A 72,089-nucleotide genomic window follows, 5' to 3' on the forward strand; every position below is an offset into this window, starting at 1 on the left:
ACGGCGCCTCCTCTGACCTCTCTGTCTACAGAGAAACCTATCGGAAGGAGCTGGTGAGCTGAGGTGGGTTCCCAATGGGATAAGTGGGATAGCCCGTTTAATTTATTTCCGGTTCAATGGGAGCCCATTAAAGTAATTTAAGTGGGACTACGGTTGCATTTGGGTGTCCTGCAACGATGACAATGTTGCAAAACCAATTTGTGTGGTAGGATTGTTGTGTGCCCCTCGATCAAAAATCAGATCGGGCAGTCACAGAGGCGGTTGACGAGCGATCAGCCATCAGCCGGGTGAGGCTAAGCGTTTCCCTTACTATTTTAGAATATAGTTGTACACCTCATCGACCTGAATATAGGTTTTAGTACTGTACTAAAAAAACACTCATAATATATGTGAACGAACTTTGCTTTTCCCATAATAGTAATACTCCCATAATATAAGCAGCAACAAGTAATATGGATTGGAGGGAGTAATGTAGTATATGTCCCAGATAATGTAGAGAGAAAAAAAATGCATAACAACTGTACAGAGTTTCGGGGCTTGATGGAAGCAACATAAAGCATACTCCGACTTCAACTCAAGTCTAACAGCAGGTCAATGCACCAGTATAGCCCTTTTGGGCAAAAGTTACTTTAGGCAACATGTACTACTAAGAAATAAGAACTCTGAAAGGTACGCTTGCTTCTGGTTGTAAGCTCATGTACAAACAATGGGTGGAAGTAAAATCACAGTTCATCATAGATGGGAGGACCATCTGTTGGGGCAGGTCCCTCCTGTACTTTAGCCAAGATGTCTCCAGCTGATACTGAGCCTGATCTGATAGCATCAGCCAGCTTCCTTTGCAGTGTCAACAGGCCAATACGTCTTGAGACAACGTACAGAACCGCCAAGGAGAACACGAGGAACCCAATGGTTAGGATGATCCTGGAACAGATAATAGTTAGAAACTGGCATGGTCCAGGCAGTATTGTTGTTACAAAAGCAGAAACTTGTCCTGCGGACGGAAACCAAATGCTTAGCACGACAGGAGTTAAACCCATTTGTTCCACTTCTTTTTGTTCGACTGAAAGGCCAGAACGAAGACGGTACGACCACATTGTAAACAATTGGTAATAAGGCTGGTTCTGAGTTCTACAAAAGATTGATGCTACATACCTATCGAGAACATCTTGTCGTTGCATCATGGAGAGCAAACCACGGGTGCGCATCAGCAAAGAGCGGTGCCCTTGATACTCACCTTCAGCCTTTCGGAGAACACTTGTCGATTCATCTGCATAAAAAGAAATTAAAATTAGCCAGCAACTTGGCCTTGATAGGTCTGGAAATGCATTAAAATGGCAGAAAAAGAGTAGTTATTCATATGGAAAACTTGAAGCACATGACTGTGCCATGGTTCCTTAGTACTCCAAGTTTTCCATAACAGTAAATGAACACCAGACTGAAATGTTTACTTCGCACGAAAGTTTCATTCAATTTGCTGCACAAGCTAGTGATCCATTTTTGTTCATAGCCAAGATCCTTTCTCGGGATGAATAAGTGAGTAATTATCATCAGGTTCGTCACACGCTTAAATGTACAGAACCTTACAAGCGAGCATCGTAGGCACAGGCTTAATCACAGGAAAACTTACCAAAAGTTGACAAGGTATTAGCACTTCTTTCCACTTCCTGTCAAAACATCTATAATAAATTACTTCTGAACTTACGACCAGAAAATCATTAGCATATGAGATACTCCTACGGAGGCGTGCTAACCTGAACCATCAACTGCCGAGACCTACGGAGGCTCTCAGTAATACTTTCTGCAGCGGATGTCATCCCAGCCTTTGTCCTACATCATTTAGAAGGTTCATGTTCATTGTATAAACAGAAATTACAGAATGAAAGAACAAATATAGCAGGCGATTCTTTAATTGGTGCAACATTTCGAGGTCATATAAATGAGTTACATCAACACAACGATTTCTAATTTCTTGACCACATTTCATAGTTCAACTAAGGAAAGTTATCTTTATCCCTGTTCTCTCCATATGGTGGTGAACATCACCATGCCAGTCACCCATAGGGACATAACCCTCCATCACTGCACACATCCACTGCCAATCTCCAAGCATCCCCAGTGAGTACCACACTGTCTGCATAGAAAGAGGTGAGATCATTGATTGATTAACTATGCACGGCAGTGGCTGCTGCTGCTATGTGACACATTCCCAACATGCCAGCTGCCTGTCGCACCCTATGCACACCGACTGTCTCAATGACTCCAACTTCCAACCTTGCAACACTCACTGTAGAAGCCAACCACACCTGCCTGGCTGCGCCTATTTTGCGAACAAGCTTGTTGATCCCTTTAGCAGCCAAGCTCTTCCTCAAGCACAGGAGTCGTTGGCAAATTTGTGTATTTTACTATTTTATGTTCTTTTTTAGCATGTGCCTATTTCAATAATTCTTGTTTGGATTCAGTTACTTCAGATTCTCCGTCATTTATCATGGGTAACTGACGTATCCACCTTCAAAAAATATGGCATCCATTACAGAAATTCTCAATAAAACGGAATAGTATATCTGCATTCTTCTAGGCAAGACATGTGCTTGGGGCGGCATAAATCCTACAAAATCTTGAGTTTTCTCATGTAGTTACAGTTGCTCCCTGCAGTTCAACTGAGCATGACATTCATGGGAGTTCTGCTGGCGATGGGGCGGGCAAGTGAACAGAACAGGATGAAGGAGAAGAAGAGAAGAGGTACATTTTTTTTATTTGTTGCTGATTATTGACTGGATGTCACCATGGCAAATATCCCATCATATAAGTTGCCAGTGTGGCAAAACCACCTCCATGTCAGCAGAACCACTAATCCAAACCACTAATGGCCATATGTGAGGGTTAAATAACCAGTTCCATAATTCAAGGAGTTAAATAGACTTTCTCAATAGAGTAGACCTGTTCCGTTAGAACTGAAAATTCACAACCTTTGGAGGCCTTCACGAATTCTACACTTGCAATAAATTCCCGTGAAACTGAACAGATCACAAACACATTCTACAACTAATGTCTCAAATATTTCAAAAATATACCAACAATACAAAGACCTCATTTGATCAACTTACTGGAGATTACGCCTCCGAACAGTGGACTCTTCTCCACCTCCCAGAAGAAGCTCCCTCTAGAGAGAGCAAAATTAGAATGTGAGAGCACCTTAAATTACAGGCAAGCTAGTATTGCTCAGGTAATAAAGTACTTCTCCGTCCCATAATATAAGACGTTTTTGCAAGCTAACATAGCTTGCAACAATGTCTTATATTATTGTATGGATGGAGTATATCAAACTAATGGAGCATACTCTGAAAAAAAAATCACACACCTCTTCTTGAGCAGCTTTTCCAATGTTCACTTTTGCTTGTAAGTTAGCACTCCTCAGGGCCGCACGCAGCCTGAAAACAAAAGGTCAGATGTATACAAAAACTAAAGAAACAGAGCAAATAAAATGAGCTCTAAGAACAGAATACCTCTGATACTGTTCCTTCCATGACCCTAAGGTTGCCTGTCCAGACTGAACTTCTTCAAAAGTGGGTAGCTGCTCTGCCAGAAGATCAAGCCTGCATTGCAGTGCATTCAGCAATTGCAGTGCATCCTGTGCAGAACCGTTCAACCTAGGAAGAGACATTGCTTCTTCTGTCCCTTTCCCCATCTTCCCACAGGATTCAATTGCAGCAATGCACACCTCAAGCTGTGCAACTGCTTGGCTCCATTCACTTTTCAGGTTTTCAACGGCTTGTGTGACCTCGTCCATCTTTATTATCTGAACAGATCAATTCAGCGGATTTACCATGCTGCTACTAATGAAGCAATAACTTGTTAAATACGAGACTTACAATGAAAGTGGAATCAAGGAAGAAACATTCAATTGGACAAACTGACAAACCAGCAGTAAATCTAACTAAGGAATTACACTGGGCTGGGCTCACTTCTTGCTGGTCATCAATTTTACCACCTCAACATGAGATCTCCGTCCAAACATACGCTTAGCCAAGGGTAGCACAAACCTAATCTGAACTAGAATGTTTAAGAAAAAACTGCTGCTCTAGCTGCAGTACCTAGTGGCTGGAGCAATGGAGCTCCAGACAGATGGTTATCGAATTCCAATTTAGGTTGTCCAACTCAACAGCACACGGACAAGGGCCATTACCCAATCCAAAATCAAATCTGTCTCCATAAAATCTAAACCAAACCCCCAAGGTGGTGGGGTCAGAGTCAAACACACATCTAACAAACTAAACTAAACGATCATAAGTGAACATTTGCATGTCGGTTAGATGAATGATTATACTTTCAGAAAATGATGGATATGGTTACAAACAGCTTGTAGCACCTTCTGAAAAATCAATCCCATCAAGTATCCTAGATTGAACTTTCTGTGGCTTTAACAACCAATCAAGCGTTGATTGATGTCGATGCTCTGCTGTTGCAAGCTGCTGATTTCTTCGGCGAGGTTATGTCCTTTTTTCTTTTTTAATATTTGGCTGTGAACTTTCTGTGGCTTTAACAACCAATCAAGCGTTGATTGATGTCGATGCTCTGCTGTTGCAAGCTGCTGATTTCTTCGGCGAGGTTATGTCCTTTTTTCTTTTTAAATATTTGGCTGTGTGCATGGGTGTACTTGGTATTAATATATTACCCCAATAAAAAAATAACAACCAATGAAGTAGCATTACAACAAAATGACAATTAAATGCAGACCTGACCTTTGGAACAGAGTTAACTATAAAAAGTTGACCAAGAAAATGCATTTTTTGTTTGATTGCCAACAAAATCTCTGCAAGGCAATGAAACCACAACCCAATTCAAAATCATGTTGGGTTGTCATATACTCACATTCAACTTTGAAATTTATACTTCATCTTCTTTCACATAGATTTGAGGTCGCTCAATACCCAGTACTCACCAAATTGTGAAATAAATACAAAAAAGCCAGCACCTCGTGATTCACGAACAAGCAACCAATCACATCTGGTAGGACCAAAGACAAAGGAGGGAAGCAGACGAGGTGATCCCGTGATGGGCTCGGCGGCTAATTATAAACTGACGATGTAGGTGGGCGTTGCTGGATCTGAAACCATACCCACAGGTGTTCCGTATTGCTGAGGAGGAGCCTTCTCCTGCGGTTGGCTGCCTGGCGGCCATGGAGCTCACTGGAGAAAAGATTTTGATGCAGAAGCCGCTGATTCGGAGAGGTGGCACTCGACGGTCCTCACAGGTGGCGGATTCAAGATCTGGCGCAGCGGCTGCTGTTGGGTTTAGTCCCACGTTGATTGTGGGAGACAAATCACGACTTAAAAGGGCGACCGTTGCTCCTCCTATAAAGCTAGAATTTTAGGGGGAGAGGACCCAAAACAATGCTTGGTGTAGCAGGTCTGTGCTGCCCCGGCAGCGGCTCCCTATTGAATAGAAACAGTGTGCTGGGCGAACAAGTATTGGATATTTGCTAAAATGACCCACCTTACTCTGCCACTTGCCTAGAAGGCCTATTTACTTTGACATGGATGAAATACCCCACTTTACTTTGCCCATTTGATAAAATGCCCTATTTCAGTTTCAACAGGTTTCTCGGTAATCTGATCTCACACCTCCAATGACCTTGTTGACACTTCCCTCTCTCTCCTCTCATTCATTGTGACGGCTGAGCTAGTTTCTCTTCAACCGTAACTCCAAATTGGCTGAAATTTGAACAGCACACTCACATGAATATATATTTGAATGTATGTAGTAGCTTTTTCAGATTTTTCTGCGCAGTGTGACATTTTGATCGGAATCTGAATTTGAATGGACGAAAACTTCAGATTGAAAATTTTCTTTCACTGGCATAAAATGAGCTGAAATTGGAACAACACACTGTTTTCTTGTAACACCTCGAACTTCCTTTATTCACTCACGATAAACTCAGAAGAACATGCTACTTTTATGTTAAAAAAATCAAGTTTTGTGGGCAGTTCCAAAAATTGGCCAAAATCTTAACTTGGCGATTTTGGCCAATCTGCCATGATTTCTAGAAATTTCGACAGAATTTCCCCACAAATAAACTCAATAAGAAGTGACACAAATGATTGGCGCAATGAAACAACAATCATTTCTTTGCATACACAAAAGGAAGCAAGAATATGTTAACATCTCACAAACTCCTCCTCAGTCCGAGACATCCGTTCTAGGGTTACCAAACTGGAGAAGTGCCTGGGAAAAATATACCACACAAGTGATTCCGAGTGATAGGGGAGAAAAACTCACCTTTGCGCCGCTGCGGAGGTCGTCCTCTCGGCGGGACTGCTCACCGTCGCACGCAGGGTCGCGACGGAGTGGTGCAGATGCAGGAGGGCACGGAGGCAGGGCCACGACGGAGGGCGGGCGCTAGGGATTCGTCGTTCGTCGTCGCTGGCCGCCGGCGTTGCCTGCCGAGGTCGCGGACGGAGTGAGGCGGAGGCAGGTGCGTGCGTTTATTGGGGCAAGCGCTGGGGCGGAGAGGGAGGCGAGTGCGGTTCGCGCAGCGTCCACAGCCAGAGACGAGAGATGTAACTCAACCCAGCGTACGCCAGCCGTCGAGGGGAGCGTGAGAGGGGAGGAGGTTGAGTGTGCGCTGGCCGCGGCGGTGCGCAGCGCAGGGAGCACGAACGGAGCAGAGGAGGGGGATGCGTGGCGGTGGTCCGTCGAGCTACGCCGGTGGCTGGTCGATCTGGATCCGCTGTAGTCTCTTCATTCAATCGCTAGTTGGTTTGGGCTTCAATTTTTTTTGGGAAGGTTTGGGCTTCAAATGACTTGGTTTTCAACCGAGCCCAGTCCACTAAAAAAATAAAAACCTTGGTTGATTAGCCCATGGGCCAACGCAGCCCCGGATGCATGCATTTTTTTTCCTTTTTTTGCGGGTGGATGATGCATGCAAGCTATAGTACTTTTTTTTTTGTCTCAAAAAAAAAAAAAGCTATAGTACTTTTTCTTGGCGCGCGCGTCAATCGTACACACGAGAACGAATCTTCCCCGCGCATGCAGGGGCAAGTCGGTACGGAGCCATTGCAGCCGTACAAGCTAAAGCAATCCCATGTCTATTCTAGTTCACTGCACCACTATCTTTAGTAGTGGCATGCAGATATATACGGGCCACGAGCCACCAATATCCGGTCCTAGCTCCCCTCCTAATGCGCGCCACTGCCCGAACGAACGCCGACCCATCATGGCCATGGTCATGGAGAACCAGCAGCCGGTGGCGCAGATGCAGCTGATCCCGGCGCCACCGCGCCCGCCTCCTCCCCCACCGCCGGCGCCCCAGGTCTACAAGCACCATTGCAAGGTGTGCAAGAAGGGGTTCATGTGCGGACGGGCGCTCGGCGGGCACATGAGGGCGCATGGGATCGCGGACGACGCGCTAGCCGCTGAGGACGCCTTCGATGATGATGGCGGTGGTGTCGGCGAATCGTCCGAGGCGGGGAGCCCGTCGCCGACGACGACCAAACGCATGTACGGGCTCCGCGCCAACCCTGGACGCCTACGGAACTGTCGGGTGTGCGAGAATTGCGGGAAGGAGTTCACATCGTGGAAGTCGTTGCTGGACCACGGAAGGTGCAGTTTTGACGAGGATGATGATTTGGATGGCTCACTTCGTTCGTCGTCACCATTGCATAATAACACCGACGAAGGCATAGAGGAGGTCGAGGAGGAGGAAGGGGACCTGGCGTTGGCCTCCGGATGGTCCAAGGGGAAACGCTCACGCCGCGCCAAGGTAATGGTTGTCGGAAGCGGTGCCATAGCGGAAGTCCAGCAACCGGCCCCATCGAGCGAGGAGGAGGACCTTGCCAATTGCCTCGTCATGCTCTCATCGTCTCGTGTCACACAACCAGCAGTCCATGTGAACGCCGACCAAGAGTCATCTGCATCAGCAAGCAAGGACGAAGAAAGGAATAGGCTCTTGGTGCCACAACCGCTCTCGATCATTCCTCCCATGACAGCGCAGTTCAAGTTTTCTGCGCCTCAGGTAGTAGTGGCGCAACACGTGCCAACCGTCCCACGGGGCTTGTTTGAATGCAAGGCGTGCAAGAAGGTGTTCACCTCACACCAGGCTCTCGGTGGGCACCGTGCCAGCCACAAGAAAGTTAAAGGGTGCTTCGCCGCCAAGCTTGAAAGCAGCCGCAATGAGACTACCCACCAACAGACTATGGCATCGGCTGCTCTACACGACAACACCAAGGCCATCCCTGAGGTTGTAGGAGATACCAGCACTGCAGAAGGAAGGACGGGTAACCTCGATGCCAATGCCAGCGGCAAGGCGACGAGTGTTGGCGCCGGCGAGGTCGGTGTGCCCACAGCAGCGACGGAAATGGCCATCATGCCGATCGCTGATGCAGCGCCGGCACCAGCCGCCTTCTCTCCGTTCAAGAAGAAGGGGAAGGTGCACGAATGCTCCATCTGCCACCGCGTGTTCACGTCGGGGCAAGCGCTCGGGGGCCACAAGCGGTGCCACTGGCTCACCTCCAGCGCGACGGACCCCGCCAAGCTCCAGCCCGTCGTTCCCGATCACCTCATGGCGGCCATGTGCCACCATCTCACCCTCGGCCGCCCGATGTTCGACACGGCCGACCAGCGAATCCTTGACCTCAACGTGCCAACAAATCCGTCGGCTGAGGCGATCGCCACCAGACAGGCCGCCGAGCTCAACGATATCCCGCTCTGCCTCAACGCGCCGGCGTCCATGTATGTGCAGTCCTGGACGAGGCACAGCAACGCCAGCCACGTGAACAAGACCGGGACGAGCAGCCGCAATGACGCGGCTGCCGGAGGCGGCACGGCCACGGAGGACGAGGCTGACAGCACCAGTGCGAAGAGGGCCAAGGTCAGCGACCTCAAGGACATGAAAGTGGCCGGAGAGTCGCTGTCGTGGCTGCAGGTTGGCATCGGCATTTCCTCGTCGGAGAACAACGAGAAGAATACTCAGGAGTGAGCCTAGAAGAGTACTCACAGCCGAGGTCACACCAATTAATTAATCTACTGATCAAGTAATTAGATTTTGACCTTTGTTGGGTACGTATATAGAGTAAGCACTTACCATATATTAATTGTCATATGGAGTATATGCTCGGTGTATATGCTGCATATGCATGTAATATTATTGCTAAGTTAGAAACTGAATGCCCTGTGTGCATACGCCATCCCAACTTCCGGGGAACTACTGTTGGCGACTGTAATTATGCAAGTCGGCTTATTTCCAACATGTTTCCTTCCGGTTTTTTAGAAAGCCTTGGATTTATGTTCTTCTTCTCTTTCTATCATGTAACTGTAATTACCTTAATTAATTGATTAATATGTTGCTCCGCAAGAGTTTCTAAACCAGTATTACTAGAAGATACCCACGTGTTGCAGCGGAACTCAACAATAATTTAGAGAGATATAATAAAATGAAAACATGTGTGCGATATTTATCTGAGTGACACATTTCAAAATGAAAACCAGTATATTTCATGCATCTTCTCAATTCCAATCTCACCATACTACTGAAAGTTTGAAACAGCAGAGTACATATATGTAGCTTCTTCGGGGGCTTCTAAAGAATATGACATTATGACTTACAGTGGGGATGCCAACTATTTTGAAGGAGGCTACAATGTGGCCTACAATAACAAAGACAACAACGTGGTATTTAACCGAGGAAAATGAAGGAAAGCTAGTTGAAATTACCCCAAGCTACCTCTCGCTCAACCAATGACCTACAAATCCAAAAGGCGTCTTAGAAGATTCATATTAAAAAAACGGTCAATTGACAAAGAGAAGAGTAACACTAGTGCAGAATTGGCCATTAGTCCCGCTTCATGAGGGCCTTCCGGTTCGTCACGACCCGAGACCAAAGGCTCACCACGTGGTACAAGCCCGCGCCGGGGGCTAGGGGTCCTTTAGTCCCGGTTGGTGACACCAACCAGGACTAAAAGGTTTAGGGGTTTAGGGGTTTATGGTTTATTTAAGGGTTTATGATTTATTTTTTCTTTTAATTTTTGTTTTCCATTTAATTTTTTTTCATTTCAAACATATTTTACGCTACCCCCAAGGTCGTCCTCGTCGACGACCATACACGTCGTACATATATAACAGAATTCGCAGAACCAAACATATAACATAGAATTTCTCTCTCTCTCTCTCACACACACACACACATACACACAATTTGGTATATACAATTTCTCCTACAATTTGCACATCATTACATGCAGGCATTAGGTGAAATGGTATTCTCTATTGGGATTTATGATCTGCTCAAGCAAAAATCCCGACATTTCCTCTTGAAGTGCTCATATGTTGTCTGTTGCTAAGAGCTTATCCCGCATCCCTGTCAACTTTATTAAAGAAGGAGATCAATATGAGTATATTGGTTGTGTATGTGTGTCTATATATTAGATCATAATAAAAAGAATTGTGAATAGTGTTTATTATGTACCCAAAGATTTTTTTATCTTTGCTACTTTCGGACGTCATAATGCGAATGTTCTCGCAAACATAGTATACACATAAATTATTCCCCGACACCTGCCTCATGCACTTTACGAGAATATAATTCAATCAGATAATAATTAATCAAGCATGATAATGGTATTAAAACTAGAATTAAAGAGATGTGCGGACGTAGCTACTACTATTTTGGTTGCCACCCTTTCAGTTTTGGTTGTCATGGTGGTTCGGGAACCTCTTTGATGAACTTTTCCCAAACCCTTCCCGGAAAAGAAAATGAATAAAAGAGTTATTAATTAGTTGATATCAGAAAATAAACTAAAGAGGCCGACATAGTGTGATAATGATTGAAATTACACGTCGAACATCAACCTCACGTTGTGGTATTCTTTAGGATCTATAGATAGTGAGTTCAGTACTTGAACTTTTCCCTCGTCAACTTCAATAACTAGCAGGATCCAGTGAAAACTACATGCGCGCACGTTTGTATAAGCGATGCATAACTCATCAACTACACTTATTAACTTAATTATAGTAAGCAAAATAGAATTTATAGTGTACAAGACAGTAACACTCACCCGAAGTTCAAGGAAGTACTATTTCAGGTTGGGTATTTAGCTTCTTCAAAATTTGTAGTAAGCTTTTCTCTGTGCATGCATGTTGGGCTGATTTTCCATACACCCTTCATAAACGGTATTTAGGTCAATGAACCCAATGCCATAGACTCGGTCTCTTTTCATTTCATATATCTTTATTCTGCATAATACCATCGAAAATAATATAGTGAGGATAATTATAGGCAACGAACGAGCACAGATAGAGACTTAAATTACAGAAAGAAATCACTTACAGAGAATAGCAACTGACGAGAGATTTGTCGAGTGCGTCTTGATTGAATAACTGAAACATTTCTGGAAAGTCAACCCACACATCTTTTTCATGGAAGTAATGCTCTGCCTTGACTTTCACCATGAGGCTCTCTCGCCCGTTATTTACTTCTTTCAGGTACCAGTCATGCAATGTGCGCATTTTCGTTGGTAGAAGCGGGACCTCCTCAGGCCTGACCAGAGGGTTCCCGCGGACATATTTCCATGCTAGTTCCTCCGCTCGAAGCTTGGGCGTGACTCAATACCTACGAGTTGTTCAACAGTGACACCGGCCTCTCTAGCCATCTCTCTATGAGTGTCGGTTATTACCGTCGGCTAATTGGCGGTACTCACATGTGATTGTACAGTGAGCGGGGAGGTCGATTGCACTGCCTGTTCTCCCAACTGAACAGTTTTCTCACTTTTTTTACTACCTGCTTGTCTCGAGCTCGACTCCTTGTCTTTTTGTGCATGATATGACTTCTTAATAGAGCGCTCATAGTCTAAGTCCATTCTCTTCACAGCCGTCGATCCATATCCACAAAGTGTTGTATGACTTCTTCGGGTATTTTCTCGTTTAGCGGCGGGGGCGGTTTCTTCGCAAAAAAGGCCTTCACTTGGGCATCCACTTCAGCGTTGTTTTCCTCGATGGTCATGTCGTAAGCCAACTTCTTTTTGGCAGGAGGAGAGGGTTTCTTGCTTGGTGCTTTCTTACGCTTTGGAGAAGGCTGACGCGCCCGAGATCGATATGGCGGACTCACACTGATGGGCTTCGTCTCGGGGGGGGGGGGGGGGTGGAGTCAGCTAACGCGGTGGCGGACTAGCATCGCGCTCCGTCTCGGGGTAGGTTGTAGTCGACTGACACGGCGGACTTGGAGGAGGAGTCGGCTGACGCGGCAAACTTGGAGGAGTCGGTGGCCTGGGAAAGATGATGCAACCCTTTCTCCATAGAATGATACGATGTATGGCGTCTCCTAGTGTGCGCTCGTTATCACCTCCAGGAATGTCAAGCTCTAGCTCGTTATATCCCGACATCACTTCATCCACCCCGACACGAGCATAGCCAGCTGGAATCGGATTGCCATGGAAGGTTGCTTGAGGGGGATTTGGTAAAGCATAGCCGTTGGCCACCTTCATGGATATGTTCTTTAGTTTCCATGGAAGGTTTCTTCAGGGGGATTTGGTAAAGCATAGTCGTTCGCCACCTTCATGGATATGTTCTTTAGTTTCACGTGTAGCTCACAAGGTGTCGCATTTTTGACATCATCCACGGGGTATCTAGCCAATAGTGCATCATCAGCCGGGGTGGAACCCATGCTTCTTTTCGGCATAGATGGGACGGTGCTATTCAATGCTAGATCTGCTTGCTGCTGCCGCTGAGACGCCCTTTCCTGGCTAAGTGTGTCGATCTGCTCCTGCTGCTGCCTGAAAGTGAGTGCGAACTCCGCGTGATTTGATTCTACCTGTAGAAGGCGGTCTGCTTGCCGTTTCTTCTGCTCCTCCTCCTGCTTCTTCTTTCTCGCACGACTTCTCTAAGTGGTGTTCCACTCCGCAAAACCCTCATACCATGGAACAACACCTTTGCCTCGTGTTCGTCCCAGGTGTTCAGGATTCTTCAGGGCGCACATAAGCTCGTTGTTCTCTCTCTCAGGCTCGAACGCCCCCGTTTGAGCCTCTTCTATTGCTTCAATCAAAGTGTCGGAGGCTTCTTTAAGACTTGCCTGCTCCATAATCTCCCCTGTCTGTGGGTACAACTTTCCCCCATGTGCATAAAACCAAGTCCTGCACCTGTCGGGCCAACCCAATGTTTTTGGAGTGACCCCTGCAGCAATCATCTCTTGCTCAGATGCATCCTACTTAGGCTGGCCGATCTGGTAGCCACCTGGCCCTAGCTTATGGTGGTGCTTTTTTCGCAACATTAATTTTGTTTTTCCTCGAGTGTTCCTTAGTTGCTTCCAATTCCTTGAACTTCACAAGAGTCCCAGTGATCTTTTGCCTTCTCCAGTGCTCCAGTGAATTCTGGAGTCTACTTTCCTTTTGCTTCGTAGTTGGCCCATAATCTTTTCTTATGGTTGTAGAATGTTGTGGCCATCTTCTGAAGAGCGCTCTTCTTGACTTTCTGCCATTCTGCATCTGTGAAATGCTCTGGTAGGGTGAAATGTGACATGAGCGTTTCCCAAAGCAGAACTTTTGCTCTATCATTGACAAAACTAATTCCTCGATCTCCCTTTGGCTTATTCCATTCTTGAACGGAGAACGGGATTTGGTCCTTAACAATAAATCCGCACCGACGAGTAAATTTGTCCACATTCTTTTTAGGAGCAAGTGGTTCGCCAGTTGGTTTGATCTCATTGATGTTGTACTTTATGCTAGGTAGCAACTCTTTGGCCGGGCCTCGTACTTCCATTGTTGTAGAAGACTTGCTCGATCCGGAGGGTTAAAAGAAGAAAGATTTGGTGTTAATTGATCACTAGAGGCCTTATATATGTATTAATTGCACTAACAATACATGTATTAATTGATCACCAGAGGCCATATATATATAATTATTTGTGTGCCCTTCATATCTTTGTTCATCCTCAAATATTCCCTCTCCGGAATCGTTCAGATATTGTGATCCGTCATATGTAGGTTCATTTTCTAGGATCGGGGAGTCGCGTATGATGTCGAAGATGAGCTCTTGTTGATCATAGTCGTCTCTGCTGCTACCGTCCATAGCTTAACTAATCGAGAAGAAAGATAAAACAATTTAGTATTCAAATTAGAATGCATTGATCAACAATAAAAAAATGGAACCATAGTAGATAATATGCATCTCGAATAATATCACTATAATACATCTCGAATAATCCAGATAATATGCATCATCAAATATTCTCGAATATAATCTCGAATACATCTCGAATATAGTCTCGAATAAATCTTGAATATAGTCTCGAATACATCTCGAATATTATCATATAATATCACTAGCTAATACAGATCAGATACTATCGAATAATCTAGTTCACTCGCGGTTCCTGAGGCGCGGGCGGTGGACACCCAAAGAGAAGGAACCATCACATATAAATTCATCTAACTTATATATATTTAGTAAATGTGTGTGTGTGTGTGTGTGTGTGTGTATGTGTGTGTGTGTTCATGGCTAGCTAGGTGGGGGACGATGGGCTCGATCGGCCGGGGAGGGAGAGAGAGGAGAGATCGAGGCTCATGGCGGTCTCACGGCGACGGCGACGGTGAGGCGAGTCGACGACGGCGACGACTACGACGGTAAGGTCGAGGAGAGGGGCCCAGCGAGATCGAGGCGCAACGGCGCAGCGAGGCGAGTCGACGGCGACGGCGAGGCGAGGCGACGACTACTGTGACGGCGAGGTCGAGGTAGGGCGTGCGTCGGGGCAGAGGGGCAGGGCGCAGCATCGGGGGAGGCGGCAGCATCAGGGCAGGCGATGGCGCAGCAGCCTGGCGGCGTCCACAATTTGGCGCTATCGAGAGAATGGAGAGAGTGGTTGCCAAATTTCGAAGTGGGAGCTTATATACCTGTGGCGACCGATTTTCCGGGTATTAATTCCCAGAAAATGGCCCTTGTACTCATCAGCCCCAGGATAACTGTTAGCTGATGAGGCACCAACTTGATACAGAAATTCCAAGCAAAACATAAAATATGTAGTACAAGACCATTCTGGTCTGTGGGTACAACAAATGGTTTCTATCGGTTGATGGCGGAAGCGGGTTGTGAAACATCAGTATCCATGAAACTCCATTTCCCACGGGAACAGCTGACCAGGTTAACTCCTATCTTCGCGAGGCTGCTATCACCGTTGCATAGGTTCTGGGCTGTCATCACGGTCGCTCCTCTCCGCGCAAGAAATCTGGCCAAGACAATAGCCAGGGACAAGCCAGTGAGTACTTTGAATGTACTTGCAAACATTATGAACACAGGGATAATATTGCAATGATGTGCTGAAAATATTTTATACTCATGACGTCAGTCACAAAAATATAAATATAACTCTGATGCGTGTAAGCATATTATATATGAATATGTAATATCATAGAAGTATTGAAATTATAATGAAATAAATAACAAGCATGCCACAGTCGGGCGTCTGAGCGACACCACATAAAGGGCTTTAAAAGAAATGTCACAGTCGGGCGTCTGAGCGACACCACATAAAGGGCTTTAAAAGAAATGCCACAGTCGGGCGTCTGAGCGACACCACATAAAGGGCTTTAAAGAATGCCACAGTCGGGCGTCTGGCGACCACATAAGGCTTAAAGAATGCTACAGTCGGGCGTCTGAGCGACACCACATAAAGGGCTCTAAAAGAAATGCTACAGTCGGGCGTCTGAGCGACACCACATAAAGGGCTTTAAAAGAAATGCCACAGTCGGGCGTCTGAGCGACACCACATAAAGGGCTTTAAAAGAAATGCCACAGTCGGGCGTCTGAGCGACACCACATAAAGGGCTTTAAAAGAAATGCCACAGTCGGGCGTCTGAGCGACACCACATAAAGGGCTTTAAAAGAAATGTCACAGTCGGGCGTCTGAGCCACACCACATAAAGGACTTTAAAAGAAATGCCACAGTCGGGCGTCTGAGCGACACCACATAAAGGGCTTTAAAAGAAATGCCACTGTCGGGCGTCTGAGCGACACCACATAAAGGGTTTTAAAAGAAATGCCACAGTCGGACGTCTGAGCGACATCACAGACAGGGCTTTAAAAGAAATGCCACAGTCGGGCGTCTGAGCGACATCACAGACATGGCTTTAAAAGAAATGCCATAGTCGGGCGTCTGAGCGACACCACATAAAGGGCTTTAAAAGAATAACAATCATAGTGAATATCCAGGAGGTAGAACCGTCCCAGGGATATTCGATAATACCAATAATATCATGGGTTAGTCCACAACAAAATGATAACCATAATTATCACAAGTCACAAGTTGTGATTCCAGTTCTGGTTTAACAGTTCACCTCCGAAGACCGACAGTAAGACCGACACTCGACCCATCCCAGACTGTAATCCTTAACCAAGGACACGGCTATTCGAATAGGTTTAATCTCTGCAGAGGGTGTACTCTTTACCCATGAGTAACGGATTTCTTTAGTCCATCGGGACTAATTCCGTCTACGGTCTTTTTGTTGAAAACACACCTAACTTGCACACACCAGCTTAACTCACACGTGTCTGGAATCACCCAAGACACCTGTCAAGCAAACTTTAAGTGGGGAGGCTACAACCTCGCGTAGCATGGGATCAAATTTATATTGCGCGCTCTAAGGGGTGGCCTCCCCTCTCGGTCTCAACTGGAAACACCCATGCCCCCGGACCAGGTGGCCTACCTACCAGCTACAACCGGTATCTTCCACCCTGGCCTCTCTGTACGGTGTGTGCTAGGAAGAGGTTGACAACTTACTGAACCGTACTCTACTTGTTATAGAGACGAGTGGTAGTACGAACAAGTATGGGGGTTACTAGAACAAGACTCGATCTATGGTCGACTCAGGAGGTTTAAGTATTCCCTGCATGATTAGCATAACTAATATATTTCAACCAACAGAGTCACCGTTCATATTACCTTACCATGCCATACCAGACATAACCATCCCGACAGAGACCGGCGACAAACTCATGCCTACCCAAGGTAGAGGTTTTCCCGGGTTCCTGCCGGTATGCATGCAAGGCACATGAGGATGATTATCATCACAAGTGTGATCATTTCCAACAGCATGGAAATCACAAATATGCATCCATGCACATGATCATCTCACATGAAATAACAATTTCTCCAAAAATGGGGTAGTGTTATAAATGTGTCAACGAACACACGGAAGTATTATGCCGGGGTTCAGAATGCTTGCCTTCAGGTCATGGGAAGGCAGGGTGCATTTCAAACTCTTGAAATACTTCTCCTCTCTTCAAAAATCCTATTTTAGAAATATAAATGAATTAACACACAAAAATAAAAACAGCACAAAAAGTTGTTTGGAATTTTTTTCAATTAAATCTTAAAATAAACTAGATCAAATTTGAGAGAGGTAGGAAAAAGAATTAATTCATTTGGAGCTATATTTAAAAAGATAAAGCCAGTCAAAGATTTGGTCAAAATCTGTTTTTAATAATAAACAGAAAAGAAAATGCTTCGGGCAGAATACCCCTTCAAAACGGGGAGACGTACTCGGGGTCTTTACGCTTCCACTTAAAAGCGTGGAGGCGGGGCTGGGTCTCTGACAGTGGGTCCAGGGGGCCCACTGGTCAGGTTTCACCAGTCCCTACTCCCTCCTCTTCTCTGCCCGAGCCGAGGCGGGGTGTCCGGCGATCGTCACCGGCGAACGGCGTCTTTTCGCGGGCATCTAAGAGCAGGAAAGGATCTGCCACTCCTAGGTGGTCCTTCTGGTGGTCGCAGGGTCGCCGGAGGTGGAGGGAGTCGCCGGCCGCGAGTTCCGCGGCGGAGGGGGCTTCGGGAACAAAGTGATTTTTGGGCTGCGGTGGTCTCCGACCAAAATTGAGCGAGGGGTTGTGTTCGCGAGAGGAAGGGAGAGTTCTGGGTGGAGAGAATGGAGAGGTAGAGGCACTGGTGGCGATGGAATCGGCCGGGGCTTGGCGGCGACCGAACCGGCCGGACTCGGGGAAGAAGGCCTTCCCCTGCTCGACTGCTGGCCAAGGCAACACTAGGAGGATCATATGAGGTTGCTCGAGGATTCGATTGAGCTCCGGGGCCCTTATATACGCGGTGGAGGTCGGTTCCGAGGTGGCCAGCGATAAGGACGACGGCGAACCGTCTTTCTGTAGCAATGGCGATGTGGCGGCGGCGCGCGCTAGGAGACGAAGCTGCGGATAAGCTTGCGAAGCTCCAGGGGGCAGGTGGCGAGCGGGGAAGGCTCGGGCGGCGCCGACCTGGGCAGGGCTGTCGGGCGGCCGTGGCGGCTAGTCCTTGGCTTGCCGGGGACGTGGCGAGGCTGTGCTTGGCGCGTTGCGGTGAGGGGGAGCATGTAGCGCGCAAGGGGACACAGCGTGCCGGCTGCGGTCGGTCACGGGCCGGGGTGAGTGCGGGGCGTGACGCGGCGGCTCGGGCGCCGCTCGTGCAATACGCGCGCTCTGGGCGCGTCCAGTGCACGCACAGAAGGTGTTCGACACAATGCCGTGGCATGCTACAGGTCACAGGTGAGGTTGGCAAGTAACAGAACTAGGTTAGAGATAGAGGGAAACTCCAGGGACAAGGTGGTTTGGTCAGGTGGCCAAGTTCATAATGTATACTTGAGATCATGCCAAATCAGTCCATGCACTCCAGGTGTTTGTCAAAATGCCAAAGGCACCTAGGCTATTCTTGGAGGGGCCAAATCTTCTAGATCAGTGTCTCCTTGGATGCACAAGAGGGTGGTGAGGTTAGTTGGTGAAAAGCACAAACTTGCTAGTGCAAGTTTTGCAGAACTTCAAATCTGGACAGGATGTGAATGGCATTATTTCATGCACTAAAAATGATCAAAAGAGTGCATGCTCCTAGACTTAGGGGTTTAGCATGGAGGAATACAAGTAGGAGAAAGAATCAAGGGCCAAAGAGCAAGCAATAATATGGTTGCTGCACAAACCATCATGTTGGACCAGGATGGAGATGAGGTTGATTCACTCAAAAATTTCAAAGAACATCCATGGATTTTTACATATAATGGAATCATATGCTCCCACTGACATCCCATAATTTTGGTGGAAGCTAGAAAGAAATATTTAAAAGGGTTGAAGTGCAAAAATGCCTACTGGACCCGAGAAGAAAAACATGTGTAATACTCAAAATATGCAATGAAATAAATATATTAATGCACAAAAGTGATTTAGAGGCATCACAGGACATCTCCAAATTTTGGTGGAATTTTTAGTTAAATTTATCAAATGGTTGTAGTTCAAAAAAGAGCTCCAAAACTTAAAACAAGTCATTTTAATGAATATAGCTCAGGGTGAAATAATTTAATAAATAATCCTACTGATTAGGAATTTGTTTTAATGAGATGGCCTAGAAGTTCAATATGTTTGGAAGGATCCACTTGGGAAAAATAAATCCTTAATATTAAAAGAAAGGTTTTGAAATCAACAGAAATATTCTTGCAGGCAAAAAATTTAACTCTTGGCAAAATTTTAATAACTAAAACCTGGTTAAACTTTGGGGGTGTTACAATTACTACCCCCCTTAAGAAAAATCTCGTCCTCGAGATTTGCTAAGAGCCGTTGTGAAAAACAAATGCTCCATATGTGTCCGAGTGGTTGTGAGTCTGCTGCCGTGGTGCTGCGTGAATAAAAATAATCCAAGCAGTGAGGGAATAAACGTTGCAGCAACTCAGGGAAAAGAAATCTCATTCTAGGATTTTTCGCGGTTACACAAGTTAATCATGAAGAAAACTACTCATACTAGTAGAAACTAAATACACGACTCATCATAGAAATTTGAGGTACCATGCACAAGTTACAACGTAACAATAAATGCTGAAATAACAAACACAGCAGTGACGTTTAAAATGAAAACGGCAGCTGGACGGGGTCCCGATAAAATGTCTCTGGTAAAGGGATACACTCCTCTTCTATCGGAGGAAGTGGATTGACCAGTCGATGTATGCGTCTCTCCGGGTCGGGTCTCAATGGTCTGCCGATGGCAATATGAGGGTTCAGATCAGTGAGATTCTGGAGATAATCCATCACTCGCTGGTTCAAATGCTCTTGAGCGATGATGTACTGGATAAGGTTGGCCAGTACTGGGTCTCTCTCAATCTGTCCACCGGGAAAAGTCGTTACTCCCCCGGGTGCTGCATGGCTCGGAAAGTAGTAATATCCTCGTTCGCGGGCATAGGGTACTGCAGATCGAAGACGAGCAATCACTTCATTCGCAGCAGCTTCTATGGCCAAGTGTAGGGTCGGCATAGATTTCCCCACGAAGGAAACTTCCGTTGGATCTTGGTTGGGGTCTATGGGAGGAATGTGTACTGCTGCCCAATATTCCGAGGTGGAAGGGGCGATTCTCGATTTGAACAGCTCGTACTGGGGTGGCTGGGTGGAACCCATAGTACTGCGGGTAAAGTCCCACAATATCTTGACAAAGCTACCTGGGGTTGCATCTGGGGTTCTCAGATGAATACTGGGGCTCGGCATGACGGGAAAAAGGTTGTGAGGGTGATGCACAAGGTGTGGGGTGCCGGGTAAGATCACAAGGTGGCCTTTATATAGCAAAGGAGCTGGGTCATTTCACCATGGTGAAAGGTAATAAATTTACCAGCTTAGCTCCAACGGTCGGGTCAGTGTTAGAGATACACATATCTCATAAAGAGACGTGTTACTGTGGTTGTCGTCGAGGTTGGTTTTGGTAGATGTGCTCGGAAAATATGCAACTATGCGCTGACAAAATACGCAAGGCTACTATTAAAACAGAGGCATAACGACAGGCTGCGTTTACATACAAGGTTGCACGATTACAAAGCGAGGGCACACTGAAACTCGGTACTACTCGTATGGCTTAGTCTACCTCGTTTACGTCTAAACGGGCGTGCCTGGTGGATGTCGAGGCTTCTCCACGGGTCTCACTGCCGGGATTAGTCGGAGATGGCGGAGGAACTGCAGGGTCGGGGTAGCGATGATGACCATCGCGGGGATTGTTGGCCACAATCCCGTTGGAGTGTGTTCCCAAAAGGCGACGAAGCACTTCTGGGGTCATCACAGTATCTTGGATGATGGCTGGAGCTGATCTTAGGGTCTCGATCGGGTGTCCGAACAACACGACTGGGTTGTCGGCATCGGGCTCGTCTTCTCTTCTTGTTGGGGCTCGACGAACGAGCTCTCCTCGAGCTGCGATCAGATCAATGGTGATCTGGTCGAACAGTGCCTCTAGTGCCCTTACATAGCGCACTAGGTGCAATAATGCGGGATCCATCTCGTGATCTCCGTTGGCAACTTGGGGTGGTCTACCATACCCTTCACGCCTGGGGTAGTAGTAGAACGAGCGACAGTTAACTCTGGGCGACAACTGCCGAAGTTGAACTATAGCCTCTCGAGCAGCTAGCTGGATGGCTTGTGGCTCGAAGGAAGTTGTTCTTCCGGTGAACCTGTAGCGGCGTTCTGGAGATAGACCCCTACCGTAGATGTGCACAGTGGCCCAAAATTGACGGCTCTCACCGCTCATGGTCCCTTGGTACACCACATATTCTGGGGGCTCTTCTAACGCATAGGCACGACGGGTGAGGTTTGCGAGTATGGTCACAAAACCTCCAAGGTTGGTGGCTGTGGTCTCGTTATGCACTACGGGGCCTGGCATTATGGCTCGGCTTGGGTTAGAGGCTGTGCTGGGTTGGGGCTAGCGTGCCCTTTTTATAGAAATAGGGGACGGAGTCTTCCTTCGCACGCTTGCGAAGTAGACATCTTGGGCGCTGGTCACTAGCGCGTGATCGACAGGCTAGGTTGATAGGTTGGGCACCGACTGCCAAAAGTGTCGGGGTCACTGTGTGGCTATCTTGCATGAGAAGCTCGGCTGGGGTTTGGTTAAGGTCTGGTGGGTTGGTTTGCCTAAGTTTTCTGACCTGGCTAAGATAGGATTAGCCAATGGTCAGCCTGGCTCTGATACCAAGTCTGTGGCGACTGGTTTTCCGGGTATTAATTCCCAGAAAATGGCCCTTGTACTCATCAGCCCCAGGATAACTGTTAGCTGATGAGGCAAGAACTTGATACAGAAATTCCAAGCAAAACATAAAATATGTAGTACAAGACCATTCTGGTATGTGGGTACAACAAATGGTTTCTATCGGTTGATGGCGGAAGCGGGTCGTGAAACATCAGTATCCATGGAACTCCATTTCCCACGGTTGGGCGTCTGAGCGACACCACATAAAGAGCTTTAAAAGAAATGTCACAGTCGGGCGTCTGAGCGACACCACATAAAGGGCTTTAAAAGAAATGCCACAGTCGGGCGTCTGAGCGACACCACATAAAGGACTTTAAAAGAAATGCCACAGTCGGGCGTCTGAGCGACACCACATAAAGGACTTTAAAAGAAATGCCACAGTCGGGCGTCTGAGCGACACCACATAAAGGGCTTTAAAAGAAATGCCACTGTCGGGCGTCTGAGCGACACCACATAAAGGGCTTTAAAAGTAATGCCACAGTCGGACATCTGAGCGACATCACAGACAGGGCTTTAAAAGAAATGCCACAGTCGGGCGTCTGAGCGACATCACAGACAGGGCTTTAAAAGAAATGCCACAGTCGGGCGTCTGAGCGACACCACATAAAGGGCTTTAAAAGAATAACAATCATAGTGAATATCCAGGAGGTAGAACCGTCCCAGGGATATTCGATAATACCAATAATATCATGGGTTAGTCCACAACAAAATAATAACCATAATTATCACAAGTCACAAGTTGTGATTCCAGTTCTGGTTTAACAGTTCACCTCCGAAGACCGACACTAAACCGACACTCGACCCATCCCAGACTGTAATCCTTAACCAAGGACACGGCTATTCGAATAGGTTTAATCTCTGCAGAGGGTGTACTCTTTACCCACGAGTAACGGATTTCTTTAGTCCATCGGGACTAATTCCGTCTACGGTCTTTTTGTTGAAAACACACCTAACTTGCACACACCAGCTTAACTCACACGTGTCTGGAATCACCCAAGACACCTGTCAAGCAAACTTTAAGTGGGGAGGCTACAACCTCGCGTAGCATGGGATCAAATTTATATTGCGCGCTCTAAGGGGTGGCCTCCCCTCTCGGTCTCAACCGGAAACACCCATGCCCCCGGACCAGGTGGCCTGCCTACCAGCTACAACCGGTATCTTCCACCCTGGCCTCTCTGTACGGTGTGTGCTAGGAAGAGGTTGACAACTTACTGAACCGTACTCTACTTGTTGTAGAGACGAGTGGTAGTACGAAACAAGTATGGGGGTTACTGGAACAAGACTCGATCTATGGTCGACTCAGGAGGTTTAAGTATTCCCTGCATGATTAGCATAACGAATATATTTCAACCAACAGAGTCACCGCTCATATTACCTTACCATGCCATACCAGACATAACTGTCCCGACGGAGACCGGCGACAAACTCATGCCTACCCAAGGTAGAGGTTTTCCCGGGTTCCTGCCGATATGCATGCAAGGCACATGAGGATGATTATCATCACAAGTGTGATCATTTCCAACAGCATGGAAATCACAAATATGCATCCATGCACATGATCATCTGACATGAAATAACAATTTCTCCAAAAATGAGGTAGTGTTATAAACGTGTCAATGAACACAGAAAAGTATTATGCCGGGGTTCAGAATGCTTGCCTTCAGGTCATGGGAAGGCAGGGTGCATTTCAAACTCTTGAAATACTTCTCCTCTCTTCAAAAATCCTATTTTAGAAATATAAATGAATTAACACACAAAAATAAAAACAGCACAAAAAGTTGTTTGGAAATTTTTTCAATTAAATCTTAAAATAAACTAGATCAAATTTGAGAGAGGTAGGAAAAAGAATTAATTCATTTGGAGCTATATTTAAAAAGATAAAGCCAGTCAAAGATTTGGTCAAAATCTGTTTTTAATAATAAACAGAAAAGAAAATGCTTCGGGAAGAATACGCCTTCAAAACGGGGAGACGTACTCGGGGTCTTTACGCTTCCACATAAAAGCGTGGAGGCGGGGCTGGGTCTCTGACAGTGGGCTAGGGGGCCCACTGGTCAGGTTTGACCAGTCCCTACTCCCTCCTCTTCTCTACCCGAGCCGAGGCGGGGTGTCCGGCGATCGTCGCTGGCGAACGACGTCTTTTCGCGGGCATCTAAGAGCAGGAAAGGATCTGCCACTCCTAGGCGGTCCTTCCGGTGGTCGCAGGGTCGCCGGAGGTGGAGGGAGTCGCCGGCGGCGAGCTCCGTGGCGGAGGGGGCTTCAGGAACAAAGTGATTTTTGGGCTGCGGTGGTCTCCGACCAAAATTGAGCGAGGGGTTGTGTTCGCGAGAGGAAGGGAGAGTTCTTGGTGGAGAGAATGGAGAGGTAGAGGCACTGGTGGTGATGGAATCGGCCGGGGCTTGGCGGCGACCGAACCGGCCGGACTCGGGGAAGAAGGCCTTCCCCTGCTCGACTGCTGGCCAAGGCAACACTAGGAGGATCATATGAGGTTGCTCGAGGATTCGATTGAGCTCCGGGGCCCTTATATACGCGGTGGAGGTCGGTTCCAAGGTGGTCGGCGATAAGGACGACAGCGAACCGTCTTTCTGTAGCAATGGCGACGTGGCGGCGGCGCGCGCTAGGAGACGAAGCTGCGGATAAGCTTGCGAAGCTCCAGGGGGCAGGTGGCGAGTGGGGAAGGCTCAGGCGGCGCCGACCTGGGCAGGGCTGTCGGGCGGCCGTGGCGGCTAGTCCTTGGCTTGCCGGGGACGCGGCGAGGCTGTGCTTGGCGCGTTGCGGTGAGGGGGAGCATGTAGCGCGCAAGGGGACACGGCGTGCCGGCTACGGTCGGTCACGGGCTGGGGTGAGTGCGGGGCGTGACGCGGCGGCTCGAGCGCCGCTCGTGCAATACGCGCGCTCTGGGCGCGTCCAGTGCATGCACGGAAGGTGTTCGACACAATGCCGTGGCATGCTACAGGTCACAGGTGAGGTTGGCAAGTAACAGAACTAGGTTAGAGATAGAGGGAAACTCCAGGGACAAGGTGGTTTGGTCAGGTGGCCAAGTTCATAATGTATACTTGAGATCATGCCAAATCAGTCCATGCACTCCAGGTGTTTGTCAAAATGCCAAAGGCACCTAGGCTTTTCTTGGAGGGGCCAAATCTTCCAGATCAGTGTCTCCTTGGATGCATAAGAGGGTGGTGAGGTTAGTTGGTGAAAAGCACAAACTTGCTAGTGCAAGTTTTGCAGAACTTCAAATCTGGACAGGATGTGAATGGCATTATTTCATGAACTAAAAATGATCAAAAGAGTGCATGCTCCTGGACTTAGGGGTTTAGCATGGAGGACTACAAGTAGGATAAAGAATCAAGGGCCAAAGGGCAAACAATAATATGGTTGCTGCACAAACCATCATGTTGGACCAGGATGGAGATGAGGTTGATTCACTCAGAAATTTCAAAGAACATCCCTGGATTTTTGCATATAATGGAATCATATGCTCCCACTGACATCCCATAATTTTGGTGGAAGCTAGAAACAAATATTTAAAAGGGTTGCAGTGCAAAAATGCCTACTGGACCCGAGAAGAAAAACATGTGTAATACTCAAAATATGCAATGAAATAAATATATTAATGCACAAAAGTGATTTAGAGGCATCACAGGACATCTCCAAATTTTGGTGGAATTTTTAGTTAAATTTATCAAATGGTTGTAGTTCAAAAAAGAGCTCCAAAACTTAAAACAAGTCATTTTAATGAATATAGCTCAGGGTGAAATAATTTAATAAATAATCCTACTGATTAGGAATTTGTTTTAATAAGATGGCCTAGAAGTTCAGTATGTTTGGAAGGATCCACTTGGGAAGAATAAATCCTTAATATTAAAAGAAAGGTTTTGAAATCAACAGAAATATTCTTGCAGGCAAAAAATTTAACTCTTGGCAAAATTTTAATAACTAAAACCTGGTTAAATTTTTGGGGTGTTACAATACCCAGAACTTTAGTCCCGGTTGGTGGCATCAATCGAGACTAAAGGCCCTCCTTTAGTCCTGATGCGAGCCACCAACCGGGACTAAAGGTCAATTTCGCCAAGCCAAGTGGCGGGAAGCACAGACCTTTAGTCCTGGTTTGTGGCTCGCACCGGGAGTAAAGGGGACCTTTAGTCCTGGTGCGAGCCACGAACTGGGACTAAAGGTCTGGCACAACGGTGTCGAAAGTTTAGTCCCACTTTGCTAGTTGAGAGCAGCTCGAAGCGGTTTATAAGTGTGACTGCCACTTCCTTCTCGAGCTCCTCTCTTTAGCAGGCAGTGCATGCCTAACCTCTCGTCCTGTGGGACTACTTGCCCTGTGGGTCTGCGTCCTGGCCCATGAAAAGTTGGGTTCCTAGTCGTATGCAGGCCGTGCTGGCCTATTAGGCAGGCTTTTTTTTCTATTTTTTTTTTATTTTTTGCTTTATCTATTTTCTTTTGTTTGTACATACAGCGAAAAATTTAGAGTTTTTGAGTGAATCTTTTTGCTTAGGTCACAAAAAATATAAACTTTCTGTTAGTGCCAGTTGTTTTCAAATTTGAAAAATTTAAATTTGAATTCTTTGAAATTTGTGTGAATCATTTTGTGAATAACTTTACCTTAAAAATAGATTTTTTGAGTGATTCTTTTTCTTGTTGTTTAATATTAGCGTGTTTTATCATTATATTCAATTTGGTAATTTTTAGGTTATTTTAAATAGGTAACAGATGAGTTTTTGTCCGAAACTCTGGTACTTCGAAATATATTGTCCATTTTGTAACGAAGTGCATCCAGTTTTTGTCGTAACCCTCTCAATTTTTTAGCACATGCTATGTGGGTGAAATGATAATACCATACCAACTTTCAACCTTTTCAGACTTCATTTGTATTGCTTTTCACTTTCAGGGTCATTTAGCTCAAAACAATTCATTAAATACATGAAAATAGCAAATGAAGTCAGAAAGGGTTAAAAATTGATGACATGGTTTTGAATGGTGCATACTGAACGCACAAAAATTCTGGAGTTAAAATAAGTTAAAAAATGAAATGCCTTTGTAACAGATGAGTTTTCGTCTGAAACCCAGGTACTTCGAAATAGATTGTCCATTTTGTACACGAAGTGCATCCAGCTTTTGTCGTAACCCTCTCAACTTTTTAGCACATGCTATGTGGGCGAAATGATGATACCATGCCAACTTTCAACCTTTTTAGACTTTATTTGTATTGCTTTTCACTTTCATGGTCATTTAGCTCAAAAAATTCATTAAATGCATGAATAGCAAATGAAGCCAGAAAGGGTTGAAAATTGATGATGTGCTTTGAAATGTGCATATTGAACGCACAAAAAGTCTAGAGTTAAAATAAGTTAAAAAATAAAATGCCTTTGTAACAGATGAGTTTTCGTCTGAAACCCTGGTACTTTGAAATAGATTGTCCATTTTGTACACGAAGTGCATCCAGTTTTTTCTGTAACCCTCTCAACTTTTTAGCACATGCTATGTGGGTGAAATGATGATACCATGCCAACTTTCAACCTTTTCAGACTTCATTTGTAGTGCTTTTCAATTTCAGGGTCATTTAGCTCAAAAAACAGCAAATGAAGTCCTACGTAATGCATGAAATATTTTGTTTGGACATAATTGCATTGATTAACTCCTCCATAACATTTCTTCGCATTTAAAATGCCAAAACACATATATACCCTAACTATTACAAATATTCCCCTCGGTTTGTCCAAAGTGGGACTTTCCAAATAAGACCGGAAACTCGATAGAGAAGAAAGTGATGACGGTGACGCCGGTCACATCCCAGAGTGGGATCTTGGGGTATAATTTGTTTTCTTCGCGTGTGTCCCTTTGAGTTGTAACCATGGTCAATTTTCCTCATTTAACATGATGCTTGGGTCAGCGTTCACTATGAATAGAGCAATTTCATGGAACTTTTCATAATCTTCTAACTTGTCTATCTTGTCCTCCACTACCACGATGTTGCTTTTCCCCGAAAGAACTACGTGGCGCTTTGCCTCATCTTATGATGTATTTGCTTCCTTATCTTTTCTTTTTCTCATCTTGGTAGACATTTCGTTCACATAGAAAACCTGTGCTACATCATTGGCTAGGACGAATGGTTCGTCTGTGTACCCAAGATTGTTGAGATCCACTTGTTCAAGCTCATGGAAACTTTGTGAATCTCAATTACAGAAACTTTTCAACAAAAATAATTATCCCCTTGTACAGATCCTTTGTATTGTAAAATTATTGTGCCAAGGTTTGCCTTTAGGATGAGTAGGTTGCTTGTTGGTATGTGCGGTGCAAAAACAGAAACTTTGGCTGTAGTGCGTGATTTTACATTTTTAATGGAATGTCGAAAGTTTCTGAAACTTTTTGCACAGTCTTGATATACAAATTTTTTATTTCGTCCTAATTTTTCAGAATTTTGGGAGTACCAAAAGTATGGTATATGTTTAGATTGCTACAGACTATCATGTTTAAGACATATTCTGTTTTTGATGCATTGTTTTGCTTGTTTTGATGAAACTATCAATTCTAATAGTGGTATAAGCCATGGAAAAGTTATATTACAGTCGATACAATGCAAAAACAAAATATGAATTGGTTTGAAACAATACTTAGAGTAGTGATTTGCTTTATTATACTAACGGATCTTACCGAGCTTTCTGTTGAGTTTTGTGTGGATGAAGTGATCAAAGATCGAGGAGGTCTCGATATGAGGAGAAGGAGGAGAGGCAAGAGCTCAAGCTTGGGGATGCCCAAGGCACCCCAAGTAAATATTCAATGAGACTCGAGCGTCTAAGCTTGGGGATGCCCCAGAAGGCATCCCATCTTTCTTCAACAAGTATCGGTATGTTTTCGTCTTCGTTTCGTTCATGTGATATGTGTAAATCTTGGAGCGTCTTTTGTGTTTATTTTTCATTTTTCTTTTATGCACCATGCTGGTATGAGATAGTCCATGGTTGATTTATAGAATGCTCATTGCACTTCACTTATATCTTTTGAGTATGGCTTTATAGAATGCTTCATGTGCTTCACTTATATCATTTGAAGTTTGGATTGCCTGTTTCTCTTCACATGGAAAATCGTTATTTGTAGAATGACCTTTTGCTTCACTTATACTTATTAGAGCATGGTCTTTTATAGAAAGAATTAAACTCTCATGCTTCACCTATATCCATTTAGAGAATCAACGGGAATTGGTCAATTGCATGGTTAGTCACGAAATCCTACATAAAACTTATGGATCACTGAATATGATATGTTTGATTCCTTGTAATAGTTTTATGATATAGAGATGATAATATGTGTTACTAGTAAACGGTTGTGCTTAGTAGGAATATTGGTGTTAAGGTTTGTGATTCACAAAGCATGCACATATAGTCTCTCGTTATGCTATGAAGTTGGGGCATGATTTATTATTGATTGTATTCCTTATGAGTGACGGTCGAGGACGAGCGATGGTCTTCTCCTACCAATTTATCCCCCTAGGAGCATGCATAGTAGTACTTTGCTTCGAGGGCTAATAAACTTTTGCAATAAGTATATGAGTTCTTTATGACTAATGTGAGTCCATGGATTCTACGCACTCTTACCTTTCTGCAATTTGCTAGCCTCTACAGTATCGTGCATTGCCCTTTCTCACCTCGAGTGTCGGTGCAAACTTCGCAGGTGCATCCAAACCCCGTGATATGATATGCTCTATCTGACATAAGCCTTATTATATCTTCCTCAAAACAGCCACCATACCTACCTATTATGGCCTTTCCATAGCCATTCCGATATATATTGCTATGCAACTTCCACCGCGTCCGTTTTGATGACTTGAGCATTCATTGTCATATTGCTTTGCATGATCATATAGCTGACATAGTAGTTGCGGCTCAGCCATCGTGCATCATTTTTTATATATGTTACGCTAGATCATTGCACATCCTGGTACACTGCCAGAGGCATTCATATAGTCATATTTTGTTCTAGGTATCAAGTTGTATTTTTTATTTCTTTTGAGTTATAAGTAAATAGAAGTGTGATCATCATCATTATTCATTATTAGAGCATGTCCCAGTGAGGAAAGGATGATGAAGACTATGATTTCCCCACAAGTCGGGATGAGACTCCGAACGATGAGAGAAAGAAGAAAAAGAAGAAAAAAAGAAAAAAAGGAAAAAAGAAAAAGAGAGAAGGGGCATTGTTACTATCTTTTACTACACTTGTGCTTCAAAGTAGCACCATGTTTTTCATATAGAGAGTCTCCTATGTAGTCACTTTCATATACTAGTGGGAATTTTTCATTATAGAACTTGGCTTCTATATTCCGATGATGGGCTTCCTCAAATGCCCGAGGTCTTCATGAGCAAGCAAGTTGGATGCACACCCACTTAGTTTTCATGTTGAGCTTTCATACACTTATAGCTCGTAGTGCATCCGTTGCATGGCAATCGCTACTCCTCACGTTGATATCAATTGATGGGCTTCTCCATAGCCCGTTGGTTAGCCGCATAGATGTGAGACTTCCTTACTTTTTTATCTTCTCTATATTTACCCCTATCATCATACTCTACTCCACCTGTAGTGCTATATCCATGGCTCGTGCTCATGTGTTGCGTGAGGGTTGAAAAAGCCGAAGCACGTTAAAAAGTATGAACCAATTGCTCAGTTTGTCATCGGGGTTGTGCATAATAAATACTTTGTGTTAAGGAGACAAAGCATGACAAGATTGTATGATTTTGTTGGGTTAGCTTTCTCTAGCATTGATATTTTGAAAGACATGATTGTATGTTGGGATGCCTGAGTATTAATGTCTTTATGTCAAATTATAGACTATTGCTTTGAATCATTTGTGTCTTAATATTCTTGCCATGATTAGACATATGATCAAGTTTATGCTAGGTAGCATTCCACATCAAAAATTATCTTTTTTATCATTTACCTACTCGAGGATGAGAAGGAATTAAGCTTGGGGATGCTGATACGTCTCCGTCGTATCAATAATTTTTGATTGTTTCATGCCAATATTATACAACTTTCACATACTTTTGGCAACTTTTTATATGATTTATTGGACTAACCTATTGATCCAGTGCCCAGTGGCAGTTCCTGTTTGTTGCATGTTTTTAGGTTCGCAGAAAATCCATATCAAACGAAGTCCAAACGCGATAAAATTTTACGAAGAGTTATTTTGGAATATTTATGATTTTTGGGGGGTGGAATCAACGCAAACGGGGGCCCACAGTGCCCACAACCCACCAGGATGCGTCCTAGCCCCAGGTGTGCCCAGGTGTTTTGTGCCCTCCTCGAACGTCGGTTGGACCTCTACTTCGGGCGTAAGGAAGCTTATATCCAAAAAAACGTGTTAAAATTTCAGCGCAATCAGAGTTACGGATCTCCCGGAATATAAGAAATGGTTTTCGGCCAGACCTGGGGAATGCGAAACAAAAGAGAACAGAGAGGGAGATCCAATCTCGGAGGGCTCCCTCCCCTCCGCTGCCATGCCATGGACCAGAGGGGGAACTCTCCTCCCATCTAGGGGGGAGGCCAAGGAAGAAGAAGAAGAAGAAGGGGGGATCTCCCCCCCTCTCTCCCGGTGTCGCCGGAGTGCCGCCGGGCAAGGATCATGGTGTGATCTACATCAACAATCTTGCTACCATCAACACCAACTCTCTCCCCCCTCTATGCAGCGGTGTAACACCCCTTCTCTCTGCTATAATCTCTACTTAAACATTGTGCTCAATTCCATATATTATTTCCCAATGATATGTGGCTATCCTATGATGTTTGAGTACACCGTTTTGTCCTGTGGGTTAATCGTGATCTTGGTTGGTATGATTGTATATCTTATTTATGGTGTTTTCCTATGGTGCCCTCCGTCTCGCGCAAACATGAGGGGTCCCCGCTGTAGGGTGTTGCAATACGTTCATGATTCGCCAATGGTGGGTTGCGAGTGTGACAGAAGCTTAAACACGAGTAGGTGGGTTGTTGTGTATGGGATAAAGAGGACTGGATACTTAATGCTATGGTTTGGTTTCATGACCTTAATGATCTTTAGTAGTTGCGGATGCTTGCTAGAGTTCCAATCATAAGTGCATATGATCGAAGTAGAGAAAGTATGTTAGCTCATGCCTCTTCCTCATATAAAATTGCAAGAATGATTACCGGTACTTGTTATCGATTGCCTAGGGATAAATGACTTTCTAGTTGACAAAAGCTATCCATTTTTATTACCTTGCAATTTATTCGTAGTCTTATTCTCGCGAAGTACTTGTAGTTTTACTCTTGCAAAATAGTTTCATACTTGTTCTAGGTAAAGCAAACGTTAAAGTGTGCGTAGAGTTGTATCGGTGGTCGATAGAACTTGAGGGAATATTTGTTCTACCTTTAGCTCCTTGTTGGGTTCGACCCTCTTATTCATCGAAGAAGGCTACAAACGATCCCCTATACTTGTGGGTTATCATGCATGAGACGTGTCTGCAACCAACCGCCAAAACTTCGGATGTGTTCACATGTAATCCAGTCGTCAGATGGCTCCGGGTTCTTGAAGCGTATAATATGCTTGTGTTCCTCGATATACAGAGCCACCACGGTGGAACTTTGTAGAACTATGTAGTGTGCTTGTGCCCAAGAATGCACGTCCATACATATGAATTGGTCCTTCCCTAGCGTTCCTTTTCCACCCAGTATGCCCTCATGTCGCGATTCAGTAACACCAATCGGCTTATGGTCAGAAATAAAGTCAACACAAAACTCAATGACCTCCTCTGTTTCATGGCCCTTGGAGATTCTTCCTTCCGGCCTAGCATGATTATGAACATATTTCTTTAAGACTCCCATGAATCTTTCAAAGGGGAACATACTGTGTAGAAATATAGGACCCGAAATGCCAATCCCTTCGACTAGGTGAACTAGGACGTGCGTCATGATATTGAAGAAGGATGGTGGGAACACCAACTCGAAACTAACAAGACATTGCACAAAATCGTTATGTAACCTTGGTAGAATTTCTGGATCGATTACCTTCTGAGAGATTGCATTTAGGAATGCACATAGCTTCACAATGGCTAATCAAACGTTTTTCGGTAGAAGCCCCCTCAATGCAACCAGAAGCAATTGCGTCATAATCACGTTGCAGTCATGAGACTTTAGGTTCTAGAACTTTTTCTCTACCATATTTATTATTCCCTTTATATTCAACGAGAAGCCAGACGGGACCTTCATACTGAGCAGGCATTCAAAGAAGATTTCCTTCTCTTCTTTGGGAAGAGCATAGCTGGCAGGACCTTGATACTGCTTTGGATGCATGCCGTCTTTTTCATGCATACGTTGCTGGTCCTCCCGTGCCTTCGGTGTATCTTTTGTCTTCCCATACATGCCCAAGAAGCCTAGCAGGTTCACGCATAGATTCTTCGTCACGTGCATCATGTCGATTGCAAAGTGGACCTCTAGGTCTTTCCAATAGGGTAGGTCCCAAAATATAGATTTCTTCTTCCACATGGGTGCGTGTCCGTCAGCGTCATTCGGAACAGATTGTCTGTCGGGACCCTTTCCAAAGCTTACTTTTAAATCATTAACCATATCAAATATATCATCACCAGTACGGTGGCGAGGCTTGTTTCGGTGATCTGCCTCACCTTTGAAATGCTTGCCTTTCTTTCTTAAGGGATGCCTGCTCAGAAGAAATCAACGATGTCCTAGGTACACATTCTTCTTTCATTTATCCAAATATATACTTTTGATCTCATCTAAACAGTGTGTGCATGTGTGGTATCCCTTGTTTGTCTGTCCTGAAAAGTTACTAAGAGCAGGCCGATCATTCATGGTTACAAACAGCAACACATTTAGGTCAAATTCCTCCCTTTTGTGCTCATACCACACACGTACACCATTTAAATTCCACAGCTATAAAAGTTCTTCAACTAATGGCCTTAGGTACACATCAATGTCGTTGTCCGGTTACTTGGGGCCTTGGATGAGCACTAGCATCATAATGTACTTCCGCTTCATGCACAACCAAGGAGGAAGGTTATAGATACATAGAGTCACATGCCAGGTGCTGTGATTTCTGCTCTGCTCCCCAAAAGGATTAATGCCATCTGCACTTAAAACCAAACCATACGTCCCTTGTGTCATCTGCAAAGTCCCGCCACTTTCTCTTGATTTTTCTCCACTGTGATCCGTCAGCGGGTACTCTCAACTTCCCGTCTTTCTTACTATCTTCTCTGTGCCATCGCATCAACTTGACATGCCCTTTGTTTTGGAACAAACATTTCAACCATGGTATTATAGGAGCATACCACATCATCTTGGCAGGAATCCTCTTCATGGGGCGCTCGCCCTCAACATCAACAGGGTCATAGCGATTGATCTTATAGCACAATGCACCGCATACTGGACATGCATTTAAATTCTCGTACTCCTCACCGCGGTAGAGGATGCAGTCATTAGGGCATGCATGTATCTTCTGCACCTCTAATCCTAGAGGGCAGACAACCTTCTTCGCTTCATACTTACTATCGGGTAATTTGTTGTCCTTTGGAAGCATCTTCTTAGCAACTTTTCAAATCCTTTATTAGATACACCATTATGTGCCTTCCATTGCAGCAATTCTAGTGTGGTACCCAGCTTTTTCTTGTCATCTTCGCAATTTGGGTACAACAATTTCTTGTGATCTTCTAACATGTGCTGTAACTTAAACTTCTCCTTTTCACTTGCGCAGTTTCTCTTTGCCTCAGCAATGGCTCGACCAAGATCATCAGCTGGATCATCTGGTGCCTCTTGATCTTCAGTTTCCCCCTCTTCTTCAGCTTCTTCCCCCATTGTAGTACCATTGTATTCAGGGAACCCATGGCCAGGATAGCTGTCATCATCCTCTTCTTCTTCATTCTCTTCCATTAGAACCCCTCTTTCTCCATGCTTGGTCCAACAGTTATAGCCGGACATGAAACTGGACGTAAACAGGTGGACGTGAATGACTCTTGAGTTAGAGTAATTGTGATCATTCTTATAGACAACACATGGACCAACACATAAAACCATCCCACTTGTTTGCCTCAGCCACACGCAGAAAACTATGCACGCCATCAATGAACTGGGGAGAGCATCGGTCATCGTACATCCACTGCCAACTCATCTTCATTACAAAACACCGAAAAGACCAAATTAATACAAGTTCGTACATAACGTTCATACACACTTATTCTCATATAATTAAAACAACATACAAGTATCTAGCTAAAGCATTTAAATGAAACAACAAATGCGATGAAGATCGCAACTAAGGTGACAATTGATCCAACAGCATAGTGATACCATGCCTCATTATTAATGTCATATTTTCTAATCTTTCTAATCTTCAAGCACATTGCATCCATCTTGATCTTGTCATCATCGATGTCACCGGCAATACAACTCCAGTTTCATCTTCTCTTCTTCAATTATTTTCAATTTTTTCTTTCAAATACTTGTTTTCTTTTTCAACTAAATTTAACTTCTCGACAAGAGAGTCGGTTGCAATTTTTGGTTTACATACCTCCTATAGATAAAAATATATATGTCAGCTTGATGGGCATAATTGTCATAAACGCGAAATGCAACAAATAGTTATAAGAGAGAATATATATACCACATCCGAATCATAAACCGGACGAGTGCCGACGGGGACGGATATCCAGACCACAACACTATATATGTATAACACACAATCATACAAGTAAGAAAATTATACAAGTAACTATCTAAATCATACAAACATGGTTTTTTTATAAAAATGATTAGAAAACGAGGCTCAACAAGGTGGTGCCGACGACGGGATGGTGCGGGCGATCGACGGTGGTTAGGATCGGGACAGGAAGGCACTAAGTAAACCACACCTACACATATGCAAACTAAGAAGTTAATTAAAACTCAAATTGCATATAAATCAAACAAACTCCCACATAATTACTCCCAAACTAAAACCCACAAATCACTATACTTATAGAGCATTGCACGAGCTAATCTAGCAATGAGAGATGAAAGGACAAAGTTCCTAACCTTTGTGAACACTTGGAGAGATGGGGTGTCTTCACATTTTGACAAATCTTAAATGGATGATGAGCTCGAGCTAAGGGGAAGAACAGAGAGGGGAAAGGAGAAAACAGAGAAATGGGCTCGGGCTGGATGAAGTGTTTATATAGGGACATATTTAGTCCCGGTTGGTTATATGAACCGGGACTAAAGGTTTACCTCTAGTCCTGGTTTGTGTCACAAACCGGGACTAAAGGGTTTCGCGGGGGGCCCAGCCAGCCTACCACCAACCCTTTAGTCTTGGTATGTGATACAAACCGGGACTAGAGGTACGCCATGAACCGGGACTAATAATGCCCATGCCATAGCCGTTGGGACCGGGACTAATGGTTACATTAGATGCGGGTCGTAGTCGAACCAGAACTCATGATGCGAATGTAAGGTCGTTTTTCTACTAGTGTAATTGAATCACTCAAAAGAAAATGAAACTTTCAGAAAATTAGGGCATACAAAATTTAACTTCAATGATAAATGCCATAGTAAAAAATCTTAATGTACAACACATGTGACCACTTCGAGAGAATAATTGCACAAAACATAACCTATAATTGGCAGATGATTGTATATTTGTATCCATGAACACTAAACATGTGGAGTTAGACATCCATGTGTCCCAATATCGTACATGCATGAAGTATGTTAGGCATGGAAAGATTATAGGAAATAACACAATTTTGAACCAGCAAATACGGTTAAAAGTAAATTTCTATAAGACCAAGTGACTTGTTGCACATCCAGAAATATGAAAATTAGGAAATATAAATACTTAATTTAGGACATCTCCAAAGCAGACCCTTAAATCATTCACATCTATCCAGACTGTGCTGTCCGGAGACAGAATGCCATCCAACGCGGTGCCCGATCGGTCCTCAGAGCGTCGGGACATCCGTTTTCCCGCAAATTGAAACCAAATAATAAGGGGCTTTGCAGGAATCCGGACATCCGTCTGGCCAGTGAAAAGCCACTATGTGCCCCTGTCCGTGTAGGATGACGGAAGGCCAATGCTATTTGGTGGAAGGAGAACGTGATTAGTAATTGATTAGCATAATGTTTGGCGGAAGGCTTCAAGCTAGCTAGCTTGATTTGACGGAAGGCACATAGTTAACTGATTTTTTTTGAAAGCAACATAGCTTTATTACTTAACGATGGTTGGGCATATCGCCCAAGACACAGGCGCCCACATTGGCGGGTACATCGGACTCCCACTGCATACAGTGGTTAGGTTCACACAAACGCCCAAGATTGGCTAACTCATGTGCTACCGAATTGGCACTCCTTCGACAATAGAGATAGAAAACTTGGAGAACCAAAGCTTGAGTTGGTATTTCATGTCCTCAATCACAGCTGCGTATGCCGAGGAATCCACCTTCCCAAGGTTCAGGGCTTCAGCAAGAAGTTGAGAGTCGGTTTCAAACTCCACCCGGACCATGCCTAGCTCTGCCGCAGTGTTAATCGCATGAGACATGGCTTGGGTTTCAGCAGCAAAGGCATCATTCACATGTTCGTCACGTCCAGCCCGGGCACAGAGTAGGTGGCCTTCTGTAGATCACACCGCCACACCCCATCTAGCATGGTGCTGCCCAGGAACCAAGAAGCCGTTGATGTTTATTTTGTACTCGCCATCTTTTGGGGGCCGCCATTTTTTTGGGGATAGCTTAGGTGGAGTCGTCGCAAAGATGTGCATGAATTCATGAACACTGCTCTTTGCCCTTCGAGCCACTTCCTCAGCCATTGTAGGCAGCTCCCCGCCATGCAGCTTGTTTCTATTGGACCACCACAACCACCAGAAGGTGAGCACAAGGAGTCGCTTTTTTACATAGAGCCCCCACAGGAAATTCATCATTGCATGCACAGACGTGATTCGTTCCAAAGCACTACGTTCGCTCTCCATAGCTAGCTCTCTCCAGACGCCCTTGACCGTTTTGCACTTGACGAATAAGTGTGCCCCGTCCTCATCTACCTTGCCACAGAACAAACACTTTGTATCATGAATAGGGAGGCCTCGGCGGGCCACATTTATCCGTAGCACCAAGGATTCATGCTTGACTCTCCAGGTGAACATTTGTATGGTTTTTGGACAGGGTAGCTTCCAAATCCGTTTCCACGAGTCATCGTCAACTCGGTCCAGAACGCCCGGGTTCGTACTACTTCCACCCACGTCCCCATTCCTCTTGGTTCTTTCCAGCTGGCCGAAGAGTTTGTAAGAAAATTTGACGAGTGGATTCCTTTGCTATCGTACTGCCATGCTATAAAACCTTGGGCCCCTTCTCTCAGTGGGATCTGGAGTATATGCTTAACATCGTCGATCCAAAAAATGTCCCTCACCAGTTGCTCGTCCCACTGGCCTGTGGTCGGATCAATTAGCTCGCAGACCCTAACCAGGAGGTTTGGGCCTCGAGCAGTCAGGACTCGCCGTGACCAGGGCCGCGGTATCCACGGGTCCGACCAAATAGTGACCTGAGTGCCATCCCAAATTCTCCATATGTACCCTTCTCGGAAGAGTTGTAGTCCATGGAGCAGGCTTCGTCAGGAGTAAGAGATGCCATCTCGAGGGGTGGCCTCCAGAATTTGATCATTAGGGCAGTAGCAGGACCGCAAAACTTGTGCACATAAGGAGTCCGGGTTCTGGATAAGTCTCCATATTTGCCTCGCCAGCATGGCTATGTTGAAACCATGCATGTCCCAAAACCCAAGCCCTCCCTAAGCTTTTGGCAGCGTAAGAGATTTCTAGCCGATCCAGTGGATGGTATTCTCCTTGTCTTGTTGGATCCACCAATAGTTTCCATCCAGCGAGCTGAGCTCCTCGCAGAAAGATTTGGTTAGATAGAAGCAAGACATGGCGAAAGTGGGGATAGCTTGAGCAACAGTAGTGACCAGGGTCTCCTCCCAGCCTTCGCAATTAGTCGTTCTTTCCAGCCATATACCCGGCCGTCCATGGTACCCTTGACAAAGGCAAACGCTTTTTTCCGTGACTTTCCAACATGAACTGGCAGGCCTAGATACTTCTCGTTCCACGTCTCACTTTGAATTTGCAGAGCATTTTTGACAGCAGTTTTAACCCCGTCCTCCATGTTAGGGCTAAACATTAAGGCCCACTTTTCGAGGTTTATGCACTGTCCCGAGCAGTCCTCATACAGGTCAAGAACTCGGCGTAGCTCATGGGTCTACTCCTATTTCGCTTTTAGAAGCAAGAGCGAACCATCCGTGAATAGCAGGTGTGTGATACGTCTCCAACGTATCTATAATTTTTGATTGTTCCATGCTATTATATTACCCCTTTTGGATGTTTATGGGCTTTATTTTATACATCTTTATCATTTTTGGGACTAACCTACTAACCGGAGGCCCAGCCCATATTGCAGTTTTTTTGCCTATTTCAGTGTTTCGAAGAAAAGGAATATCAAACAGAGTCCAAACGGAATGAAACCTTCGGGAATGTGATTTTTGGAACGAACAAGATCCGGAGAGCTTGGAGTGCAAGTCAAGAAACAACCGGAGCCTCCACGAGATAGAAGGGCGCCCCCCCCTCGTAGGGCGCGCCCCCCTGTCTCGTGGGACCCTCGGGAGTCCACTGACGTACCTCTTCCTCCTATATATACCTACGGACCCCCAAAACATCCAGGGGCACCACGAAACACAATTTCCACCACCGTAACCTTCTGTATCCGCGAGATCCCATCTTGGAGCCTTCGGCGGCACTCTGCCGGAGGGGGAATCGACCACGGAGGGCCTCTACATCAACATCCTTGCCCCTCCTATGAGTTGTGAGTAGTTTACCACAGACCTACGGGTCCATAATTATTAGCTAGATGGCTTCTTCTCTCTTTTTGGATCTCAATACAATGTTCTTCCCCTCTCTTGTGGAGATCTATTTGATGTAATCTCTTTTTGCGGTGTGTTTGTCGAGATCCGATGAATTGTGAGTTTATGATCAGATTTATCTATGGATATTAATTGAATCTTCTCTGAATTCTTCTATGTATGATTGAGTTATCTTTGCAAGTCTCTTTGAATTATCGGTTTGGTTTGGCCTACTAGATTGATCTTTCTTGCCATGGGAGAAGTGCTTAGCTTTGGGTTCAATCTTGCGGTGTTCTTACCCAGTGACAGAAAGGGTTGCAAGACACGTATTGTATTGTTGCTATCGAGGATAACAAGATGGGGTTTATATCATATTGCATGAGTTTATCCCTCTACATCATGTCATCTTGCTTAATGCGTTGCTCTATTCTTATGAACTTAATACTCTAGATGCATGCTGGATAGCGGTCGATGTGTGGAGTAATAGTAGTAGATGTAGGCAGGAGTCGGTCTACTTGTTATGGATGTGATGCCTATATACATGATCATGCCTAGATAACGTCATAATTATTCGCTTTTCTATCAATTGCTCGACAGTAATTTGTTCACCCACCATAATACTTATACTCTCGAGAGAAGCCTCTAGTGAAACCTATGGCCCCCGGTTCTATCTCTTATCTTGTTTACTTTCAATCTACTTTTATTTGCATCTTTACTTTCTTGCATCTATATCATAAAATACCAAAAATATATTTATCTTATCATATTATCTCTATCAGATCTCACTTTTGTAAGTGGTCGTGAAGGGATTGACAACCCCTTTATTGCGTTGATTGCGAGTTCTTAGTTTGTTTGTGTAGGCGCGTGTGACTTTTGAGGAGCCTCCTACTGGATTGATACCTTGGTTCTCAAAAACTGAGGGAAATACTTACGCTACACTTGCTGTATCACCCTCTCCTCTTCGGGGAAAACCAACGCTAGCTCAAGACGTAGCAAGAAGGATTTCTGGCACCGTTGCCGGGGAAGTCTTCGCTCAAGTCAAGACATACCAAGTACCCATCACAAACTCATCTCCCTCGCATTTACATTATTTTCCATTTGCCTCTCGTTCCCCCCCCCCACTTCACCCTTGCCGTTTTATTCACCCTCTCTTTCCCAATCTCCTCTCCGCCTTTGTGTTTGCCTTCCCGTTGCCATGGCCGAATCAAAAAGAACTAAGGGATTCCTCCCGAGTTCTAGTGCCTCAGATAACCCCTCTATCCTCTCTAAGCTCATAAACAATGATGCTACGGAAAGACCCACCGGGGTCACCAATGAGAGTTTAAATGATTTTGATGAAGGTGACTCCGGAATTTTTCGCTATTTGCTTGATGAATCTTTAAAAGATACTTGGGATAGGTTATTAAGGATTCGGGCTAGCTATGTGCCTCAATATCAAATTGATGTTTACTTAAAAAGTTTCTATGTTGGCTTGCCCGCTTCTTTCAAACAAGTTCTAGATTCTATTTTCGAGGAAGGTTTTTTTGAAGGGGATGCTATAAATACCTATGAAAAAATGAAAACCATATTTGTGCACCCTTTAAATGATAAAGTTGAATCAACCACTCTCTTGTGCTTTTATCAAAATGAAATTATCAAAGAAATAAAGTCTAGCTTAGATGCAAATTTCCATAACGTGCTTAATCTTACATCATCCATTAATGGCAATGTTCTCACCCTGAATAGAAGGATGAATGCCACATAAAGGAGATCATCTCTTTCTACCTATGAATCTAGTGCCAAACATGGCACTCGATAGATCTATCCTTGCTTTTATGCCTAGCTAGGGGCATTACATGATAGCGCTAGTTGGTAGGCAACCCAATTTTCTTTATGTTCTTTGTTTTTGTGCCTGTTTAGTGTTAATTTTTTTTCTACTTTCTTTTTAGATGTGTTTTTATCTTCTGTTTAGTGTTTGTGCCAAGTAGAACCTATAGGATAAACTATGATGATGGTTGATTTGATTCTGCTGAAAAACAGAAACTTTGCGCTCACGACAAAAAACTCAATAAATCACAGAAATGTGCTTTTGCATTGATTCTTTTTGCTGCTGATCAATAAACAAATTTTCCAGTACGTACTATTTTGGTAAGATTTTTAGAGTTCCATAAGTTTGTGTTAGTTACAGATTTCTACAGACTGTTCTGTTTTTGACAGATTCTGTTTTTCGTGTGTTGTTTGCTTATTTCAATGCATCTATGGCTAATAAATTAGTTTATAAACCATAAGGAAGTTGGAATACAGTAGGTTTAACACCAAAATAAATAAAGAATGAGTTCATTACAGTACCTCATGTGGTGGTTTTGTTTTCTTTCACTAACGGAGCTTATAAGATTTCCTGTTGAGTTTTGTGTTGTGAAGTTTTCAAGTTTTGGGTAAAGCTTTTATGGACTATGGAATAAAGAGTGGAAAGAGCCTAAGCTTGGGTATGCCCAAGGCACCCCAAGATATTCAAGAATATCCAAAATCCTAAGCTTGGGGATGCCCCGGGAAGGCATCCCCTCTTTCGTCTTCGTTCATTGGTAACTTTACTTGGAGCTATATTTTTATTCACCACATGATATGTGTTTTGCTTGGAGCGTCGTGTATTATATTGGTCTTTGCTTGTTAGTTTACCACAATCATCCTTGCTGTACACACCTTTTGGAAGAAGCCTATTTGATTAGAATTGGCTAGAATACTCTATGTGCTTCACTTATATCTTTTGAGCTTGATAGTTTTTGCTCTAGTGCTTCACTTATATCTTTTAGAGCATGGTGGTGGATTAATTTTATAGAAATTGCTAGTATCTCATGCTTCACTTATATTATTTTGAGAGTCTCTTAGTACAGCATGGTATTTGCTATGGTTATAATTTGGTCCTAGAATGATGAGCATCCAAGTTGGGTATAATAAAAACTATCATAAGATGTGAATTGGATGCTATGATCAATTTGATGCTTGATAATTGTTTTGAGATATGGAGGTAGTAATATTAAAGTCATGCTAGTTGGGTGATTATGGATTTAAAGAATGCTTGTGTTGAAGTTTATGATTCCCGTAGCATGCACGTATGGTGAACCGCTTTGTGATGAAGTTGGAGCACAATTTTATTTATTGAATGTCTTCCTTATGAGTGGCAGTCGGGGGCGAGCGATGGTCTTTTCCTACCAATCTATCCCCCTAGGAGCATGTGCGTAGTGCTTTGGTTTTTGATGACTTCTAAATTTTTACAACAAGTATATGAGTTCTTTTGACTAATGTTGAGTCCATGGATTATACGCACCCTTTCACCCCTCCATTATTGCTAGCCTCTCTTGTATCGTGCAACTTTCGCCGGTACCATACACCCACCATATACCTTCCTCAAAACAGCCACCATACCTACCTATTATGGCATTTCCATAGCCATTCCGAGATATATTGCCATGCAACTTTCCACCGTTCCGTTTATTATGGCACGTTTCATCATTGTCATATTGCTCTTTGCATGATCATGTAGTTGACATCGTATTTGTGGCAAGGCCACCTTCATAATTTTCATACATGTCGCTCTTGATTCATTGCATATCCCGGTATACCGCCGGAGGCATTCACATAGAGTCATATCTTGTTCTAGCTTTGACTTGTAATTTTTGAGTTGTAAATCCATAAAAGTGTGATGATCTTCATTATTAGAGCATTGTCCTAGTGAGGAAAGGATGATGAAGACTATGATTCCCCCACAAGTCGGGATGAGACTTCGGACTTTACAAAAAGAAAAAAAAGAAAAAAAGAGAAAGGCCAAAAAGAAAAAAAAAAGAAAGAAGGCCAAAGAAAAAAAAGAAAAAAGGAGAAAAAAGAAAAAAAAAGAATGAGAGAAAAAGAGAGAAGGGACAATGCTACTATCTCTTTTTCCACACTTGTGCTTCAAAATAGCACCATGATCTTCATGATAGAGAGTCTCATATGTTGTCACTTTCATATACTAGTGGGAATTTTTCATTATAGAACTTGGCTTGTATATTCCAATGATGGGCGTCCTTAAAATGCCCTAGGTCTTCATGAGCAAGCAAGTTGGATGCATACCCACTAGTTTTCTTTTGTTGAGCTTTCATATATTTATAGCTCTAGTGCATCCGTTGCATGGCAATCCCTACTCACTCACATTGATATCTATTAATGGGCATCTCCATAGCTCATTGATACGCCTAGTTGATGTGAGACTATCTTCTCCTTTTTTGTCTTCTCCACAACCACCATTCTATTCCACATATAGTGCTATATCCATGGCTCACGCTCATGTATTGCTTGAAAGTTGAAAGAGTTTGAGATTATTAAAGTATGAAACAATTGCTTGGCTCGTCATCGGGGTTGTGCATGATTAAATACTTTGTGTGATGAAGATAGAGCAACAACCAGACTATATGATTTTGTAGGGATAAATTTCTTTGGCCATGTTATTTTGAGAAGACATGATTACTTTGCTTAGTATGCTTGAAGTATTACTATTTCTTATGTCAATATGAACTTTTATTTTGTATTATTTGGATCTGAACATTCATGCCACTTTAAAGAAAATTACATTGAGAATTATGCTAGGTAGCATTCCACATCAAAAATTCTCTTTTTATCATTTACCTACTCGAGGACGAGCAGGAATTAAGCTTGGGGATGCTTGATACGTCTCAAACGTATCTATAATTTTTGATTGTTCCATGCTATTATATTACCCCTTTTGGATGTTTATGGGCTTTATTTTATACATCTTTATCATTTTTGGGACTAACCTACTAACCGGAGGCCCAGCCCATATTGCTGTTTTTTTGCCTATTTCAGTATTTCGAAGAAAAGGAATACCAAACGGAGTCCAAACGGAATGAAACCTTCAGGAACGTGATTTTTGGAACGAACAAGATCTGGAGAGCTTGGAGTGCAAGTCAAGAAACAACCGGAGCCTCCACGAGATAGGAGGGCGCGCCCCTGTCTCATGGGACCCTCGGGCGTCCACCGACGTACCTCTTCCTCCTATATATACCTACGGACCCCGAAAACATCCAGGGGCACCACAAAACACAATTTCCACCACTGCAACCTTCTGTATCCGCGAGATCCCATCTTGGAGCCTTCGTCGGCACTCTGCCGGAGGGGGAATCGACCATGGAGGGCCTCTACATCAACATCCTTGCCCCTCGTATGAGTTGTGAGTAGTTTACCACAGACCTACGGGTCCATAGTTATTAGCTAGATGGCTTCTTCTCTCTTTTTGGATCTCAATACAATGTTCTCCCCCTCTCTTGTGGAGATCTATTCGATGTAATCTCTTTTTGCGGTGTGTTTATCGAGATCCGATGAATTGTGAGTTTATGATCAGATTTATCTATGGATATTAATTGAATCTTCTCTGAATTCTTCTGTGTATGATTGAGTTATCTTTGCAAGTCTCTTCGAATTATCGGTTTGGTTTGGCCTACTAGATTGATCTTTCTTGCCATGGGAGAAGTGCTTAGCTTTGGGTTCAATCTGGCGGTGTTCTTACCCAGTGACAGAAAGGGTTGCAAGACACGTATTGTATTGTTGCCATCGAGGATAACAAGATGGGGTTTATATCATATTGCATGAGTTTATCCCTCTACATCATGTCATCTTGCTTAATGCATTGCTCTGTTCTTATGAACTTAATACTCTAGATGCATGCTGGATAGCGGTCGATGTGTGGAGTAATAGTAGTAGATGTAGGCAGGAGTCGGTCTACTTGTTATGGATGTGATGCCTATATACATGATCATGCCTAGATAACGTCATAATTATTCGCTTTTCTATCAATTGCTCAACAGTAATTTGTTCACCCACCATAATACTTATACTCTCGAGAGAAGCCTCTAGTGAAACCTATGGCCCCCGGGTCTATCTCTTATCTTGTTTGGTTTCAATCTACTTTTATTTGCATCTTTACTTTCTTGCATATATATCATAAAATACCAAAAATATATTTATCTTATCATACTATCTCTATCAGATCTCACTTTCGCAAGTGGTTGTGAAGGGATTGACAACCCCTTTATTGCGTTGGTTGTGAGTTCTCAGTTTGTTTGTGTAGGTGCGTGGGACTTTTGAGGAGCCTCCTACTGGATTGATACCTTGGTTCTCAAAAACTGAGGGAAATACTTACGCTACACTTGCTGCATCACCCTCTCCTCTTCGGGGAAAACCAACGCTAGCTCAAGACGTAGCAAGAAGGATTTCTGGCGCCGTTGTCGGGGAAGTCTTCGCTCAAGTCAAGACATACCAAGTACCCATCACAAACTCATCTCCCTCGCATTTACATTATTTGCCATTTGCATCTCGCTTTCCTCTCCCCCCACTTCACCCTTGCCGTTTTATTCGCCCTCTCTTTCCCAATCTCCTCTCCGCCTTTGTGTTTGCCTTCCCGTTGCCATGGCCGAATCAAAAAGAACTAAGGGATTCCTCCTGAGTTCTAGTGCCTTGGATAACCCCTCTATCCTCTCTAAGCTCATAAACAATGATGCTACGAAAAGACCCACCGGGGTCACCAATGAGAGTTTTAATGATTTTGATGAAGATGACTCCAGAATTTTTCACTATTTGCTTGATGAATCTTTAAAAGATGCTTGGGATAGGTTATTAAGGATCCGGGCTAGCTATGTGCCTCAATATCAAATTGATGTTTAGTTAAAAAGTTTCTATGTTGGCTTGCCCGCTTCTTTCAAACAAGTTCTAGATTCTATTTTCGAGGAAGGTTTTCTTGAAGGGGATGCTAGAGATACCTATGAAAAATGAAAACCATATTTGGGCACCCTTTAAATGTTAAAGTTGAATCAATTACTCTCTTGTGCTTTTATCAAAATGAAATTATCAAAGAAATGAAGTCTAGCTTAGATGCAAATTTCCGTAACGTGCTTAATCTTACTTCATCCATTAATGGCAATGCACCTAACCAGTTCACCCGTCAGTCCAAACTGATGGAGAGAGGCGGAATCGGGGGCAGGCCGTAATTATTTATTGGATTTTTACTGGATTTTGAACTCCGAACCTCTTGGTTGCTAGTTTATGCACGTAACTGGTTCACCCATCGGTCCGAACTGATGGAGAGTGGCGGGCAATATATTTCAACACCATCCACATTTGACGAACCCCAAGGATCCACCCCCAGCAATCCTCTTATCCTCCACCGGCAATTTCCGGACGCGATGTAATGAGACGGTCTGATCGACAACACATCGGTTGCCCATCCAAACGGCCTTAACCGACGCACATAATAGTCCACGAGCAAATCTATGATGCTGGCTAATGCGACCTGGGGTCCCGATCTTTCGACGAGAGGTGATAACTATGATTTTGTGGGACTTGACTATTGGGAATCGTTGCATGGAAAACAAAAAAAATTCTATGCACATGCAATGATCTATCCATGGAGATGCATAGCAACAAGGGGGAGAGTGTGTCTACATACCCTTGTAGACCGTAAGCGAAAGCGTTTAACAACGCGGTTGATGTAGTCGAACTTCTTCGTGCTCCAACCGATCAAATACCGAACGCACGACACCTCCACATTCTGCACACATTCAGCTCGGTGACGTCCCTCGACTTCTTGATCCAGCAAGACATCGAGGTAGTAGATGAGTTCCGTCAGCACGATGGCATGGTGACGGTGATGTTGAAGTGATCTCTACAGGACTTTGCCTAAACACTACAAAAATATGACTGGGGTGTAAACGGTGGAGGGGGGCGCCGCACACGGCTAGGAAATTGTATGGGGTGTGCTAGCCCCCCCCACCACATATATATATATATGTGGGAGGGAGAGGGAAGGCAGCCAAGGGCGCCCCAAGTAGGTCTGAATCCTACTTGGGCTCCTGCCCGGCCGACGCCCCCCTGTCCTTATTTTGCTGGAGAGAAAAGACAAGGGGGAAGAGGTAAGGAAGGGGGAGTGAGGGAGTCCCGGACTAGGGGGTGTCCGGATAGCCGAACTATCATGGTCGTCCGGACTCCAAGACTATGAAGATACAAGATTGAAGACTTTGTCCCGTGTCCGGATGGGACTTTCCTTGGCATGGAAGGCAAGCTTGGCAATACGGATATGTAGATCTCCTACCATTATAACCGACTTTGTGTAACCCTAGCCCTTTCCGGTGTCTATATAAACCGGATGGCTTTAGTCCATAGCACGAACAACAATCATACATAGGCTAGCTTCTAGGGTTTAGCCTCCTTGATCTCGTGGTAGATCTACTCTTGTAACACACATCATCAATATTAATCAAGCAGGACGTTGGGTTTTACCTCCATCAAGAGGGCCCGAACCTGGGTAAAACATCGTGTCCCTTGTCTCCTGTTACCATCCGCCTAGATGCACAGTTCGGGACCCCCCTACCCGAGATCCGCCGGTTTTGACACCGACATTGGTGCTTTCATTGAGAGTTCCTCTGTGCCGTCACCATCAGGAAGGATGCCTTTTCCCGTCTTCAAAGACGGCACCGTCGTTAAGGGAGCTTGGCCGCCGGCCAAACTATCCGGCTAGGCGGTTTTCTTATGACCGCCTGTTCGGCCACCGCTCCGACAATGACCTCTCAGGTCATTAAAAGCGATCTTCACGTTAGCTCGGAATTCACCGAGCAGCTAGTCCGATTGAGCTCTCCTCCGTTAACGAGCTCTTGGATCGCATCGCCGCCCTGGGAGTCACTACCGACTATGATCAGATTGGGCTTAAAACTGATCTGAGAGAAATTAACTCTCCCCAGGTTACCCACCACGTTGTCATGGTAGAGGAACAATGCGGCGACTCTTCTTCTATGTTAAAAACCAACTATGTCCGGATTCCCGATCCCTCGATACCGGATTCCTGCGGAGGGACGAACGCTAATCAAATACTAAACCTAAAGTCAGGCATCGGACCTGATTTGTTGGAAAGCGTCCAGCAAACCAAGCTTCCGAATCCGGAAGCTTCTTGGCCTTTGAGCCTCAGATCGGGCGGGGTTCCGAACTTGATTCCACCCGCCCACCCAAACATAAGCGATCTATCTCAAATATGGCAAGAGCCCAATGAAATAGTACATCATTACTGGGCCAGATTCCTCCTGGTTATGAATAGGATAAAGGACTGCCGTGAAGAAAGCGTGATTTCAATCTTCTGCAAAAATTGCACGGACAAGGGAATCATAAACGCCATCAGTCGTCGTGAAGTTACACGCTTCGCCGACCTAGCGACCATTGTACAAAAATACTGCATGATGGAAAGTGCCTGGAAAACCGAAACTAGGTTTTGGGACAATCCGGCCCTGAATACAACCCCAGTCCGAAATAAAAGGGTGCGTCATACTCAAGCACCTGGGTTAAAAACCAAAAAGCAAAAAACCCCTAAAGGGTACGGAACCGTACTGGAGGGATGGCTCAACGGACCCTGCAAAATCCACAGTACGGAGGGCGCCACTCCAACACATAGCCTTCGAGCATGTAGGATATTACAGTAGGTGGCCAAAAGTGGCGAAGGCTTTTTAGCCCCGGGCAACCAGCCCAGCAGCACCAGTACGGTATTAACAGTCTTCGAGACTTTCACATCAAATAACATGCGAAAACGAACAATCCACAGCCTTGCCGAAGTCTACCAAGTAGCAACAACAAATCCATGGAGCGACACGGCTATCACCTTCAATGCCAGCGACGAACCTAAATTCCGAACAGCTAGAGCACCAGCCACATTGGTCCTCAGTCCGATAGTGGACGGCTTTCGTCTTACCAAGGTACTCATGGATGGCGGCAGTGGATTAAACCTCATCTACGAGGAAACCCTTCAAAAAATGGAAATTGACTGGAGCCGCATTGAGCGAAGCAGCACAACCTTCAGGGGAATAATCCCTAGTCGAGAAGTACGCTGCACAGGAAAAATCACACTAGATGTAGTGTTCAGCTCGCCGGACAATTATAGGTCCAAAGAGGTCACGTTCCAAGTGGCCCCATTCGGCAGCGGATATCACGCTTTGTTAGGGCGAGAGGCATTCACAATCTTCCAAGCTATACCCCATTACGGGTACATGAAGCTCAAAATGCCCGGACCCAATGGAATAATCACTCTCGCGAGTGATCCAGATACAGCACTCCGCACTGAAAATAAGACAGCCGCACTGGCCCTAGAGGCATTATCCGAAGCCCTAGTGGCAGAGGAACTAACTGCACTGCGCTCCACGGTGGATAGGGACGATGTGATACTTGATAAGAGGTCCAAGTCCACCTCTTTTAAACCAGCAGACGAAATAGTCAAATTTCAGGTCCATCCAACGGACCCCACAAAGACGGCATCCATTGGGGCACAATTAAATCCTGATGTAGAAGCCGCACTACGAGAATTACTTCGAGAAAATTGGACATTTTTGCCTGGCACCCTTTAGACATGCCAGGAATCCCACGCAGGCTGGCAGAGCACAGCCTAAATATCCTAAAAGGATTCAAGCCAGTCAAACAAGCTCTTCGGCGATTTTCCGAACCCAAAAGACAGGCAATGGGAGAGGAGCTAGCCAAGCTCTTAGAAGCCAGATTCATCGGAGATATCAAACATACGGACTGGCTAGCCAACCTAGTAATGGTACCAAAAAAGGACAAATCCTGGCGCCTCTGCGTCGATTTCAAAGTCCTTAACAAGGCCTGTCCAAAGGACCCTTTCCCTCTCCCTCGCATCGACCAAATCATCGATGCTACCGCAGGGCACGATTCATTGTGCTTCCTCGATGCATACTCCGGATACCATCAAATCAAGATGGCGGAAAAAGACCAGGCCGCAACAGCATTCATTACTCCATATGGGCCATTCTGCTTCAACACAATGCCCTTCGGACTCAAAAACGCCGGCGCAACATATCAGCGCATGATTTAGACATGTCTAGCTACCCAGATAGGCAAAACAGTAGAGGCATACATAGACGATGTGGTCGTCAAGACCAAACACGTCGAAACTCTAGTAGACGACTTAAGGGTGACATTTGACAACCTCCGAGCATATGACATTAAGCTCAACCCGGAAAAATGTGTCTTCGGAGTACCAGCCGGAAAGCTTTTGGGCTTCATTGTATCCGGTAGAGGAATTGAAGCAAACCCAGCCAAGATCCGAGCTCTGTCACAATTGGATATCCCAAAAGACCTCAAGCAAATACAAAAACTAACTGGGTGCGTAGCGGCTCTAAGCCGCTTCATCTCCCGTTTGGGAGAAAAGGCTCTGCCCCTCTATCGCCTCCTCCGGCGCACCGACACTTTGAATGGACGGATGCCACCACGGCCGGACTCGAAGAAATCAAGGCCATACTGGCAACAAATCCGGTCCTGGCCGCGCCCAACCTGGGCGAACCTATGTTATTATATATCGCAGCAACACATCAAGTTGTCAGCGCGGTACTCGTCATCGAACGAGAAACAGAAGGGCACAGATTCCCTCTTCAAAAACCAGTGTACTACGTATCCACTGTCTTAACTCCATGCAAGTCCCGGTACCCACATTATCAAAAGATAGCGTATGCGGTGTTCATGGCATCCCGGAAGCTGCGACACTACTTTCAAGAGTGTTCCATAACGGTGGCCTCCGAAGTACCTCTCAATGATATTATAAACAATCGCGACGCAACGGGCAGGATTGCAAAATGGGCCATTGAGCTCTTACCATTTGACATAACCTACAAACCACGGCGAGCTATAAAGTCGCAAGTCCTGGATGACTTCGTCGCCGAATGGACCGAAGCCGAACTCCCTAAAGAGTACGGCGTGTACTCCAATTGGACCATGCATTTCGACGGATCCAAAATGTTGGCTGGCTTGGGGGCTGGCGTCGTCTTGACGTCCCCAACTAGAGACACAGTCCAATACGTACTTCAAATAATGTACATGGACTCCAACAACGCAGCCGAATACGAGGCCCTTCTACACGGCCTCTAGATGGCAATCTCCATGGGCATTCAACGCCTAGAGGTGCGCGGGGATTCAAACCTCGCAATATCCCAAGTAAATGGAGACTTTGATGCCAAAGATCTGAAAATGGCACCTTACCGCAACGCCGTCCTAAAAATGTTAGCTCGGTTCGAAGGACTCGAATTCCACCATGTAGCCCGGGATAATAATCAGGCAGCAGACGTGTTAGCACGCATCGGCGCAAAACGCGACGCCGTCCCTCCAAACATCTTCCTGGAACGGCTCTTTAAGCCATCCGTATTATGGGAAGAGGAGTCCGGAAATAACAATCCGGAGCCAGTTGCAGCACCTAACTCAGACAATTCTGACACAATCGGCGGCTCAGCAAATGAAATAACACCTTCAGCCCACGAAATAATGGCGGTAATTGCCCCGTGGACGGAACCATTCCTAGCCTACTTAATTAGGCAGGAACTTCCCGAAGACCAAAATGAGGCCCGCTGCATAGTTCGGCGATCTAAAGCCTACATGGTCCATGAGGGAGAACTTTATAAGAAAAGCACAACTGGAGTCCTTCAAAGGTGTATCTCCGAAGAGGAAGGGCGAAATCTCCTGGCTGAAATTCACGCCGAACTCGGCGGGCACCACGCTGCAGCCCGGGCCCTTGTAGGCAAGGCCTTCCATACAGGATTTTATTGGCCAACAGCCCGGGCAGATGCTCAGGACTTAGTCCAACGATGCGTCGGTTGCCAGCTCTTTGCTAATCAGAGCCACATGCCACCCACCACCCTCAAAACTATACCCGTCACCTAGCCGTTCGCGGTCTAGGGGCTTGACATGGTTGGACCCCTTAAAGGGGGAACCCACAAGCACAAATACTTATTGGTCATGGTGGACAAATTCATCAAATGGATTGAAGCCAAGCCGGTTAAAACGGCAGAATCCGGACCTGTGATAGATTTCATATTCGGGGTAGTACACCGTTTTGGCGTCCCCCACAGCATCATCACTGATAATGACACGAATTTCATGGCCGACGAGGTTAAACTCTGGTGCAAAAATATGGGCATCAAGCTCGACTACGCTTCAGTCTATCACCCCCAAACTAACGGTCAAGTCGAGCGAGCAAATGGTCTAATCATGAGCGGCATCAAACCCAGACTAGTGCGGTCCCTCAAGGAATCCAACACGCACTGGGTAGAGGAGCTCGACTCCGTACTCTGGGGGCTGCGGACCACGCCAAACCGAACTACCGGATTCACACCATTTTTTATGGTGTACGGCGCAGAGGCAGTTCTGCCCTGCGATATAATTCATGACTCACCTCGCGTGCGCATGTACGAAGAAAGAGAAGCCGAGCTGGATCGGCAGGACAGTTTGGACGCCTTAGAGGAGGAGCGGGACGTGGCAAAAGCTCGTTCCGCATTTTATCAACAGCAGGCTCGAAGATATCAAAGCAGAGAAGTACGGGCCAAAGCTTACAATGTTGGCGAACTCGTTCTACGCCTGCCGGACAAGAAAAAGGACAAACTTAAGCCCAAGTGGGAAGGTCCCTTCATCATCGACCAAGTCCTGGACGGCGGAGCATACCGTCTACGTAACACATCTGACAACCGACTCGAGCCGAACCCATGGAACACAGCCCGTCTCCGAAGATTCTACGCCTAACGCCGGACTCAGAGTTCGTCTCACTCCTTCGTCCACCTTTTTACATTTTCACTGTCTCTTGTCCCCCTCCTTCTTCCCACCTTTTTCTTTTCAATACCTTTGATAGGCTGATTTGCGCATTGTTCACACACACTTGATGTGCTCCTAGCACTCATTATACCTGGGGGCTTCTTTAGCAGAAGCTTATTTATACGGGCTTCATGCCCAACACATGTGTCATACTTCCACATGTACCTTTTATTCACCATTATATGCATCGATATGACTTAAGTTTTGGCCAAGATGGTTGCCTGGCTCCTGTGCTTACCCCTACGTTCCCGATTGTTCGGCTAGGAGGTAAAGGGAGCACCTCTGCGATTGTTACTGCCGGGTCAGCCGGATGTGTACCTCAGACTGGGTGAAGCCGAAAGCTAGCGTTCTTAAGAGAATATTCGGTCGGTGACTTGAAAGATGATTTATTACTTACTTATTTATTTGCCCCCAGATGCTTTTTCTGCTATTTTCGCAGTCCGGACATGCACTTTAGGGCATGCCTCCCAGGGAAAGGAACCCTTAACGGAACTATTCTCCCTGGAAGATGTTTCTTACTAACCATGTAATATAACATAGCTAGTTGGGCACTTGTCTGATAAAGCAATTATGACCCCGACGCCTTGTCTCCACGCATGCCCCGGTTCTTCTATAACCGTAAGGGTATTCGGACACACTCCGGACTGTTGGGTCCCGAGGTTGAAGCGAAAAGGTCCGCAAAGACAAACGATCTACAATCCGGCTAGAAGGCATTTTACATGTCATTTCAAATTACATCATCAAACTGACTGATTGTACTCCTCTTCAATCCCATCTAACAGGCTGTCTAATTTATAGTCCTATTGGGAATATTTCGCGGCCAGTTCTACTTGACCGTACATCAAGCTCACAGGGATCTCCTTCCCATCAGGCCCCGCAGGTCCGACCTCGGCCATGTGGTTTGGGTCAGCCTTCGGGTACCGTGTCTTCACCATGGCCCAGGCCTCCCTGGCGCCTTGAAGGCAGGTCGATACTTTCCACAGACGGAGGCGTCGCCGTGCTCCCTGAAGCTTCTCAGCAAGCCCTCCAAGGCCCTTGGGTAGGGAGACGGAAGGCCATAAAGCCTGAACGACGTCATTCATCACCTGCCAAACACGTTCGAGCAGTTGCACCAGCTCGGGAAGTTGGTCACCCGTTGAACCAGGCATTTCCTCCGCAGGGTGACCTGTGAGCACACCTAAAGACACATTTCTGTCAATCGACTTCCTCGCCGAATTCTTATTTTCAAAGGAATTTTCTCAAGCACTTACTATAAATGCCGCAACGAAGCCACTGATTCTCCTTCACGGAGCCAGACAGCTGGGCCCGAACACCTTTCAGCTCTTCTCCTAGCTGGGTGTGGGCATCTTGGAGCTTGTTTCTCTCCTGCTGCACCTTCATAAGCACCCTCTCGCCGGCCTTTAGCTGACGCAGTAGCTGTTGCTTGTCCGGATCTAGTCCGGCGCCCTCTGCAATATTATTGTCAGATGTACGCACATGCCGCACTTTGTTAACTACTTATCTTTTCGAAGTACGTATTACCAGCGGGGGTCTCTGTGGCTCCCCCTGTGGTGGCTAGTGCGGCCTCAAGTTGGGCCTTGCACTCTTGGAGCTCCTGGGACAGGTGGGTATTCTTCTCCGTAAGATCCTGCATAATAAATGATCCTTAAATCAGTTATTTTAACTATTTTAAGTCTCGGGGGCTACTAGCATATATAACTATTAAAATTACTTACCCGTATGTCCTTCACATACTGCTCCGTGGCTTTGGTTAAACCATCTTGAGCAGCACGGAGGTGCGCGTTTCCTGCATCAAAGGCATTCAACGCCTCCGGGGAGAAACACGCGTCACGAAGAACTGTCCGGCGATGCCTGTGATTCATGGCGCTCTCCACCTCAGACCGGGTGGCGGACAGCCTGTCGGCATCCTCCGTCGGAGGAGCATCCGGCTCTTGCCTTGTGTTCGCCTCCACTTCCGCACCACGCGATGGAGCATGGCTGGCGGAGGCTTGATTGGCAACCTCTCCGGACACTGTCCGGCGAGCGCTCTTTCTCCTGGAAAAAGTTATGAGCGTTAATATACCTCATAGGGATCCTTCCCTTAAAAACAACGGTGCGCCGTACCGTTGCGGCGACGTTTCGATTTGCGTCGCACTCCTCTTCCGCCTGCTGGGCTAAACTGACCCTTGCTGGTCAGCCGCCGCAGGTTCAGATTCCCGCCTTAAAGGCACCTCCTGTGATGCGCCAACAGTATAGGATGGTCAGAATTGAGCACGGATCAAATGATGGTGTCAAGACCTCGGTCGTAGTCACCTGGGAGGCCGGAATCAAACTGGGGTAGTCAACCGTAATGGCGACTAGGGCATTGTCCATGCTAAGTTGGTGGAACACCCCGTCAATCAGCTCCACCTTTATGTCCGGATCCTCTTCGAAGGTCGGATCAAGGGATCGTTCCGGATCCTCGGGCTGTGGAGTTAGGCTTCGTATGCCCTCCACGTCCCGGCGCAGCTCCTGCGTCGAAATCACAAAGTAAAATACTTGATTTTGGAAGTATGGATTGGGTAGATAAACGTCCGCTTACCCACCTTCGAGGGTTATTCATGGAGAATCCGTTCAATGGATTCATGCGGAGAAAGTCCTCCTCCTCCCCCTTGTACAAGCCGGACAAGATCTTTGCCAGATCGGCTGCCGAGCTCGGCCCTCTGCGGCCGTGACGGGTGGCGTCGTCTTCCCCGTTGAAATCCCACATAGGGTGGCCCCTATATTGGAGTGGCTGCACCCCTCGCATAATGCATGTGGCCATGATTCCAATCATGGTCAATCCGGAGTGGGCCAGTAACCTAATCTGGCCCATCAGATAATAGACGCTCCTATCATCCTCCCGTTGAGGGCTCCGCGGGCACCAACTCAGGCATTTCTTCAAGGGAGCATTGCTGAACTCCGGGAGGCCGATCCGAACTGGATCCAGCAGAGGGGCGTCCTCCATGTAGAACCATTCCAAAGGCCAGTCTTCGGACGCCTTCTTCGGGGTGCCGGATAGATATCCAGTCCCGACGATGCACCATATTTCGGCTCCGCCCACTTGATATATCGAACCCTCATAAGAACGGGGTACAAGGCAAAACAATCTCTTCCACAGCGCAAAATGGGGCTCGATGCCCAGGAACAGCTCGCAAAGAGCTACAAAGCCCGTGATGTGCAAAATGGAGGCAGGTGTGAGGTGGTGAAGCTGGAGTCCGTAGAACTCCAGGAGCCCCCGGAGAAACGGATGTATGGGAAATCCGAGTCCCCTTATTAGATAAGGGACGAAGCATACCCGCTCTCCTTTGGAAGGGTTGGGGACGCTCTCCGCCTGCTTTCCACCCTTGAAGGTGGCCAGTCCGGCTCGAACCGGAACCATGAAAGCTGGGGGAAGATATCCCTCGGTTTGGAGCGCCACTAGCTCACTGTGTGGAACTGAGCATCTCCCCCAATCTCCTGGCTTAGGGCTGGGAGCGCGAGAGGAGGAGCCGCGTCGACTATCCATGATGGAATGGATTTTTGTCAGAAGCGCTTCGATGAGAACTTGCGAATGGAGGATGGTGTGAGCTGGATCTAGATCCTCGCCTCTCTTATAGGCGGCTTGTTCGCACGACTAGGGGGTTAGATGTAAAAATACCCTAGCTTTTCGCATTCATACGACACGTGGAAGAAGGCCATTATTGGGCTAGAAGCCAAGGAGCGCAACATTTATAAGGAAGCCGGACACTATTCGACAGGAACATGAAGTTTGAAGGAGAACCCGCCTTGCAACGCCGAAGACAATATACGCGCCGGACTCGTCGTCGCTGAAGCCCGGTTCGGGGGCTACTGAGGGAGTCCTGGACTAGGGGGTGTCCGGATAGCCGAACTATCATGGTCGGCCGGACTCCAAGACTATGAAGATACAAGATTGAAGACTTCGTCCCGTGTCCGGATGGGACTTTCCTTGGCGTGGAAGGCAAGCTTGGCGATACGGATATGTAGATCTCCTACCATTGTAACCGACTTTGTGTAACCCTAGCCCTCTCCGGTGTCTATATAAACCGGATGGCTTTAGTCCATAGCACGAACAACAATCATACCATAGGCTAGCTTCTAGGGTTTAGCCTCCTTGATCTCGTGGTAGATCTACTCTTGTAACACACATCATCAATATTAATCAAGCAGGACGTAGGGTTTTACCTCCATCAAGAGGGCCCGAACCTGGGTAAAACATCGTGTCCCTTGTCTCCTGTTACCATCCGCCTAGACGCACAGTTCGGGACCCCCTACCCGAGATCCGCCGGTTTTGACACCGACAGGGAGGCCCCCTTTCCTTTCCCCCACTCGTCCTGCTTCCATAAGTGGGCGAGCCACCCATAGTGGGGGTGTCCGGTAACCCCTCCGGTACTCTGATAAATACCCGATACCCTTCGAAACACTTCTGGTATCCGAATACCATCGTCCTATATGTCAATGTGTACCTCTCGACCATTTCGAGACTCCTCGTCATGTCTGTGATCACATCCGGGACTCCGAACAACATTCGGTCACCAAATCACATAACTCATGTAACACTATATCGTTAACGAATGTTAAGCGTGCGGACCCTACGGGTTCGAGAACTATGTAGACATGACCGAGACACTTCTTCGGTCAATAACCAATAGCGCAACCTGGATGCTCATATTGGCTCCAACATATTCTACAAAGTTCTTTATCGATCGAACCGTTATGACAACATACGTAATTCCCTTTGTCCATCGGTGTGTTACTTGCCCGAGATTTGATCATCGATATCTTCATACCTGGTTCAATCTCTTTACCGGCAAGTCTCTTTACTCGTTCCATAATACATCAGCTCGTAACTAACTCCTTAATTATTTGCTTGCAAGCTTGTGATGTGTATTACCGAGAGGGCCCAGAGATACCTCTCCTATACTCGAAGTGACAAATCCTAATCTCGGTCTATGCCAACCCAACAAACACTTTCGGAGATACCTGTAGAGCATCTTTATAATCACCCAATTATGTTGTGACATTTGATAGCACACAAGGCATTCCTCCGGTATCCGTGAGTTGCATAATCTCATAGTTGAAGGAATATGTATTTGACATGAAGAAAGCAATAACAATAAAACTGAATGATCATTATGCTAAGCTAACGGATGGGTCTTGTCCATCACATCATTCTCATAATGATGTGATCCCGTTATCAAATGACAACTCATGACCTCCATAAATGAGAAACATATCCTTGGTCTTTTTCAGGTACTTCAGGATGTTCTTGACCGATGTCTAGTGATCCACTCCTAGATTACTTTGGTACCTCCCTGCAAGACTTATGGCAAGGCACACATTAGGTCTGGTACACAGCATAGCATACATGATAGAACCTATGGCTGAGGCATATGGAATGACTTTCATTTTCTCTCTATCTTCTGTAGTGGTCGGGCTTTGAGTCCGACTCAACTTCAGACCTTGTAACACATGCAACAACCCTTTCTTTGATTGATCCATTTTGAACTTCTTCAAAACTTTTTCAAGGTATGTGCTTTGTGAAAGTCCTATTAAGCGTCTTGATCTATCTCTATAGATCTTGATGCCCAATATATAAGCAGCTTCACCGAGGTCTTTCATTGAAAAACTCTTATTCAGGTATCCTTTTATGCTATCCAGAAATTCTATATCATTTCCAATCAACAATATGTCATCTACATATAATATCAGAAATGCTATAGAGCTCCCACTCACTTTCTTGTAAATACAGTCTTCACCAAAAGTCTGTATAAAACCATATGCTTTAATCACCTCATCAAAGCATATATTCCAACTCCGAGATACTTGCTCCAATCCATAGATGGATCGCTGGAGCTTGCACACTTTGTTAGCACCTTTAGGATCGACAAAACCTTCTGGTTGCATCATATACAACTCTTTTTTAAGAAATCCATTGAGGAATGCAGTTTTGACGTCCATTTGCCAGATTTCATAATCATAAAATGCGACAATTGCTAACATGATTCGGACGGACTTAAGCATCGCTACGGGTGAGAACGTCTCATCGTAGTCAACCCCTTGAACTTGTGAAAAACCTTTTGCGACAATTAGAGCTTTGTAGATAGTAACATTACCATCAGCGCCAGTCTTCTTCTTGAAGATCCATTTATTCTCTATGGCTTGCCGATCATCGGGCAAGTCCACCAAAGTCCACACTTTATTCTCATACATGGATCCTATCTCAGATTTCATGCCTCAAGCCATTTATCGAAATTTGGGCTTATCATAGCTTCTTCATAGTTCGTAGGTTCGTCATGGTCTAATAACATAACTTATAGGACAAGATTTACATACCACTCTAGTGCTGATCGTGCTCTGGTTGACCTACGAAGTTCAGTAGCAACTTGATCTAAAGTTTCATGATCATTATCATTAGCTTCGTCTCTAGTTGGTGTAGGCATCACGGGAATGGTTTTCTCTGATGCGCTACTTTCCAATTTGAGAGGAGGTACAGATACCTCATCAAGTTCTACTTTCCTCCCACTCACTTCTTTCGAGAGAAACTCCTTCTCTAGAAAGGACCCATTCTTAGCAATAAATATTTTTGCCTTCGGATCTGTGGTACAAGGTGTACCCAATAGTTTCCTTAGGGTATCCTATGAAGACACACTTCTCCGATTTAGGTTCGAGCTTATCAGGCTGAAGCCTTTTGACATAAGCGTCGCATCCCAAAACTTTAAGAAACGACAACTTAGGTTTCTTGCCAAACCACAGTTCATATGGTGTCGTCTCAATGGATTTAGACGGTGCCCTATTTAATGTGAATGCGGTTGTATCTAATGCATAACCCCAAAACAATAGTGGTAAATCGGTAAGAGACATCATAGATCGCACCATATCTAATAAAGTACGGTTACGATGTTCGGACACACCATTACATGTTGTTCCAGGTGGCGTGAGTTGTGAAACTATTCCACATTGTTTTAAATGAAGGCCAAACTCGTAACTCAAATATTCGCCTCGGCGATCAGATCATAGAAACTTTATTTTCTTGTTACGATGATTCTACACTTCACTCTGAAATTCTTTGAACTTATCAAATGTTTCAGAAATAAGTCATTGGCTTGCTGCATTGTTTTGGAGAACGGAGTTTTAGTCATCTTGCCCATGAGGCATGGTTCGCAAGTTTGAAAGAATGTTTCGTTGGAAAAACCAACGCCGACGTCAAGATCAGTCTCCTTTCAAAAGTGAGCGAGCAGAGCTGAAAAAGATGGAGTAATCAAGTGATTCCAAAAGCCCATCTGCATGGAGTTTCTTTATGTGCTTTACACTAATATGACCTAAACGGTAGTGCCACAAATATGTTGCATTATCATTATCAACTTTGCATCTTTTGGCATCAATATTATGAATATGTGTATCACTACAATCGAGATTCAACAAAAATAGACTACTCTCCAAGGGTGCACGACCATAAAAGATATTATTCATATAAATAGAACAACCATTATTCTCCGATTTAAATGGATAACCGTCTCGCACTAAACAAGATCCAGATATAATGTTCATGCTCAACTCTGGCACCAAATAATAATTATTCAGATCTAAAACTAATCCTGAAGGTAGATGTAGAGGTAGTGTGCCGACGGCGATCACATTGACCTTGGAACCATTCCCGACGCACATCGTTACCTCATCCTTAGCCAATCTCCGTTTAATCCGTAGCTCCTGTTTCGAGTTACAAATATGAGCAACCGAACCAGTATCAGATACCCAGGCGCTACTACAAGCATTAGTAAGGTACATATCAATAACATGTATATCAAATATACCTTTGTTCACTTTGCCATCCTTATTCCGCCAAATACTTGGGGCAGTTCCGCTTCTAGTGACCAGTCCCTTTGCAGTAGAAGCACTCAGTTTCAGGCTTGGGTCCAGCTTTGGGTTTCTTCCTGGGAGTGGCAACTTTCTTGCCATTCTTCTTGAAGTTCCCTTTCTTTCCCTTGCCCTTTTTCTTGAAACTAGTGGTTTTGTTAACCATCAACACTTCTTGCTCCTTCTTGATTTCTACCTCCGCGGCCTTAAGCATTGCGAAGAGCTCGGGAATTGTTTTATCCATCCCTTGCATATTATAGTTCATCACGAAGCCTTTATAGCTTGGTGGCAGTGATTGAAGAACTCTGTCAATAACACAATCAACTGGAAGATCAACTCCCACTTGAGTCAAGTGATTATAATACCCAGACATTTTGAGTATGTGTTCACTGACAGAACGGTTCTCCTCCATCTTGCAGCTATAGAACTTGTTGGAGACTTCATATCTCTCAACCCAGGCATTTGCTTGAAATATTAAATTCAATTCCTGGAAAATCTCATATGCTCCATGACGTTCAAAACATCTTTGAAGTCCCAGTTCTAGGTCGTAAAGCATGGCACACTAAACTATCGAGTAGTCATCAGATCGAGCTTTCCAGACATTCATAACATTTGATTCAGCTCCTGCAGCGGGTGCATCACCTAGCGGTGCATCAAGGATATAATTCTTCTGTGCAGCAATGAGGATAATCCTCAAGTTACGGACCTAGTCTGTGTAGTTTCTACCATCATATTTCAACTTAGCTTTCTCTAGGAACGAATTAATTCAGGGGAATGGTAGCACGGACCATTGATCTACAACATAGATATGCAAATACTATCAGAACTATTTTCATGATAAATTAAGTTCAATTAATCAAATTACTTAAGAACTCCCACTTAAGCTGACATCCCTCAAGTCATCTAAGTGTAATGTGATCCAAATCAACTAAGCCATGTCTGATCATCACGTGAGATGGGGTAGTCATCAACGGTGAACATCTCTATGTTGATCATATCTACTATATGATTCACGTCCGATCTTTCGATCTCCAGTGTTCCGAGGCCATGTCTATACATGCTAGGCTCGTCAAGTTTAACCCAAGTATTTCGCGTGCGTAAATCTAGCTTACACCCGTTGTATATGAACATAGAGTCTATCACACCCAATCATCACATGGTGTCTCGAAACGAGGAACTGTAGCAACGGTGCATACTCAGGGAGAACATTTTCATCTTGAAATTTAGTGAAGGGATCATCTTATAATGCTACCGCCATTCTGAGCAAAATAAGATGCATAAAGGATAAACATCACATGCAATCACAAATATGTGACATGATATGGCCATCATCATCTTGTGCTTTTGATCTCCATCTCCAAAGCATCATTGCCGGCTTGACACCTTGATCTCCATTGTTGCGTCCTGGTCGTCTCAACTATTGCTTCTACGACTATTGCTAACTCATAGCGATAAAGTAAAGCAATTACATGGCGTTTGCATTTCATACAATAAAGAGAAAAACCATTAGGCTCCTGTCGGTTGCCAATAGATTATAAAACATGATCATCTCATACAATAACATATATCACATCGTGTATTGACCATATCACATCACAACATTCCCTGCAAAAACAAGTTAGACGTCCTCTACTTTGTTGTTGCAAGTTTTACGTGGCTGCTACGGGTTTCTAGCAAGAACCGTTTTTACCTACGGCACAAAACCACAATGGTGACTTACCAAGTTTGCTATTTTAACCTTCAACAAGGACCAGCCGCAGTCAAATTCGATTCAACTAAAGTAGGAGAAACAAACACCCGCCAGGCACCTTTATGCAAAACTAGTTGCATGTCTGTCGGTGGAACCGGTCTCATGTACGTGGACATGTAAGGTTGGTCCGGGCAGCTTCATCCCACAATACCGCGGAATCAAAATAAGAAGTTGGTGGTAAGCAGTACGATGATCACTGCCCACAACTCTTTGTGTTCTACTTGTGCATATCATCTACACATAGACCTGACTCATGATGCCACTGTTGGGAATCATTGCATGGAAAACAATTTTTTCCCTACGCACACGCAATGATCTATCCATGGAGATGCATAGCAACAAGGGGGAGAGTGTGTCTACGTACCCTCGTAGACCATAAGCGGAAGTGTTTAACAACACGGTTGATGTAGTCAAACTTCTTCGTGCTCCAACCGATCAAGTACCGAACGCATGGCATCTCCGCGTTCTACACACATTAAGCTCAGTGACGTACCTCACCTTCTTGATCCAGCAAGACGTCGATGTAGTAGATGAGTTCTGTTAGCATGATGGCATGGTGACGGTGATGGTGAAGTGATCTCTGCAGGGCTTCGCCTAAGCACTACGAAAATATGACCGGGGTGTAAACGGTGGAGGGGGGGCGCCGCACACGGCTAAGCAATTATTTGGGGTGTGCAAGGGCGCCCCCCACATATATATAGGTGGGAGGGAGAGGGGAGGCAGCCAGGTGCACCCTAAGTATGTCCGAATCCTACTTGGGCTCCTGCCCTGGCCGGCGCGCCCCCCCTTCCTTATTTTGCCGGAGAGAAAAGGCAAGGGGGAAGAGGGAAGGAAGGGGGAGGCCGAGTCCCCCCCTTTCCTTTCCCCCACTCGGCCTGCTACCATAAGGGGAGCGTGCCACCCCTAGTGGGTCAATGTGCTCCCCTCCCATGGCCCATATGCCCCATATATTCCCCCCGGGGTGTCCGGTAACCCCTCCGGTACTCCGATAAATACCCGATACCCTTCGTAACACTACCGGTGTTCGAATACCATCGTCCTATATATATATATATATATATATATATATATATATATATATATATATATCCATCTTTACCTCTCGACCATTTCGAGACTCCTCGTCATGTCTGTGATCACATCCGGGACCCCGAACAAGATTCGGTCACCAAATCACATAACTCATATAACACTATATCATTAACGAACGTTAAGCGTGCGGACCCTACGGGTTCGAGCACTATGTAGACATGACCAAGACACTTCTCCGGTCAATAACCAATAGTGGAACCTGGATGCTCATATTGGCTCCCACATATTCTATGAAGTTCTTTATTGGTCGAACCGTTATGACAACATACGTAATTCTCTTTGTCCATCGGTATATATGTTACTTGCCCGAGATTTGATCGTCCGTATCTTTATACCTAGTTCAATCTCATTACCGGGAAGTCTCTTTACTCATTCGGTAATACATCACCTCGTGACTAACTCCTTAGTCGTTTGCTTGCAAGCTTGTGATGTGTATTGCCGAGAGGGCCCATAGATACCTCTCCAATACTCGGAGTGAAAAATCCTAATCTCGATCTATGCCAACTCAACAAACACTTTCGGAGAATCTTGTAGAGCATCTTTATAATCACCCAGTTACGTTGTGACGTTTGATAGCACACAAGGCATTCCTCCGGTATCCGGGAGTTGCATAATCTCATAGTCAAAGGAATATGTATTTGACATGAAGAAAGCAATAGCAATAAAACTGAACGGTGATTATGCTAAGCTAACGGATGGGTCTTGTCCATCACATCATTCTCCATAATGATATGGTCCTGTTATCAAATGACAACTCATGTCCATGGTTAGGAAACCTTAACCATCTTTGATCAACGAGCTAGTCAAGTAGAGGCTCACTAGGGACATGTTGTTTGTTTATGTATTCACACATGTATTAAGGTTTCTGATCAATGCAATTCTAGCATGAATAATAAACCTTTATCATGAATAAGAAAATATAAAATAACAACTTTATTATTGCCTCTAGGGCATATTTTCTTCATTGACCTTCACGATCCGTCTACCAACCGTACAAGAAGAACCATACACGACTAATATCCACAGCAGTCGTTGAACCAAATCCACGGTGTTATCAACCGAGCCAACGGCACGATCGACCTATTCATGAAGGATTTTTCCTGCAAGAAAATCGAAGAACATGCGAGTAAATAATAGCCAAGCAATCTGAAATTGCGAATATGCTAGATGAAATAAATCTCACAAGATGGTGTTCCAATAGGATGTCTCGACGGTCGCACTAGCCGCTACGAGCGAAGACAAATAAAAGTAGCAATAGCTAAATTTTTCTAAACAAAACCCGAGTCTAACCCTCATAGGTCCTAGCTATTTATTATAGAAGAGCGTGACACCGCCTCGATGTCCCGTGCGCTCCTGAAAAACCTGGACGACATGACACCATATGGAGGCCCACCTCCTTGATCCCCCTGTGGACTTTCGTTGGCATACGAAAACTCCAACTAGCACTGCCACATATGGGCCTAAGGGCCACTTCCTTGAATTTGTTGTGATTATATTAGCACATGTATAATCTCCACTTTCTTAACCGTTGTGTGGTTCCTCTACAAATAGACGCGCCCCTTCTTCGTTTGTGAACCGACCAAATCACGTATGTTGGGGGCCTTTATGTGGTAAAGTTACATACTTAGATCAATAGAAGTTTTCCACTTTTCACACGTTCCTCAACTAGATTGCAAAAACCTTTCAAATGATTCAGATCCAAAGACCATGGCCATGGCAAAGTATGAACAATACTCAGATTGAACTCAAGCAAAGGGTATAATCTAGGTAGAAATGACCTTGCTCAATAATGGAAAGGTATTCATAAGCAATACCTACACCAGTTTTCTTCTAGAAACAGAATTGAGAACAAGGAGGTGCTGAAACAAAGAGCAAGTATTGTAACACAAGAGTTCACGCAGATACCCAACTATTCTCCAGAGGTGGAATCTCTTTCCGATATATTATATCATTGGCAGTACAAAATCATCTGTCTATACAGTTGATAGATGTAGTGATCACATATTCATATGGATCATTAGATTTAGACATAGATGGTTCCTGTTGAAATCTCACTTCTGAATCAAAATATAAAATGCAACATACATTGTGTAAAATTAGTAAGTCACTATACAGCTTATTGTTGTCGGTATATTTTGGTACAACTGACGTAGTGAGTTCCTTAACACAAGGATTACTCCTATACAATGATTACCCATACATGTTAAGCGTGTGATCATCTAAATGATGGAATTTGAGATGAAGGATTTGGGTAAAACCTCGATAACCTTCACTCATACATTATGGTACACATATTGTCTATATCGAGATTATATTGGAGAAATTGATTTTGGACAAGTCTTATCCATCCATAATTTCCATGGTCATTTGTTCTCTAGACATGCAGAAAGATTCATCTAGACCATGAGGAGACGGAAATAAGATGTTGGGACCTAAAGTTCCATATCCTAGTGCCATTGGACCCACCAAAACATCATTGGTTGGGACTCAAGAATATCTGTTGATATCTCTAAGGCATCAAACATTTTGTCTTAACCGTTGTGCGGTTCCTCTACCAACAGACACACCCCTTCTTCATTTGTGAACCGACCAAATCACATCTGTTGGGGGCCTTTATATTGTAAAGTTACAAACTCAGATCAATAAAAGTATTCCACTTTTCATGGAATTTACAATTAGCATGCATGCTACAGCACGTGGCTGACTCAAAGGTGGAGCAAATTTTTGCTTGTACTGCGCCTGGTGCTACTAGCCGCTATGTCTTTTATCTGCACATATTTCTTTCTGGTACATTCTTCAAATCCTTCGTTCTTTCCTTTGCGACTCCAAATCCTTTGTTCTTGAGTACAGGAAAAACAATATTGTATTAATATTTACTAAGGAACAAAAATATCTGGTTATTAATTTGTCATTTAATATTTGCAAACGTCTTTATAAGAAAGAAGTCTTAAATAAACCTTGAACTTGTAGACCAAAGATAAATCAAACCCTAAACTTTGAATCCCGGAAATTGACACTCTCAACTTGTCAATCCCGCTCTATTTCGAACCTTCAAAGCGTTTACATGTATTCACTGGGCATTAAGACAAAATTGGGCCGACCCATTAGCACAGTTGCTCGCGCCGCTCGTGCCTAGATGCAGGTTGGCTCGCTCTTCTCTGTTTTTTCCTTCATCATACTTTCTGTTTGCATTGGTTTACTTTGGGTTTTTTCTTTGTTATATTTTTGGTTTTCTTTTGTTTCTTTCTTGGTTTTTTTGTATTGTTTGGTTCTTTTGCTTTTCCTTTTGTTTCTTTTCCGTTCTAATTTGGTTTCATTTTTTGGACACATGTATATTTTTTCTCAGTACACAATGTACACTTTTAGCGCACACTTTAAATTTTTTTTAATATACTCTGGATATTTTGTAAATATATAATATTTTTAAATGCACGTTTTCAACACTTCTTTAATACACTTTTATTCTACAATGAAACCAGTGAGCTTGCGAGGACTCGAACTCGGGACCTCGCACTCGAGGCACGCATACATGATAAACAACGTGATATATATATATATATATATATATATATATATATATATATATATATATATATATATATATATATATATATATATATATATAGACAAACACTATTCTGATCACGGGATCAGAATAATATTCTGATCACAACCTGAACTTCCTGAGTTACACAACCTGACCTTTCCCGAGTGCTAGGTTGAACTTTAGCTAAAAAGTGTCCAAATGGGTTTGCGATATATCGTTGGAAAGCTATGGACACGAGTATCATGACCCAAGTTAATTTTTGATAAAATGTAAGCGGTTTAAGAGCAGTTTTGAAAACCGTTTTTTCTTCATACAAAAAACGTGAATCGTATTTTCGATCGCATTTCTAAACCGTTTATTGGAATGAGGCAAATAATATGGCGTTGGAAAGCTGCTACAAAACCGCTCCTTTCACATCTTGATAGTTTTCTCTAGTTCCCTATGGTTAAAGAGTTATTTGGAAAATCGTAAAATTTTGCAAACCGAACAGCCGAGTTCGTATTTTCGATGCCATTTTTAAACGGCTAATCCAATTGAGGCAAATGCTATGGCGTTGGAAAGCTTATGAAAATACGCTACTTTTTCATGTTGAAAGTTTTTTCTAAGTTTGAACGGTTTAAAACTAATTTAGAAAACGGTACAAGTTCTACCGAGTTCGTATTTTCGAGCTAAGTTTTTAACCTTACGTCCGAATGTAGCAAATGATATGGCATTGGAAAACATGAACAAATGCGAAACTTTTTGGTATATATTGTTTCTCCCAATTTTTTATGGTTTTATGTCAACTTTGAAAAGCAATAGTATGTGAAAAGGTTGCATATGCTTTCTGGTATAAATTTCTGGCATACACTTCTTTGGCAATATTCATATGTATTTCTTTGGTTAAAAGCACTATATAGTTCTTCGAATGATAAGCAATAGTATGTGAAAAGGTTGCATATGCTTTTTGAATGATACTAACAATATAATTCTTCGAAGAAAAGAGGTCATGCTGAAGTATATACTGTTTTAATCCCATGAAGTATATACTTTAAATCCAATGAAGCTGCTTTAATCCCATGAAGTATATAATGCTTTATATCCAGTGAAGCATACTACTTTAAATTCAATGAAGTATATAGTGGTTTTTTAAAACAAGGAGTATATACTTCTTATGTATCATCCATTGAAGTATATACCACCTTAAATAAGGACTATATAACACACACTCCTTTTAATTGTATCCTATAACCGTAAAAACTGCAGTATATATTACATAAAACACTATATGCCCCTTAAAAAATTAGTATATATAGTCCTTACAAAAATAAGTAGATACCTCCTACTAATAAAAAAGTTAGCATATTACTTGATAAAAGTAGTATTTACTATTCCGACGGAGTATACACCTTTTGAGATTATTGAGGTAGATACTCCTTCAAAAGTGAAACTACACTACAGTACATAGATGGAGACAAACAAACCCATGCAATCTTGCAAGTTGGTACGTGTGGGATCAATTTAACGGCACCAATCTATACTTCTATACCTAATATTAAAGGGAGGATTGTTCTACTTTTTTTGGTCAAAGGTTTTTTTTACGTAACTTCGTACGTCGTGCTTAGCGATTGGACAATAGTTTTATCGATGGAAAGATATCGATGACTACGACACGTGCACACAGGCCGGCCCAATAAAGAACACCAGTTTTAACTACAGCATGTGCAAACGGGCCAGCCCAATTTATAAGCTTGGAAAGAAATATGAAAAATCAAATGGCAATAGTGGGAATCGAACTCGTTACCTCACGCTGGATAGTAGTGAGGCTAACCACCCAAGCTAACAACATCGGATGACTAAGAAGCAGCACTAACAATAATTATTCAAAAAATCGAACAAATGTTTGAAAGCCATGGACAAATTTCAAATTTCAAAAAATGTAATAATAGCGTGAGTTTTTTTTTTGAAAAATATGTACACAGACTAAAAAATGTAAAGAGTTTCCAATGTGAACATTTTTTGAAATTATGGAAAAAAATATTAGAATTCTGAACTATTGTTTTTGAAATGCTAACAATTTTATTTTAAAAAAATAAACTGCACACTGAAAAGTTTCTTAGTATACGGTTAACAACATTTAAATAAACACTGAACATTTCCAAAATATACGATGAATATTTTCAAATGCATGTTGAGAAAAATTTCCATACAAGATGAAAAAAAACTTATACACAGTGAGCATTTTTGTTCAATACGTGATTTTTTTTGAAACATGAACAAGTTTTGTAAAGATTAACAAACTTTCTAATTTCAAACTTTTTTGGAATTTGGAATTTCTAAACATGGACAAAATTTCAAAAATGTGATTTTTTTAAATGATGAACAAAATTTTGAATATCAAACATTTTTTTCAAAATCTAAACAATTCTGAAATTCTGAACATTTCTTGAAAATTTCGAATTTATGAAAAAACATTATATATTTTTTCCTTGCCCGTTTTCGGGGTCATATAATGTGTATCCTCCGGTGCAACGCACGGACATGTTTGCTAGTGATCTCTAATTCTCCTTCCAAACGTAAACACTATTTAAAACGTGATATACTCCTAAGAAAAGGTGATATACTTCCTTCCAGAATAACAACTCTTAAACAGATTCCTATTTTCTAGTGGGTCAAGATGGCTGTTCCTCCCTCCCAGGTCACCACATGGACCCACCTTATATACCGATTATTTTTCTGCCCATTTTTACCTTGGTTCTTATCTGTTTATCTTATCCATATGGGGTGGGAGTACATACTTTTGAAAATTGCAAACAGTCTACAAAAATGCAAACAGAATGTTAAATGTCTAAACATTTTGTGTAAAACACGACAGTTTTTTGAATTTATGACAAAAATAGAAAACAAGAGTGTATTTTTAACTTCAGAACAATTTTTAAAATGAGCGAACATTTTATAAATTTCCAGAATTTGTTTTTGAGTTTATAATCCAAATTCGAAAAGACCTTTTTTTGGAAATCTGTACTATTTATGAAAACATGACTAGTTTTGAAATTTCTGTACATTTTCCGGAAACGCCAACAATTTTTCAAAACACATGAACATATTTTTAATTCCTGATTATTTTCCTAATTTATGGAAAAAATGTAAACAGAAACATCCTTTTCTAAATAATGAAATTTATTAAATAAACAAAAATTTCGACAGCAGGCTACCTCGCTGTGGTGTGGTGGGCCGGCCCAAATTCTTGTTAGTGAGAGTAGCAGGTTATCCCGGCCGTGATCGAGTACTTCCGGAATGGCAAACGGGTCTAGGGTTTGAAATAGACCGGGATTGACAAGTTGAGAGTGCCAATTTCCGGGATTCAAAATTCAGGGTTCGATTTATTTTTGGTCTACAAGTTGAAGGTCTATTTTGAACTTTTTCTTTTTTTTTTAATAGCTATGCCCACATCACTGGCACGACGCCCGGACGCACATCCCGCGAACGTCCGCCCGGGAACACCCAGCGCATACGGTTCAAACAACCCGCACGTTGGCCAAGGGCGTACGCGAACTCATATGCGTGGGCGCACACGCTTGGGAAAAAAATAGCAGGTCAACCATCTTTATTCGAGGTGAACAACAAAGCCACGTCCAATGCACCATGGTTCAATGTAAATAGCAAAAAACATCTTTTTTTAGGGGAATAGTAAAAATCATCTAGTTAAAATGGAGTGACAGTCCCTAATACTTTTTATGAACACTTTTTTAAAAAAAAATCATGAACATTTATGGAATTCATCGATATTTCTCAAATTTCTGGACATTTATGAATCCGTGAACATTTTTTTGATTCACAAACATTTTTTAATTCTTGAATATTTTTAAATTACGGACATTTTTTGAATTTGCAATCATTTTTGTCAAGCTCAGAAACATTTTATTGAATTCGTATTTTTTGGAATTTTGAATATTTAATTAAAAATTTTAAAAACCCACTTAGATTTAAAAGAAAATGTTGTAGAAATAAAGAAATGAACGGTCATGCGTGCGGTCATTCGTGGCTGCCGTGGTGCGCTAGGCCAGACCTGTGGAGCAAGCGACACCAGCAAGCGCTCGAGCTGAGGACTGAGGTGTGAGCGACGCGATTTCAAGTGTTCGCTCATGGTATTCCAGCAACTAATAAATCTCAACCCAATATTCTATGCTTCAGTAACTCGAAATCACTAGTTAAGGAGTACTCGCTGCAAAGATCATTCTATTTTTCAGGTTGCAATAAGTGGCGCGCTGCATGTGCGCCACTTGGCGCAACCTGGGAATTTCTCTTTTTTTCGTAGATCTGTTTATTCAAAATGTTTTATCTCTTAAATCGTGCGTACAAATCTCGAA

General features: G+C 44.2%; 2 protein-coding genes across 2 annotated transcripts; one reads left to right on the forward strand and one right to left on the reverse strand.

Annotated features, from left to right (window-relative positions):
• Positions 1-472: 472 nt before the first annotated feature.
• LOC123137691 (uncharacterized) lies at positions 473-6,726 on the reverse strand. Its single transcript, XM_044557526.1, has 8 exons — positions 6,277-6,726; positions 3,504-3,796; positions 3,359-3,428; positions 3,105-3,160; positions 1,752-1,827; positions 1,628-1,664; positions 1,153-1,267; positions 473-921 (listed from the first exon to the last, which is right to left on the reverse strand). The coding sequence occupies exons 2-8, from the start codon at positions 3,785-3,787 to the stop codon at positions 723-725; spliced, it is 837 nt and encodes a 278-aa protein (XP_044413461.1). The 5' UTR covers positions 3,788-3,796; positions 6,277-6,726; the 3' UTR covers positions 473-722.
• Positions 6,727-7,178: 452 nt separating this feature from the next.
• On the forward strand, positions 7,179-9,293 carry LOC123134315 (uncharacterized). Its single transcript, XM_044553585.1, has one exon. The coding sequence runs from the start codon at positions 7,214-7,216 to the stop codon at positions 8,972-8,974; it is 1,761 nt and encodes a 586-aa protein (XP_044409520.1). The 5' UTR covers positions 7,179-7,213; the 3' UTR covers positions 8,975-9,293.
• The last annotated feature ends 62,796 nt before the right edge of the window (positions 9,294-72,089 follow it).

The sequence above is a fragment of the Triticum aestivum genome, chromosome 6B (genome assembly GCF_018294505.1).
Source record: "Triticum aestivum cultivar Chinese Spring chromosome 6B, IWGSC CS RefSeq v2.1, whole genome shotgun sequence".
Taxonomy (NCBI): Eukaryota; Viridiplantae; Streptophyta; class Magnoliopsida; order Poales; family Poaceae; genus Triticum; species Triticum aestivum.

Bases quoted from the DNA above. Each gene is read 5' to 3' on its own strand.
- LOC123134315 (XM_044553585.1), top strand. From the start codon at position 7,214: ATGGCCATGGTCATGGAGAACCAGCAGCCGGTGGCGCAGATGCAGCTG.
- LOC123137691 (XM_044557526.1), bottom strand. From the start codon at position 3,787: ATGGACGAGGTCACACAAGCCGTTGAAAACCTGAAAAGTGAATGGAGC. The intron at 3,161-3,358 runs GTGTGTGATTTT...TGCTCTCTCTAG, and splicing joins GAAAAGCTGCTCAAGAAGAG to AGGGAGCTTCTTCTGGGAGG. The intron at 1,268-1,627 runs GTAAGTTTTCCT...CTTTTTATGCAG, and splicing joins TAATACCTTGTCAACTTTTG to ATGAATCGACAAGTGTTCTC.